This window comes from Vicia villosa, linkage group LG5 (genome assembly GCF_029867415.1).
Source record: "Vicia villosa cultivar HV-30 ecotype Madison, WI linkage group LG5, Vvil1.0, whole genome shotgun sequence".
Lineage (NCBI taxonomy): Eukaryota > Viridiplantae > Streptophyta > Magnoliopsida > Fabales > Fabaceae > Vicia > Vicia villosa.
In genome coordinates this window covers 161,571,091-161,643,179 of record NC_081184.1, presented here as the reverse complement: position 1 = coordinate 161,643,179, position 72,089 = coordinate 161,571,091, and the positions used below count along the sequence as shown (strand labels likewise).

General features: G+C 30.8%; 3 protein-coding genes and 1 long non-coding RNA gene across 4 annotated transcripts in view; 3 read left to right on the top strand and 1 right to left on the bottom strand.

The window, feature by feature from the left end:
* LOC131603591 (heavy metal-associated isoprenylated plant protein 7-like) overlaps positions 1–1,435 on the top strand; it is a 1,874-nt gene extending 439 nt beyond the window's left edge. Inside the window, exons 2-5 of the mRNA XM_058875956.1 lie at positions 1–29; positions 124–332; positions 429–516; positions 731–1,435. The exon at positions 1–29 is cut by the window's left edge and continues 185 nt beyond it. Of these exons, the coding sequence (XP_058731939.1) occupies positions 1–29; positions 124–332; positions 429–516; positions 731–1,176 (772 nt within the window). The 3' untranslated portion in view covers positions 1,177–1,435. The remainder of the gene's footprint in view (positions 30–123; positions 333–428; positions 517–730) is intronic.
* Positions 1,436–22,021: 20,586 nt separating this feature from the next.
* On the bottom strand, positions 22,022–38,432 carry LOC131605890 (uncharacterized). The gene is made up of 2 exons (XM_058878189.1): positions 38,342–38,432; positions 22,022–22,602 (listed from the first exon to the last, which is right to left on the bottom strand). Exons 1-2 carry the CDS (start codon positions 38,430–38,432, stop codon positions 22,022–22,024), a joined length of 672 nt encoding a protein of 223 aa, XP_058734172.1.
* Positions 38,433–61,451: 23,019 nt separating this feature from the next.
* On the top strand, positions 61,452–62,806 carry LOC131608011 (HVA22-like protein e). The gene is made up of 4 exons (XM_058879955.1): positions 61,452–61,623; positions 61,719–61,745; positions 61,827–61,949; positions 62,091–62,806. Exons 1-4 carry the CDS (start codon positions 61,577–61,579, stop codon positions 62,230–62,232), a joined length of 339 nt encoding a protein of 112 aa, XP_058735938.1. The 5' UTR covers positions 61,452–61,576; the 3' UTR covers positions 62,233–62,806.
* A 4,617-nt stretch (positions 62,807–67,423) lies between these two features.
* LOC131608010 (uncharacterized) lies at positions 67,424–70,170 on the top strand. Its single transcript, XR_009285470.1, has 3 exons — positions 67,424–67,848; positions 68,906–69,087; positions 69,373–70,170. It is a non-coding gene; the product is annotated as an uncharacterized LOC131608010 (long non-coding RNA).
* Positions 70,171–72,089: the final 1,919 nt, after the last annotated feature.

The following is a 72,089-nucleotide window of genomic DNA, read 5'->3' as shown; positions in this document are numbered from 1 at the left end:
AGTTCGTCGTTCACTCAAAGGATTTCCAGGTATTTTTCATGTTCTTTATTTTTTATTTTTTTTAGATTTTATGTTTTGGATTTTTTATTATTTACTAATTTATTATTCATGATTTATTTTCAGGTGTTGAAGATGTTGTAACTGATTGCAAATCTCACAAGGTTGTTGTGAAAGGAGAAAAAGCGGATCCGTTGAAGGTTCTAGAAAGAGTACAAAGGAAGAGTCATAGGCAAGTTGAGCTTCTTTCTCCGATCCCGAAGCCACCGTCGGAGGAAGAGAAGAAAGCGGAAGAGAAAGAGAAACCTAAACCGGAGGAAGAGAAGAAAGAAGAGGTTAATGAATTAATGTTTTCTTTTCTTAATTTATTTAGATTTTTTTATCTGAATCTGTGATGAATTAGTTTTTAATTTTTGTGATTGATAATGCAGCCTCAAGTTATCACAGTGATTCTGAAAGTTCACATGCATTGTGAAGCTTGTTCTCAGGAAATCAAAAGACGCATTGAAAGAATCAAAGGTTTGTTATTGAGATTGAATTCGGTTTTTTATTTTTTTCAGTTTTATTCATTCAATTTTCTTAGTCCCATCTATTCAGGAATTTGTCAGAATCCTCTTTACAATTTGATTCTCTTATAAAAAATTATTATAAAATAATTAACTTAATTAAATATTTAAAAATGACATTGCAATCTCATTTTATTATAATAGTTATTATCATTATTATCATGCAGGAGTGGAATCAGCAGAACCGGATCTGAAGAACTCACTGGTGACAGTGAAAGGAGTATTTGAAAGTGAGAAATTAGTTGAATATGTTTACAAGAGAACCGGAAAACAAGCGGTGATAGTGAAGCAAGAACCGGAGAAGAAAGAAGAAGCCAAAGAAACAAAGGAAGAAGAGAAGAAAACTGAGGAGAATGAGAAGAATGAGAAAGGTGGTGGTGAAGGAGAGGCAAAGAAAGAAGGTGGAGAGGGAGATGAAAAACAAGGTGGCGGTGGTGGTGGCGGTGATGGAGGAGGTGGTGGTGCAGAAGAAACCACGGTGGTGGAAGTGAAGAAAAATGAATATTTTTATAATCCACCGAGATATGGTATGGAGTTTCATGCTTATCCTGGACCAGCTTACCCTCCACAGATTTTCAGTGATGAGAACCCCAATGCTTGTTCTATAATGTAAAAGTTATGTTCAAGAATGGTAAGGGTAAAGGGTAAAATTGGAATTATGGAAGATTCTAGAGTCTATGCGAGAAATTTGGTGGTGATACTGATAGCCATATCCTGGGTAAGATGTGCCCTATGTACTTTTCCCTGCAGTAGAAAAGTGTAATCTACAGATGAAACTGTAGAGTTTTGCAACGCTTGTACTTTTTTTATTTAACCAAAATTAATTGTTATATATGAAAGAATATATAAATAATTGAAGGGTTTTATGTTTATTTAAAGTTTTTGATATAATTGCAATTTTCATTTATTGTCTGTTTCAGACTTTCAGTTTTAAATTTAATGAACTCTTCGATTAAAGTATAGTACATGTCAATTGATTTAAATCACTTTATTTTTATATTTATTTATATTAAAATATTTTTATGTGTTTTTCTTTTAAAGTATAGTCACCATGACAAGTGTCTTAATAAATAAAAAACAAATATATATTTTTTCAGAGTATTAAAAGTCAAAGATTTTTTAAAATATAATTACACTAATTTTTATTACAATTTTTATTACAAGTTTAATGGCCATACAATACAATAAAAATATAAAAGTGTTTTTTATAATTGCATATGATCATCTTAATTTGAAAGATTAATCTTTTAAATCGTGTAGATTAAGCTAGCTGATAACTTATAGCTTAGTGTTTGATAAAATTAGAGATTCAATTAATTTATAAATGTAAAATGACATAAAAGATATTTAATATATAATTATTTTATTTTAAACTAAAATAAATTATAAGGGTTAAAAATATATTTTAATTAAAATAATAAGAATAAAAAAGGAAAGAAAAAATAATAAGTCATAAGACATAAGCTAAAATGCTATTTGAAATAGCGTCTAGAAAATAAGATATAAGCTAATAAAATAAGCTATAAACTCACGATGAAAATATCGTTATTAAATGAGTCTAAATTATCATTCGAGTTTATAAGACATAAGCTATAAGCTCGAAAACATGTCTTACCAAACAAAGCCTAATCTTTTACATCGGATAAGGTAAAACTACAATAAAATTATCATTAAAAAAATTTTAACAATAAGGTTGGGGTGAAACCTAAAATATTTCACTAATTCATATTTATTAAATTAATTCATATTTCTTCTATTTTAAAATAAATGTCAATTTTAAAAAAAATATTTATTTTATAATATTGGCATTTTAGATAATCAATATGTAGTTTTATTTTTAGTTTTTAATTTATATTTTATAATAAATACTTTTAATTTATTGTTTTATCATTTAACATTGATGTTAATTTCTTTTTACCAGAAGGTGGACTGGCCACCACAAAATATATTAAAACAGAGAAAGAAAGAAAAAGGGGGACCAAACCAAAACCTCTTAGTGAGTGACTCTATAATAAGGAAGACCAATAGCGTTTTTAGCAAACTCCATTAGAATGTCCCTATGAACAACTTCCCACCAAGTGAAATCATTAACATGTAATCCTAAGTTAGCGAGTCTATCAATGCAATGATTCTCTTCCCTGAAAATATGAGTTACAAAAAATTAATATTCCTAGTATGATGAAGGACATTCTTCCATCTGTTCCGAAGAGCCCAAGGGACAATTCCTGGTTTGGAGAAAGCTAATACCACCAACTTAGAATAAGTTTCAAGCCATAAATTAGTCTAGTTTTTCTGCTTTGCAATCTCGATAGCAAAGATGGTTCCAACAAGCTCAGCCATAAATGCATTCCTAGGATCAATGAATTTGGAAAAACTACCAAGATGTTTACCCGTGTGATCTCTGTAGATACCACCACAAGCCGCATGCTGAGGCACCCCTGAGGACGTGTCATCCGTATTTCATTTTGTCCAGTGCAGAACAGGAGGATGCCACAAGAATTCCTTAATTAACTATAAAAGCTTTCAGAGGATTAAGTTTAATGTTGAAACTCTTGAGCAACTAAAAATCCAAGACCGAGTTCGAACCTACTTTCTGAGTAGCATTGCCCGTGAACTCAACCGCTACCTTGACCATGTTAATTTGAATAGACTAATAACTGATAAGAATAATTTGATAATGTCATTAATTTATATGATTTCTTAATTTTTGTAAAAGTTTCAACTATAACATTTATTTTGAGACGTAGAGTATTTGTTAAACAAAATCTAATATCTTACAAAAAATTATCTAATTAATTGTAATTAAATTATAATTTTGATATTTTATTTTATCCTTATTTACAAAAATAATCTTTATATTTTTAATTCAAACAATTTTAATTTTTCATATATTTTTACATTTAAAGTTAATTAATTTATTTTTAAATAATAAATTATTTGTAAAGCATGAAAAATCACTGGATAAGAATTTTTGTGAAACTTTAAAAACAATATGTAACTTATTTTTGAAACATGAAAATTATTTATATATGAAATTTTGTGAAATTTTAAAATCAAAATTGATGTATATTATTAATTATTAAAAAATTGGCACATAATCAATTTTTAAATATAAAAAATGAAAATATATAAAAAATAATTATGTGAACTTTTAAAGACAAAAATAAAAAATAAATTATAAAAAAATAAAGCATTAATAATTTTTAGTGCAAAAATTAAAAGGTAGTTCAAACTTCAAAGCTGTTTGAAAGTAAAATATGAAAATATTTTGAATGAATCAATCCAGAGAATCAAAATGGTAATTTAGTCGTGATTTTAATATGGGAAAGGTTAATCAGTGCTCTGGAACAATGATTAAAATTTTAAAAATAATAAATTTATCTCAATAATCTTCATATTTAATGCTTTGAAAATTAAAATGTTAAATTTTTTATAAAATATTTTATTTTTTTAGAATATTTAATCATTGTCATGAAGAAACAGGTTAGCAAATCCCTTTTAATATATCTTTGTAATTTAATGAAATATACGTTTCTTATTCTTGTTCAATGGTACAGTAAAGTTATTTTATACTATTTCTTCTAAAAAGAAAACATTATTTTATACTATTTCCTATTTTCTCATTTATCTTTAAAAACATTGGTACAATAATGTGGAATTTAATTTTATTCAATAATGTTAGAGCATTTATTAACATTTTTAAAATTTCGATGTTCCATTTGTTGTTATCTTGACCCTTTTATGGAAAAAACATTTTACATTTTTTTAATTTCCATATTGTCCGTAACTTTCTTGGGAGAAGTTCTGTTTGCATACTGTTTCTACAAGTGGGTTATTATATGCATTTATAGCTGACACCTAACAGACGTTTATGGCTTTGGTTCGTGTGAGAAAAGGAAAAGAAAATTTTAGCTGAAATACATGACTGTTTTATGGACATTTTTAACAAAAAGTATTCTTTTTTTAAAGCAATAAAACAAAAACAAAAAAAATTAGAACTGTTGTGTATGTACTATCTTTACATGTTTTGAATGAAATTGTGCTCTTCAATGAAAGTTTTGAATGGTTCAAGCAAAAAATTGAAAATTGGCTAAATTATGCATATTTTTACTGATTTACCACTATTTTAAACGAATAATTAGAGACTACATTTTCCTTGAAAAATATATTTTTTCACGATTGGACAATTTAATAGAAGGAATAGATAAACTTCAAATAAAAAAGTAGGAGAACAAAAGTAGGAAAATTTCACATGATTTTTCTTGGAAATTTCTTTATAGATTCTCCAATGGGGAGAATCCCTGTTCAAAAACCAAAAATACTTCTGCTTTAAAGATGTATTTTCAAAAAAATTGAGATTTTGGTTAACTCGGAGATGTATTTCTGAAAACAAAAACACAAAAAAAAAATTGAAATTTTGATTAATTCGGATATGCATATCCGAAAAAACTCATGGTCAGAGGTTTTTCCGGATATGCATATCCGAATTAATCAAAATCCAAAAAATTAAAAATTTTGAGATATTGTTTAATTCAGATATCATAAAATTGATATAATTTATAAATTATGAATAGTAATAATGATAATTATACCGTTGATATTTCTTTTTTAATTTCAATTATAAATTAAAAAAAAACTCATAAAAGTTTAATTATTTTTTTGATAAATTTCATATTAATAATTACTAAAATTATAACTAATACAATATAATTATAATTATATAAAAAATAAATATATTTATAATTATTCAACAAAAATTTATATAAAAAAATTAAGTAAGAATAAAATTGTTTACTACTTTATTCTTATTTTAATATAAATTTCGAATTATATTAGTTTTGATTTTTTTATGTATCATAAAAAAAAGTAAATAAGGTGTTAATTTAAATATTTATTAGGCTAATATTTTTATTATATATGGTGATTTCAGAAATGCATCTCCGAAAACACTTTTTTTTTTGTGTTTTCGGAACTGCACTTCCGAAATCAACTTTCAGAAAAAAGATGATTTCGGAGATGCATTTCTAAAATATAGGAGCATTTTGGTATTTTCGTCGCGGGTGTCCAAGAAGGTTGGGCGGTCCATAAAGAAATTCTCTTTTTCTTAAGTATTATAGTGATATATTTTTATTAGAGTCCAAAGAGGGGCCACTTACGTAAAGTAAGGAAGGCCAACAAAAGGGCGAGAAGCGAGTTACCTAGCGAATACACCTCCCACTCGAAATGGGCCATGAAGCCCCCGATATCCTAGTACCATCTTGTTTGATTGCACTTGGTCCTCTCATACTCTTTCCACTCCTCTAGTACACGTGAGAGATTATGTGTCCTATTACAATAGACTGGAATACTGGGTCAAATAAGGAATAACTCATTCCTCTCTATGATTTAGTAGTGTGTGTGGGAGAATAATTCCCCTTAACCTTAGACTCAAGAGCCTCTATAAATACACCATCCCAAGAAGGAAAGAGGACAAATCATCAACATATGCATGATACACCACTAAAAACTAGATAGCTCCTTATCTCACGTGAGCTTTCTCTCTCATCACCACGAACATCACCAAAGAGAGTCTCTCACAACCGTGAACAAGCCATAACCATCCTTAATTACAAAGGTCTCTTTAAAAATTAACTTTTAATATTTAAAATTAACTTTTAATATTTAAAATTAACTTTAATGTTAAAAAGTTAATTTGGAGAAAATATCAGTGAACCAAAGTTTTAACATAACCAAGTAATACCATATCATAAATATGGTTAGTTAATAGTGGTTTAGTTCAATAAATTTTATTCGGTTAATAGTTTAGTTTATTGATCTGTTTGATAAACTGTGGTTTAGTTATTGATCTGTTTGATAAACTGTGGTTCGATTCTTAAACTAAAGAGAATGATTTAGTTTTTTTAACAACGGTTCAATTCGGTTCTATGGTTCAATACAGTTGTATGGATTTGTTGAATAGCCCTAACTATAACATTCAAATATTTGCCATATTAGGACTCAAAAATTTTAATATTAGTTCTTGTTAGTACTAAGTGATTTTTGTTATAAAATAAAGAGAAATAAGATAAAAAGAAGAGAAAAAGATAGAATAATTTTGTATTATTTCATTGGTATATTTCTATAAAGAGATTGGTCTTATTTATAGGATAATATCAAAATAATGTAATAAATACAAATTGTTATAAATAAGGAATAAAATCATTGGAAAACAAGCATCCAATTATTCATAACACTCTCCTTTGGATGTTTGTTTTGGATATGCCTCGTTAAAATATTTACTAGAAAAAATCCAGTGGAAAAAATTTAGTGAAGGAAAGAAAGTACAATATCATTTAAAAATAAATTTATTTCTCCCCCTCAGCTAAACGATTATTTCTTCAACAACGAAGACCAATCGTTTGTACTAGTTGATTAAGACTTTTACTTGGGAGTGACTTTGTGAAAAGACCAGCAAGATTATCACATGAACGAATTTGTTGCATGTTTATATCACCATTTTTTTGAGATAAATTGTGAAAAAGAACTTTGGAGAGATATGTTTTGTTCGGTTTCCTTTAATGTAACCATATCTCAATTGAGTGATCTTCACATATGGTCGTTGTATTTGTTTTTTCAGAAGACAAACCACAAGTATTTTGTATGTGTTGGATTAAGGATCTCAACCAAACTTATTCTTGACTTGCCTCATGTAGTGCTAAAAGTACTGCATGATAAGATGAAGTTGCTGCTATTATTTGTTTCTCCATGAAATAGTTGTACCACCACATGTAAACAAATACCTAACTTGAATCTGCATAACCTGTTAACTCGAGTTTGGATACTTTGGTATAAAACATACCTATGTCTATTGTACCTCTAAGTTAAAGAAGTATGTGTTTGACTCCGTTCCAATGTTTTCGTGTAGGTGAAGAATTGTATTTTGCTAATAAATTGACTGCAATTGATAAAACAGGGTGTGTATAATTAGCAAGGTACATCAGTGCTCTAATCGCACTGAGATATGGTACTTCAGGACCAAGCAATTCTTCATCCTTTTCTCGAGGCCTAAAAGGATCTTTCTTTACATATCTAATGATCTAACAACCATTGGAGTAGACAACGGGTGACATTTGTTCATATAGAAGCGTTTTAACACTTTTTCTATATAGCCTTCTTGATGTACAAATATTCCTTTGTCTAAATGCTTACTTTGTAAACCTAGACATAATTTTGCCTTTCCTATATCCTTCATCTCAAACTATTTTTTAAAATAATTCACAGCTTTTGGAAGCTTCAGGAGTTCCAATAATATTTATGTCATCAACATAGACAACTATTATTGCAAATTCTTTTCCTGATCTTCTCATAAAAATGCAAGGACATATGGACTTATTTGTATATCTCTCCCTTAGCAAATATTCATTGAGACAATTATACCACATATGTCAATGTTGTTTTAGTCCATAGAGAGATTTGTTCAATTTTGTGGAGTATCTTTCTCAAGGTTCAGAATTATGTACATTTGGTATATTGAACCCTTCAGGGAGTTTCATGTAAATCTCATTATCAAGTGAACCATACAAATAAGTTGTTACAACATTCAGCATGTGAAAATTAAGCCCTTCATGTGCTACAAGACTTACTAATCATCGAAAATTAATTGAATCCACTACTGGTGGATATGTTTCATTAAACTCGATCTTAGGTATTTGTGACAATCATTGAGCAACAAATCAAGCTTTATACCATTCTTATTTTGCTTTTTCACAAAGTCCTTTATATTCAATTAGTCTCACACCTTGAGGTGTTCGGACTACAGGTCCAAAAGGATTTCCTTTTAAAGTGAGTTTAATTATTCTTCAATTGAATATGTTTATTTTGGCATATTTTCACTTTGTCTACAATCTTTGATAGACTTTGATTCATGATTTGTTCATTTGCCAATTCTCACTTTGTCTAAAATCTTTGATAGACTTTGTTTCATGATCCTCATTATCGTTTCTCATCTTTAGCACTATATTGCATACAAATACATTGTCAATGTCGACTTTATTTGGTTATTTTAATTTCGGTTCCATTCCATTTCATCTATGACATAATTTATCGAAATCTCTTTATTTCATATTTCAAGTACTTGATTAGTTCTTTTGGAACTGCAAAATAAATTATGTCAAAGTGCTCTTAAAATTTTTAAATCCTCACTTGGGTTATATTTAACTTTAGTTTCTTTTCTAAGTAGAGGACTTTTAACATTGGAACCAATTTTTCTACAACGCTTCAGGCGTAGTTACAACTCATTTGGAATATTATATTGTCCAATAGAAGAATCTACTTTGAATGGAGTATTAGCAGCTGATAATTTTCTTTCATAAACTTTGCAAATGAATAGTATTTTAAACTTCAAAGATCAAGATATATCTTCAAATACAAAATTCATATAAAATACATTTTCTCGACATTCTTTCAAAAATCATCTTAACGTATCTTAGCATACTATATTGAAGTAATTAAAAAATCACAGCACATCCAAAAGTTTACTTAGATGAGACGTATATGGCTATTAACCTAAAATAATTTGTAAGTTAATGGGAGAATTATCATACACTAACTTGTTGGCTTAATGCGGATAAATATCTTAATGCTATATTTTGGGTGTTTCAAATAACGAATTTAGAATTGATAATCTCATAAGTATCAACCATATAATTAACTTTATACGTCTAAAGAATGGATCTTCAGGTTCATTTTCTTTTTATGAACATATATTACATGATATGCAATATCAATTTTAATAATATATGTGATACTTATACAAGAACTTCTAAAAAAAAAAATCTAAAAAACAAAATCTTAGTTTAATTAGTTGAGAAAATAATTTCACAAATTTCTGGTTGTGAGTAGAGATATGCATGATCTTTTAGTCGATAAAACAATTAATGTCATAAAAACTCAATTTCTCAAATGTTTCTTTGGAAACACACAAATTTTATTGAAACTAATTCTCGCATCATAGTACATTTGAGATGATTCAACTAATTTTGCCAACAATACACTTACATGTGATATGTAGTTTACAATACTACATATGATTTTATTCTTCTAATTTGACTCAATCCATAATAAATAATAAAATTATTTATATTACATATATTTTTAATAATAAATGGCATATAATTTATTTATAATTTCAACATTAAAAAATTTATAAATTTTGATGATAATTAGATAGTATATAAAACACATTACTACATTTTTTTCTCACTTTTATAAATATAGAATTTAGAATACAAAAATTATTCAATAAATATAAATAACTCTACAAATTTTATACAAGAAATATAACTTAATAAACAAAATTAATACAAAAGAAAATAAATATTTGTTCATTAGAAAATTAAACAAAAAAAGTTACACATACTATAAAATGCATTATTTTTAAGAAACTAATTTATTCAATCAAATCACCACTAAGAATTGTCTTTAATTATAATATAAAAATTTAAAAAATAAATATTAACATACAGAAAAAAAATTCATTTTATATTTGGGCGATTTGTTTTATTTATATTTTTATAAAACACACTAATAACAATAACACAAATTAATAATAAATTCATAACATCTAATTATTAAATAAATAATTATCAATCTTTACAAATTAGTCACAATATTATAACATTCTGTTATAAAATGAATATTAAATTAATTACATTAATTTTGTCAATCAATAGTTTATAACAAATTAATAATATTTAGTTAAGAAATATATGTTTTTAAATATGAATAAATTTACAATCATAAATATGTTTTTAAGTAGTTATTCAGAATTTCAATCGCAAATCTTTTATTAATAAAAATAATGATATTTCCAATCCTTATAAGAAACTTTAAGACTATTGATTTAATCCTTCTGAGATTCTTTAATATTATTATACAATCCTTTTGAGATTGTTTAACATCTTTTTTAGAATCCTTGAAAATCGTCATTGATTCAAGGTAATGCATACAATAAATCATTCTTTGAACAATCCTTTAGGGATCCTTTATAATATATATATATATATATATATATATATATATATATATATATATATATATATATATATAATTATTTTTCGAGAGCTAGATTATAGATCTTCAAACAATGATAGAAATAAACATTTTTCGTGCAATCCTAAGAAAATGCTTTATAAGTTCTTCAAAAATTATATATATTGTCATTTTGCTATCTTCCGGGATGCTTACTAAGTTCTTTAGGAACTATATAATAAATTATTATTTTTCTATCATTTATGGATGTTTGATAAGTTCTTCAGTTCTTTAGGAACTATATAATATTTTTTTTATCTTTTCGAAATGCTTAATAAATTTTTTAGAAACTATATAAAAATTATTTGTTGTGAAAAACGATACCAATAACAAAGTATAATAGGGAATTATAGGGGAGAAGAAGAACACGAGAATTGGTTATAACTGCTATTCTTTCACTTTCTCTTAAAACAAGATTACAAGTTTACAAGAATAACAAATAACCTCTCTCACCCTTTATTAGGATTTGCAGCTTAGCAATGATGAGAGACTAGTATGCTATTTATAATAAAACCTAACATACTAACTAATGGGCTTTTTCAGCAAGGCCCATTACACAAGCCAACTTAATAAACAAGCTAACTTAACAAATTAGGGTTTAAACACTAAAACCTAATTTAACATGCTAACAACTCTAGCATCTTCGACATCTGCATGCTAGACCCATCTTCGACTACAGCATGCACACTTCGACACCAGCATGTGAACAATCTTTCGACTTCATGCTTAACCCTGTCGAACTGTCGAACCAAGAAGCTACCCTTCGACAATACTAGAGTTCGATCCAATATCTCACAAATCTCCACCTTGGACCTAACTCTACAACGTCAAGGAACAAACTAGCTTTCTTCATGCAGCTTTATCAACTGCATACAGTGGAAAAACTTGCAACTCGGCAATGTCTTGGTGATCATATCAGCAGCATTGTCTTCAGTCGAAACCTTTAGCACTTGGACTTCTCCACGCTCGATTACTCCTCTGACGAAATGCAGCCTCACATCAATGTGCTTAGTTCGCTCATGATAGGCTGAATTCTTCGACAGGTGTATTGCACTTTGACTATCACATTTAACAGTGATACCTCGACCTTGAAGTTTCAGCTCCTTCGCAAAACCTTCAAGCCACAATGCTTCTTTCACAGCTTCAGTTAATGCAATGTACTCCGCTTCAGTGGTTGATAGAGCAACAACCTTCTGAAGTGTTGCTTTCCAACTAATTGCTGTGCCAAACATAGTGAAAACATATCCAGAAATAGATTTCCTGGAATCCATACAACCTGCATAATCAGAGTCGACATATCCTTCGATTACTGCTTTACCATCTTCACCCAAGGCTCCACCATAAATTAGGACTCTATTCAGAGACCCATTTATGTACCTTAAAATCCACTTCAATGCTTGCCAGTGAGCCTTTCCAGGATTCGCCATGTACCTGCTTACAAGACTTACTGCGTATGCTATGTCGGGTCTAGTACAAACCATAGCATACATCAAAGAACCAACTATATTAGCATATGGGATGCTATTCATATAGGCTCTTTCCACATCAGTACTGGGACACTGATCAATACTCAGCTTGAATTGAGGGTTTGTTGGAGTCACAACTGGCTTCGAATTCGACATACCAAACTTTTCAAGAATCTTCCGTAGATATGCCTCTTGAGATAGGCATAACTTCGACTTCTTTCTATCTCTTCGAATGTCAATTCCAAGAATCCTGGAAGCAGCTCCCAGATCCTTCATATCGAACTCCTTATTGAGTTCAGCCTTCACCCTCATCACATCTTCGACACTGTTGCTTGCTATGAGAATATCATCCACATAAAGCAACAAAATAACAAATGAATTACCAGGTCGAAATCTGAAGTAAACACAGTGGTCGAACTGACTTCTAATGAAACTTATGCGTGCCATGAACTTGTCGAATCTCCTATTCCACTGTCGAGGAGATTGTTTCAGCCCATACAAGGATCTCTTTAACTTACACACATAATCATCCTTCCCCTTTTCGACATACCCTTCAGGTTGCCTCATCAGGATCGTTTCATCTAGATCACCATACAAGAACGCAGTTTTCACATCCATCTGTTCCAGTTCAAGATCGAACTGTGCCACCATGGCAAGCAGCATTCGAATGGACCTATGTTTCACAACAGGAGAAAACACATCATTGAAGTCGACACCTTCTTTCTGAGTGAAACCCCTTGCGACTAACCTTGCCTTATATCTTTTCGACGTCACTCCTTCAATTCCTTCCTTAACTTTGAAAATCCATTTACAGCTGACTAACCTTGCCCCAGCAGGTTTCTTGATCAGTTCCCAAGTGTGATTATCATGAAGAGATTTCATCTCATCATCCATGGCCTTCAGCCATTCAGTCTTATTTTGACTCCTCATAACTTCCTTATAATCTCTAGGTTCATCATCAAGAACCTCACTGGCAGAGATTAATGCATAAGCTATAAGATCTGCATACCCAAGTCTCTGAGGTGGTTTGATGACTCTTCTCGACCTATCTCTCGACAATAGGTAGTCATCGTCAGTTTCCTCAACTTCCTCAGCATCTTCTGCTTCTTCTTCGACTTCATCAGGGACATGCAATTCAGCATCAACATGCTCCACCTCAACAGGAATCTCTACCTGTTCCAGCTCTTCGTCAGATGTTTCTGTACTTCGACCAACATCATCAGTTTTCTTAAAAGCCATTTCAGCTTCATTGAAAACAACATCTCGACTGGTGATACACCTCCTGTGACCTGGCTCTAGGCACCATAGCCTATAAGCTTTGACTCCTTCTGGGTATCCCATGAACATGCATTTCAGAGCTCTAGGTTCGACCTTGTCTTGCCTAATGTGAGCATAGGCTATGCAGCCAAATACTCTCAGTTTGTCGAGATCTGGTGGATGTCCCGACCAAACTTCTTCAGGTGTCTTCATATCTAACGCTGTCGAAGGACATCTGTTTATCAGATATGTTGCTGTCGCAACAGCCTCAGCCCATAACACCTTCTTTAACCCCGCACTAGTCAACATACATCTAACTCTCTCCAAAATAGTTCGATTAAACCTTTCAGCCAAACCATTTTGTTGTGGAGTACCTGCAGTAGTTCTATGCCTTGCAATACCAGAGGTAGCACAAAAACTGTCGAATGCCTCATTGCAAAATTCAAGGCCATTGTCGGTTCTCAACCTCTTGACCTTTCTGCCAGTCTGATTTTCAACCAGAGTCTTCCAAATTTTGAAATTCTCAAACGTTTCATCCTTAGTCTTCTGGATGAATACCCATAATTTTCTGGAATAATCATCTACTATGGATAGGAAATACCTTGCCCCAGAATGTGATGCACACCTTGCAGGCCCCCAAAGATCAGCATGGATGTAATCAAGGGATCCATGTGTTCTTGATTTGCCTTTGTTGAACTTCACTCTGCAAGATTTTCCAAGTACACAGGGTTCACAAAACTTCAGCTTTTCGACTTTGTCTCCACCAAGCAGATTTTGTTTCCCTAATTCGACCAGACCCCTTTCACTGACATGGCCCAATCTCATGTGCCAGATTTCAGTTTTCGACAAAGGTTTCGTGGATGCAACATTTGTCGAACCACTTACAACTTCAGCCTCAAGGGTATACAAGCCTTGTTTCTTCACGCCTCTCAAGACTTCCTTCGAACCCTTCATGACTCTTAGGATACTTTTCTCTCCTTGGAAAACATATCCTTTCTTGTCGAATTCACCAAGAGAAAGCAGATTTCTCTTCAAATCAGGAACATACCTGACTTCAGTCAACAACCTTATTGACTCATCATGGAGCTTGAATCTAACAGATCCAATACCTGCAATCTTGCAAGCCTTGTTGTTTCCCAGCAATACTGATCCACCATCTTGATCACATAATTCCTCGAACAAGTCTTTGTTTGGAGTCATGTGCCAAGTGCAACCTGAATCCATAATCCACTCTCTCTTAGAGTCACTGCTTGAAACCACAAGAACATCAGATGATTCGAAATCATCTTGAACAATGGCAGCGTTGCCATTATCCTTACCTCCATGATATTTCAGGCGTTCAGGGCACACCTTTCTTGTGTGACCCTCCTTTTTACAATGGTAGCATCGAATGCCAGATGCTTCGCCACTGTAAGACTTCGACTGGCTTTTGTCTTTCTTCTTGTCGAACTTACCATCCTTTCGTAAGAGTTTTCCTTTAACGGCCAAACCTTCGCCAACAGTCGAAGGTTTATGCTCCTTTCGTTCATTCAAGTCCTTAGAGTACAAGGCTGATTGAACTTCTTCAAACGTCAGGGACTCCCTTCCATACAAGAGAGTTTCTTTGAAGTGAGCATGTGATCTAGGCAAAGAACACAATAGTAACAGCGCTTGATCTTCATCATCGATCTTCACATCAATATTTTCAAGATCAAGAATCAGCTTGTTGAACATATCCAACTGCTCAGCCAATACTTTGTCTTCAATCATCTTGAATGAATACAAAGCTTGCTTCAGGTAGAGTCGATTTACCAGCGATTTGGTCATATACAAACTTTCAAGTTTCACCCATAACCCTGATGCCGTCGTCTCCTTTGATACCTGTCGGAGAACCTTATCACCAAGGCTCAACAAAATTGCGCTGTGTGCTTTCTCGATCATAGTTGTCTTCTCCGCTGCCGTTAATGCAGCATTCATGGCTGCCTCTCCCTTCAACGCTTCCAAACAACCCTGCTGAACCAGTAGGGCTTTCATCTTCAAGCGCCACAGACCGAAATCATTCACTCCGGTGAATTTTTCAATCTCATACTTTGTTGACGGCATCTTCTCCACGCTCACCGCACCAATTTGTTGTGAAAAACGATACCAATAACAAAGTATAATAGGGAATTATAGGGGAGAAGAAGAACACGAGAATTGGTTATAACTGCTATTCTTTCACTTTCTCTTAAAACAAGATTACAAGTTTACAAGAATAACAAATAACCTCTCTCACCCTTTATTAGGATTTGCAGCTTAGCAATGATGAGAGACTAGTATGCTATTTATAATAAAACCTAACATACTAACTAATGGGCTTTTTCAGCAAGGCCCATTACACAAGCCAACTTAATAAACAAGCTAACTTAACAAATTAGGGTTTAAACACTAAAACCTAATTTAACATGCTAACAACTCTAGCATCTTCGACATCTGCATGCTAGACCCATCTTCGACTACAGCATGCACACTTCGACACCAGCATGTGAACAATCCTTCGGCTTCATGCTTAACCCTGTCGAACTGTCGAACCAAGAAGCTACCCTTCGACAATACTAGAGTTCGATCCAATATCTCACATTATTATTTTACTATCCTTAGGAATGTTTGATAAGTTTTTCATAAACTATATGATAAATTATCATTTTTTCTCTCCTTCAAGACTATTTTATAAGTTCTTCAGGGAATATATAATAAATTTAATATTATCCTTTAAAGATATTTAATAAGTTCTCCAAGAACTATATAACAAACACATTACTATCCTTTACTATCCTTCAGAGATATTTGTTAAATTTTTCATAAACTATACAACAAACACATTGTATCGTAGTCCTTCAAGAATTATTTGATAATTTAATAAGATATAATATTAAAATTTAACACGGATAATAAAAAATAATAAAATAATATTATCTCTGATAGGTTAGGTAGAGCTTCAATTTTTGTCCTCTTTTAAGATTCAATGTCAATGATATTATATTATTTCTTCGATATATTTTAACAGAGAGATTGATCATATTTATAGAACAATATCCAAATAATTTAATAAATACAAATGGTTGTAAATAAGAAATAAAATCACTGAGAAATAATCATCCAATTATTCATAACTTGTATTTCATTAACACTAGTCTCATTTTTTTGTGCGAACAAATTCCTTAAATATTAATCCATCCACAAATGTTTAATATTGAATTTATAAATCTATTACTTTGAAAACCCTAAGGATTTCACTGAAATCCTAAATTGATTGTGAAGTTTATTTGTTAGTAAAATCATAGTTTTTTTAGTTAATTAGAGTACATCACTTGCTCAGGTGATCAACTTCATAAATTCACACAAGAACACATCAATTATCAATAAATTCAAATCATACAATAATTTTTTTCTGTGATTTAATCAAAGAGATCATGCATTTAGAGACGTAGGTAGTAATATACAAGATGTTCACAATATTGCTCGACTAATTTTTTTAGTATACAAACAATAATAACGACTAATAAATATTGCAGAGGGATAGAGTTTTTTTTTAATAAGGTTATATATATAATAAAATAAACGATACAAAAATGGGATCACGTTAGCCCTAAAGCTACGAAAACCTAAAGAAAGGTATGTCTAACCTATTCTTTACAAAATCATTCCTAATACCCAAAGGGATGGAATCAAAATAAGTAATGGAACCGATACCGAGTGCGAAATTTGTTAGAAATATGGTATGATAATCCTGGATATCTTCAAGAATCGTGTTTGTTCACTTTCCGAACAAAGTATTTCGACCCTATTCTTGTCTGGGTTCACTAAATCTTTGCGGAGATAATTCTCGAAGAACAATCTGTTTCTGACAATGGAGAACAGATCAGAATGTAGAGAGGAAGTATAATTTCGTATCCGAAACCGAGGCCAAATGACTCCTTATATAGGAGATCAACAATAGAAACCGAAATGACACACCTGTTCGGTAAAACCAGTTATGTTGGTTGGGAAACGACACACATGTTCGGTAAAACGGTTATGTCGGTTGGGAAAGGGTGCAAGTGCAACTATTCAGCGGGACCCCAGCCAGGGGCGCTGCCCCGCACCCCGCCAGGGGCTCCGCCCCTTGGAACCCCGTTTCTATTATTCGTATTCAATTGCACGTTTGGCTCTACGAGCGTGCACTCCGCACTACCCTAACTCGTTTCAAGCTTAATGCATAATTGCATCGGCCTACAGTAAATCACATTACTACCAAAAATACATTGATGATACTAAAATCACCAACAAAATTCGCCAAAAAATCGACATAGGAATAGAGTTAATCCTCCCGTCTCTTAGGTTTTTTTTGATATTGTCTTAAATTTTATCCCTTCAAAATATCAATGCAATATTTATTAAATTTTATAAATAATATATTTTTTTCATCTCATATAACAACTCTATAAATTAATATTATTTTCATTTTATTATTGAAATATTATATTAAGATTTGTTTAAAACTCAAATGAGACATCTAAAATGAGAAGAATGGGGAGATGAGTTAGATTAAATTAGAGAGTTAGATTCATATTTGTCACCTAATCATAAGCATAATGCATTGTTTTTCTCCATTTGAAGTAATCAACATGCATTGTTTTCATTTTAGATTCTTGGAATTGGCATCTCTTGGAAGACCACACCACTATAGTAGTAGTCCTCAAAACTAATCCATTATAACCAGCAACAAAAGAAACGGTATTTCCATCCCAAGTGCTTCTCATTTTCCAAGGTTGAATCCAAAATCACTTCCCCAATGTACACTTTAAAGCACACTGAATTGCATGGAACAATGGCGGGTATAGTTTAAGCTTTTGGTCAAGTTCATAATTCCAAATCATCTTGATTGTTGTAAAATCAGAGTCTCACATTATTTACATATTATAGATATAAATATTTGAGTGCAACTTCACCCTTAAAATTTAAATTTATTTTACATAATATCATAGTCAAATTAAAAACTGTACTATGTAAAAATTGAACTCAAATTCCATTATCATTGATAGGACAACCTTAGCTTAATAATTACCATTGTTGTTTTTTGCATGCATAGTTTGTGTATTAGTAGGACCACACATGACATGTAACCTCATCTTGTTAGAGTAAGTTAGATTCATCACAATTCAATGGTGTCATATTATTTAGTATAACCCTATCATGCATTGGTTGATGAGAAAAATGTTCCTGAAAAAAGAAAAGCTAAAGAGAAAAAGGAAAAGGAAAATTTGAAGTTAAGTTCAATAAATCTAATAACTTTAAAAAAATGCATTTTTTTTAAAAGGAAGAAATTAAAAAAAAAAAGACTTATGCTCTGACAAAGTTGTTATACAAATAAAGGCACATAATTAGCATAATTATGCAGATATTTGCACATGCAATACCTTTTTGTTAAGTGTGAGTTCAAAGTGGTATTGTCGAGAGTTGTGCCAACAATAGTATAATTGAATATTCATACATAAGTTAATCATGCATCATGGCAACATATATTTGATTATATGCATATGACTCAAAAAAAATTCCGATGCCAAAAGGTTCTATGACTGTTTTGTGTGGTGCCTAATTAAAGATTCCATCTCACATGCAAAATTCATCATTCTTTCTGCTTAGAGAGCTTTCGTTTTGTTTTCTTCTGAGGGGAATATTGGTAAAGCTTTGAGATTTAGCTGTGGTCTTTTTTTTATTTATTTTTTTATATAAGGTAAAGTTTATAATTTATTTAAATAATAAAGATACTTAAAGAAGTACCTGGATCAATATTCAATGAAAAACAAAGCTTAATGGTGGGACAGTGATGTTCCAGTTATAGCATACTAGTAGCGTGCAAATTAATAATTATATATAGGTTTTGTTTTCTGAAGAATAATTTTTAGGCTTATAGATGAGACTTTAAAGTTTATATTGCTAAAATAGATTTATTTTATAATAATATTTTGAAATAAATTAATTGATCATTAGAAAAAATTGTTAATACCAGAGCAAAGGTCAAGTGACTTATATAGACACTTGGATCGTAACAAACTAACCACCTAATAAATTAAAGTCCTATTAACCAACTAGCTAACCTAAATAAGATACATGTAGTTAAGTTTGTAATACCCCCATAAGCAAGAGGTGGATAGTGTGAACATCAAGTTTAGAGAGATTAAGGAGAAAAAGCTTTAGGTCAATGGGCTTAGTGAATATTTCAACTATTAATTAGGATGATGAAATCGGTAGCGGATGAAATAGGTCAAATTGTAACTTTTTTCTGACAAGGTGATAGTCTAATTCTATATATGATACGCTCATGGAATGATGAATTGTTGACAATGTGTTGGACTGAGGCATTATCACAATACAAAAGATACTATTTAATGAAAGGAGTATGCATTTCCTGTAGAATGTTGGTGAGCTACTGAAATTCGCAGACAGTTGAGGCCATACCTTAGTACTCAGCCTAAGTGAAGCTGTGAGAAATAGTAGGTTATTTAAGTAGACACAATAGTCACTGATGGAATTTCTTGGAGTTGGGCATGTGGCATGATAATCACGTCACTAAATCCCTGCATTTCATGTCCTTTGTCTGCCATGCCTGCTGAAAAGTTGTTGATTTATGTGCAGGATGTTGCGATGTGATTTTCACGTCACAAATTAGTGACGTCAAAATCATGTCACTATTGAGTTGCCATGCACTCCCCAGCTGCATAGACATTCACATAAAAAAAGGATGTGATGTGATGATTTTCCACGCTGTGGCGTGAAAATCACGTCACTAATGAGCGTTTTTTTGTGGTGTATTATATATAAGACTTGGTCTGGAGCTCGTCCACCGTCCACCTTCGGGCAGAGCCCAATCCACGTCCATGTTGAGGACGGCCCAAACACTGGCCCAATCCGCTAGAGCAAGTGAATAGCACATTTTCCACGTGCTCTTTACCCGATGGCACATCATCAACTGCCTCCCACATTTTGCGCAACTAGCAAGACAATTTCTCCTCCCGTAACGGGCAACTCCGCATACATCTCCGGAGATCATAGAGCGGTTGACTCAGGATGGTGAGCACGTGCTGCTAACCCCCACTACTCAGCGAAAATTCTGACAGTCATCCGTTATTGGCTTGGACTTTCAGCTCATAATAGAGACCATTGGCCCGCGCTTGGGACTCACCATAAATATCCTAAACTTTGCTAGCTCTATGATCAATACTTACTTAAGCATCATAGATCTAGAAGACTCCCCTCCTCTATTTGTTCCATCAAGACCACGACGTCCGTCGACCACGCTTGCGTTCTTATCACAGTAAAATCAATATATAATTTAAATTTTTTGTAATATATAATAGAGGTATTAAAATTAAATACTTTATATATTAGAGAATTCATTTTCAATATAAATAAATTTTAAATAAATAAAAAACAAACAAAAATTATAAGAACCAAAATCAAAACAAAAAACTATAAAGATTAAGAAAAAATAGTATACTAGAAAGGACTAATTACATATTTAATTTTTTTTTAATTATTTAAATGAAAAATTAAATAATAGTTGAAAATATATTTTATATCTTTCCATTTTTATCTACTAATGAAGTTGTTCATTTTATTCAACTTGTTAAAAATTTTATATTATATTATAGCCTTAATTGTAATTTTGGCTTCCTGTTATCATTTTTTTTAGTTTTGGTCCCCCTATTTTAAAATCTGGAATTTTAGTCTCTATATTTTAGTTTTTTTAAGGATTTTGGTCTCCCTGCAAATTCGAAGACAATTTTAAATGAAATGACGCTCATATTGACGATGTGTCAGTGCTAGTTCAACAGTGAAATGTTCAAAAAAAACTAATTTTATTTAAGATTTATGTTGAACATGTCCAGTGGCGGAGCCAAAAATTTTATGCAGCCTGGGCAAATAAATTTAACTGCACGCTACATGTGACCATATATAAATAGTCATAAAGTGTGCTACATAAGAGAGATGAAATCTAACCTACGAATAGTGTGCTAAATAAAATTAAGAGGTAAATGCCCTCTCCGAGACTTCTTTGCGGTGAATGTTCGAATAATATCAACATCTTTAAGTGACTTGAATATATCCCGCTCGGTGTAACATATCATCAAGTCATTGAACCACACATCATTAATCTTGTTGCGCAAATTAGACTTGATAATCTTCATTGCTGAAAATTCTCTTTCAACAGATGCTGTCGACACCGACAATCTAGAAATATAAATAAAAATTCAAATGTATTCATCTAAATTTAAATGAAATTTACAAGTTCAAGTTAATACTTGTAGTAGTTTCAATAACAAACTTATTATACTAACCTCAACATCACCACCATTTGTTCTTTGACAGATATATCACGTGACTCATCAATAAGCACAGAGAATTGTCTATCACCAAACTCTTCCATAATCACCTTGATAACTTCATGTGCACAACACGTTGCAAGCTCCTTTTGAATGTCACCAGAAGTCATTGTGCAATTTTTTGGACCATGATCAAAAGCATCTCTCACTTTTTCATCATTAGATTTTACCCAATCCACCATCTCTCTAAAATTTCCCTTGTTTAGAGAAGTAGAGCTTTCATCATGGCCACGGAAAGCAATGCTTTATGCTATGAGATATCTAGTACAATCTAAAAAACAAGTTAACGGATCTTATACAATTCTTCTGATTCCCTAGTTGCTCTAGCAAAGATACTTGTCACACTTTTTCTTTGATTATTATAATCGTCATAGTGTTTCATACATGAGTTGTGCTTACTATCATGACTACCAATATGATCTTTAAAGCCTTTAGTTGCATGCTTCCAATCTTTAAATCCATCTTTGTTGAAGACTTCATAACCAAAGTGTTCGGCCCTCCCGGGAGGCTTAAAGAGAAAGCAATAGAAACAATAAGTTACATCCTTCGACTCACTGTATTCAATCCATGTATAATTCTTATACCATGCTTTACAAAATGCTCTTGAAGACTTCCCAAATTGAGTACGAGGAAATCTTTCTAAATCTGGTTGTGTTGGACCCTTCAATATATATGCCCTCCTCACTTGGTCTTGAATATTCGGAGCATACTCATGAATTTGTTTCCTACATCCTGGATCACGCACAATATCATTTGGATTAAACTCATTGGCCACATTAGGGGATGTTTCTTCTACTCCGGCTTCCGGTTGCTTAACATTTACTTTCTCAATACTTGTTCTAGGAACCAAAAACCTCCTCATCTCTGAAATTTAATGATTCAATGAAAAGAATTTTTAAATAAAGAATTTATAACACACAAATTGACGAGACTAAATAATTAAATTAAATAAATAAATTATAACAACAAAATTAAAAGAGAATTCTAAAAAAAAAATATATATATATATATATATATATATATATATATATATATATATAATAATAAAATTAAACTATTTTAGATTTAAAAAAATATTGAACTATTTTATTATAATACATAGTATGTTAATTTATATTACAATTGCATAATTGCATGTAGTACCAGCCACCAGGGGTGGTTCTATGTCAAGTAATATGTACAATGACCTAGCCATATAAAATAAAAATGAAATTGAATTAAACCTATATGACCTATTGCAATTACGGTAGAGCAGTACAGGTACATCACTACAGTCTACAATATTCAACATACAATTGAAATTGAACCTATATAATCTATTGCAAATGCGGTACAGGATTACACGTATAACACTACAACATTCAACTTTCAACATACAAACTTAATCTATAATATATAATATAAATAATATAATAATATATTGTTATAATAAAAAAAAAATTAAGAGAAGTACCTTCTTCAAAGTGACGGTGATGGGATTGGGAGAAAGGAATTGAGAAAATATGAACAGTCTGTCAGAGAGAATATAGGGGCAGTATATAATTAGTTTTTTTTTTTTTAATTTATATTTTAAGTTATAAATAATTAATTGAGTTGTGCCTATCTGGACCATTGGGTATTTATTTGTTTTAATTTTTACACCTTTATTTTTACTAATTTTGTCCCTGATTTTATTTAAAAACCGACTATTAAATTGGGAGAAATACAAAGAAATTAGGGGTTGAGCCCGGGCGCGTGCCCGGGCTCGCCGGGCTATAGAACCGCCCCTGAACATGTCATCAATATGAATTTCATTTTATTAAAAATTGTCTTTGGATTTGCAAGGGGATCAAAATCCTCAAAAAAACTAAAATAAAGAGACTAAAATTCAGGATTTTAAAATAGAGGGATCAAAACTAAAAAAAATGATAATAAAGAGATCAAAATTGCAATTAAGGCTATATTATATCTACTACCAATTAGTTTATCAACAACTAATCATTGATTAGCTAGCTTTATTTACCAAATAGAGTTATATAGTATATTATATGAAATATATTTTTCATGTGTTATTTACAGGCGTAACATAATTCGTTATCTGTCACCTTTCAAATTCACAATTGCTAAAAAATTTATTTTGTTTTTTTCTCTCTCTTTATGAATAGTAGAAGACCTCACTTTATTCTTTTATTGTAAATTACACGTGAAAACATCATTTCCCATATTTAAATGTTTAGAGGTTAAACTTTACCGAAGAGAGGAGAGAAGTGGAAACATTACCAAAAGATAACTAATACACTTTATTCTTGATTAACTATAGCGTCCACTAGATTTCATTGTTGGACACTCATGAAATAAAGTATAGAAAAAGGGTGAAATAAATTATCGTCCCTACAAAATCTAAAGATGTTTTTTCATCTTTATAAAAATACACGCTTTTCAGTTTTATATGTCTTAAGATACTCATTTAAAGCTATTGAAAAGTTAACTATTTCTGAGGTAAATAGAAATGACAACAAAATTCGTACATATGAGTATTCATTTGAACACTCTAAAATTGATGGAATAAAATTTGTTTTGATTAGTTTTAGGTTTGGATTTGGGTTTTTATTATGTGCATTATTATTTATTTTTAATAATTTATAGTACTAAATATGTAACAAATATTTTGATATTTTAATTTGTATTTATTATTTAAATATTTGAAATGTATGATTAAATTTTTTTTGAAATTATTTTATTTTATTATTTATAATTTAATTTGGTTTTGGAATAAATAAGTATTTTTATTAAAAAAAATTGATTTCACTAAATGGATTGTGGCGGGACAAGGATATCTGAACTCAACTCAAATTTGTTTGGGTCGGGTTTGAGTTTTAATTCTCCATCTCCGTTTGAGTTTAGGATAAAAAATATATATTATTTGAGAATTTGAGTTTAAATTTGGGGAAGGTAATAACTATTTCCGATCCGCCCACTTATCACACCTAAAAGTAAATCATATGGGTGATATCATTTAATTTTTTTTATTAATTTCAGAACTCTATCGTCTAATTTAATCAATAGCATTAGCATGTGATTTTGTTGCTCTCTTGGTGGATCTTTACCTAATAATGATGGTTCTAATGACATGAGTTCTGACCTAAATTCAATAGGGGTCGGTCTTTTGTTGTTTAGGTGTTTCTCCTAACCTACTTTGACTATTTTTTATTTTTCTGTTGTTATTTTTTTGTTTGATTTTTATTTGTATATTTGATAGTCCATTAAACATTTCTTCTGATTAGAGATCATTTGTACTGTGTGGTTATCATCTCTTTATTAATATTATTTTACCATTAAAAAATAATTTATTGACTAATGGAAAATTTTTATTTACAAAGTGATTTATATTAAAATACATATTATTTTTTAAATTTAATTAGTCTTTATAAAATTTATGATTTTTAAATTTAATTTCTACAAATTTTTTCAGTTACATATAGAGGTACTGGGAGAGAACAATAAAGAGGGAGTGGTATGGGTGAAAGAATGAAGGAGGGAGAACAAAAGAGTTAAAGGAAAAATGTGATCATTAGTGTGAAAAAGAGCAAGCGAAAGAATGGAAAGAAAAATGATATTGAGAGAAGGAAAAGAAAAATGGTTGGTTTTTTTGACAAGTGAAACATATTAATATTGCCTTATCAAACCTCTCGGATTTAGATATCCCCATAGGTTCTCTCACTCATTTTTAGACACTCAAACTTTCACCACCATCATTAATCTTCAAATCTTCCATCTTTAAAAATTTCTTAGATCTCAAAGTCATATGGACTTCATCCAAAGTAATAATATTTTTCTTACCATAAAGAAGGGTATGCATTAAGTGCTCAAAGAATCCGAGAAATGAGCTTAATAAAAAATAGTCTTGTCCTCATCATCAATTATCAATGATCCTGTGAAATTATAACAACAACTTCACTATGGATTTGTTCTCTACCATTCAAAATGAGTATAATTATTGTTTCAAACCCGACCTATAAGGAAAAGATGTGGTCATATACAATAATTCAAGTTTTGCTGATCAATTTGAAGCCACAATATTCTCTTTGTAGGCTTCACTTAGAACTTTATCTTCGAGACAGAAGATAATGGCAATTCAGACAGTATCTACCATCTCAGTCTTTTTTTTCTTCTATTAGGGGTTGCTAGCATTAATACCTCACCCATCAATGCTTCAATAAAAAAAAATTATGTTAAACTTGATTCTATCTTCTCTTTTAACAATTCAAAATAGTTGTCTTTCGAAAACTTTTCGATATCCCATTTATTACCTATGATGCTCACTTGTAAATAAAACATTTGTTCCCCACAGTGGGCGCCACATATTGTGAAAACTCTAAACGTTCTAGTAAATTTGTTGATAGGTTTAAACACACCAATCTCTCGTTCTAATTTAACCTTAATATTAAATTCGTCAATTGTAAAAATGTGTGAAACAACTAACAATGACAACCAACATAAAAGCCCTTAAGATATCAACATAACATATCATCTATGATAGAAAATCCAAAGCAAGCAACATGAAGATAAAAGAAAAGAACATTATAAAATTATTTATCCAGTTCTATCAAATTGATCTATTTTGAGAGAGTGATCAACTCTTTAATTCCCCAAGCTTTCGAAAATTATTACAAGAGATTACAAAAGAGTTACAAGAAAATAGTTATTCAAGTTTCCAATAATAAACAATATTTTTTACCCAAATATTTTTCAATCTCTCTAACTCTATATATGGATCACACAAAGCTCAAAATATTTAGAAATATTTCTCAATTCCCATAAGTATCTCTAATTTTCAAAATTATAAAAATGTTTACTCTTGTATCTCTAATTTTCTCCTACGTTTTCCACCTCTTCTCACCGTCTTTTAGACCATATTTTAAAGATTGTAAAACGAAGAATGATAAATATACATATTTATAATTGCCAAAACCCAATAAATTTTTAATGGATCCAAAACAAAATAAGAATAAAAAATATTGTAATTATCTTATAATATATATTAATTTAGAGTATCTTCGAGTATTTTTAACTATCTTAGATTGTCTCTAAATTATATTAGAAGATGTTTATAATATTCTAACATTAAGGAACAAATATGTGAATAAAAACGACCAACCCTGAAACCTACGAGTCGATCATTTACCCTCCTCTTGTTGGACTCCCTTGACACCTCTGAACTGCTGCTAGCTCTCACCTGTCGAATCACTCACACAAAATTGGCATCTTAAATAAACTTTTCTATTGCTTTTTAGTGTTATGATTTCTAACAATATCAAAATACATTTTCTTTTTCTTATCACTCAGGGTTTTAAAAAACATACTCCTACATTTAGTATTTATAATATAATTTAAAAACTCTATTAATGTTAATATTATAAAAAATAATAATCAATTTAATTAAAATGTGTAACATATAACATACTAAATTTAAAAGGCTAAATTACACCTTTTGTCCCTCTAATATACTCCACTCATGAAATCAGTCCCCTTATTTTAATTTTAAACACTTTAGGTCCTCTTTTATTGTCTTGGTCATAAAAAATGCTGATATGTGTTAGATATTTCCAATAATGATTGAATGCCCTGATGATAAGGCATTATGATTTAATCACCCAGGTACTGAGTTCAAACTTTAATTGGACCATTTTTGAACATTTTCTCTATAAATGTAACATATTATCAAAAGACACGCTTAGTATGTTTATGCAATCCACATTAAAGAATTCAAAGTATCCTTAAGAGAATAAATTGTTCCTAAAGGTTAGTGTGAAATTCAAACGTTTTGAATTTTTCAATTACAATCTTCATCAACAGCTTCTTTGTTCTAGTGCTGTCACATTTCCACCAAAAACCACAAATACCTATAATCTTTAGGAACAATTTTTTACTTAATCAATGACAGCATCAGTCAAAGAAATGACATCTAATTATGTAAAATTGGAAAGTTTGATGGAGGTAACTTTATCTGTTGGCAAAAAAAGATGTATTTTTTACTTACAACTTTGAAAGTTGTATATGTTATATACAACAAGACCAATAGAAAGGGAAGAAGAAACAATCACTGAAACAAGAGAGAGAGAGAGAGAGAGAGAGAGACAAAAATGGGACAATGACGACTACATTTGTATGAGTCATATTCTCAACGGTATGTCAGATTCTTATTCAATATCTATCAAAACAGTTAATCCGCAAAAGAACTTTGGGATATACTAGAGTCAAGGTACATGCAAGAAGATGCTACAAGTAAGAAATTTCTTGTTTCCCATTTAAATAATTATAAAACGGTAGATAATAGACCTGTTATGGAACATTTACATGAAATTGAACGTATTCTTAATAATTACAAACAACACAAAATGCCTATGGACGAAGCAATTATTGTGTCTTCCATAATCGACAAACTCCCACCTTTGTGGAAGGATATAAAAAGGACACTCAAACATAAAAAGGAGAACATATCTCTTGAGCAATTGGGTAATCACATTCTATTAGAAGAAAAGTATCGTAAAAAGGAAGATACTAAAGACCAATTTACTCATGAAAAAATACATGTTGTGGAAGATGGAAAATCTAAAAGGTCTAATAATAATATGGAAATAGATGGTGAAGATGTTCATGACAACAATGGAAATGGACAAAGGAAAAAAAATAAAGGAAGTTGCTTCCATTGTGGCAAATTGATACATTTTAAAAGTGAATGTAGGTTCTTAAAAAAAAAGGTGAAAAAATAGAAGAACTCAAGTGCACGAAATGATCATCTTGTTGCATAGAAGTAACTTCTAAAAATTATTCATTTTTAAAAATGTTTATTCGATGTCCGAAAAAGTTATAATTAAGGTTGTGTTGTGTGTAATAAAGTGTGGATTTATTTGGTTTGTATAATTTATTGTGTACAATATTAGTGAATTTATATTTATTTAAAAAAAAACTAAATATGAAATTTGTTTGTTAATATTTTTATATATACTGATCATAAAGTATTTAATTTTTTCTTTAATAAAGTTTTTTTGTTACATAAATAAACTTACATATAATGAGTTTAATATGTTTTGAACTAATGACATTTGATTTATCTTTATAAATGAAAACTATTGTTTTCTTTATTTTATTAAATCTATTTATGTGTTGTGACTTAAAATTCAATCTATAATGATTGATAGTTGTATAATAAATTATAAGTGTATGTATGTATGTTTTTCTAAGTCATGTAAATGATAAAAGTTTATTCAAGAGAATTAAATTAATCTAACTCTTTACATTTAATTTTGACATGTGTTTATGATTTACATGATTGAATATGTGATAAAATATATGATCATTATTGTTTTAGATATAGAAATTTGATAATCAGGTTTATTGTGGTTGTTTTACATGTTTATTGTATTAACTCAAATATGTAGTGTGCTTATTAAAATAAAAGTGAAACTTTAAATCGTATTTCTTGTTATTAAATGGAATTAATAGTAAACGTTGAATGATTTAAAACGTTAGTATGAGATATAAAGTAATTCAATGACTACATTGTCATGGTTGTGTGATAGTTGGTTAAACTATAAAAAAAAGAAGTTATATCTATGTATGTGTTTGAATATTCAAAATTAATAAAATGAAAATATCTTGCAATTATTTGACAAAATGATTGACAAGGATATGATGTTGAATGCATCGTGTAGGGATGTGATAAAACCCCATATTTAATTAATCACAAATAATGAAAACTCAATTCACATTTGATTAACATTAATTCTTGAATTCAATGGTGAAAGTACATTATTAGAGTGATTGAAGTACTAGACATAATATACATCCCGAGGGTTAAAAGTACTTGGACCATAAGAATAAATGTGATAGGATGAGGTTTTTCTCTTAATAGACATATATCATATGTTTGATGGAATGCTTAATTATGGGTGGATTTCTGATATAGTCTATCTATACGAGAATGAAGTGAGGCCGCTTCATAGAATTAAAGGTATTTACACTTAAATTCTCTTGAAAAGGATACGTGACACAAGACCATATTAAATGTGTCAATTTTATAATTATTTTGATACTGCCGAGATTTCATGTGTGAATTATGTAAGCTTGTTCTAATGAATAATTGGTTCAAAGCTTGTCTACCAATCTATTCGGGGATGAGTGAAAGCTTAATATACTAAGTAATGGTTAAAATCGTAAGATACCATTATCTGAAACCATGATATTTCTAGAAATATGAGATTTAATTATATTTTGAAAACGATGGAGGATTGTTAGATATTTCCAAAATATTATTTCGAACATTAATTATCTATTAATTGGAAGAAATATTTTCAAGTAGGGATGTCAACGGGGCAGATATTGTTCGGAGGATGCTTCTCCGCTCCCCGCCCCGCCCCCAAATTTAGTCCCCATCCCCATCCCCAATCCCCGCCACGGGGGAATATTTCCCCCCATCCCCATCCCCACAGATCCCCACGGATATCCACGGAGATCGAATCTTAAGAAAATTTCTACACTTTTTGATCAAAAATATGACACTAATATTTTGTTATTTTTTTCCGTATTTTTTAAAACGCATATATTTGCATCTTTATTTTATTAAAAAAATAAAAATACATCTTGCATCAATAATAAATAAAAAAAGCAAAAGAACTTGATGTTGCTAATATTTTTTATGTAAAAATAAATAAATAAATAGTAACATAACTTGCTACTGTGTTTCCACTAATTTACTACAACAATACCGATGTCGTCCAATGCAAGTGGTTGATTATGTGTGACAAATCTATAACTTCTAATGACTCTTCATTTTCTAATACATTAATATTTTTCATGTAAAATTATATAATTATATAATGTATAAAATATATAAATTAAAATATATCGTCGGAGTCGGGGAATCCACGGGGACGGAGGATACTTTTCCAATCCCCGCCCCAAAGTGTTATCGGGGGAAATTTTCCCTCCATCCCCATCCCCACGGGGAAAAAAATCCCCAACTTCGGATCTCCGCACAGATATTCCCCACAGGGATCGCCATTAACAGATGCAATTGACATCCCTATTTTCAAGTAATGATTGAATGTATTGATGGTAAGGCATTATGATTTTATCACCCCGAACCATTTTTGAATGAATCACTTGGCCAACAAACGCATGCATCTACTGCAAAATTAAATTAAAAAGGTGTTTCTCTACACTAAGTGACATTAATTTCTTATACACATCTATTTTCCACCATTTCAATTATTTTAAAATCATCCTTTACTTTTTTAATGCACGAGTAAAATGTACGAAACATTTTCTATAACATATTATCAAAAAGATACGCATAGTGTGTTTGTGCAATTCACATTAAGAAATTCAAAGTATCATGAAGGAAATTCACCATTAATCTCAATTGTATCCAATATAGTATAATTGGTGGGGGCGAATTATTCATAAAGGTTAGTGTGAAATTCACACGCTTTAATTTTTTCAATTACAATCTTCATCAACACCTTCTTTGTTCTAGTACTACCATATTTCCACAAAAACCACAAATATCTAACAATATGTAAAAAAAAAAAATTATAGTTGTCACGTTTTTAGTGATGCGGACACAACCACTTGGTGTGCATCCCATTTTACATGTCATTTTGAATTTTCTTATATTTATTGAATTAAATTAATTTTATTAAATTAAATTAGATTAATTAAAAAACTAATAAATATTAAATCAAAATTCAAAAAATCGATTTAAGAAAAAATTTGAAAAATTATATTCCAAATAAAAAAATTTAAAATATCATCTTAAATTCAAAATTGCAAAGGTGAATCTCAAATTAAATCTCTTCTTAACACGGAAGATGAAAATTAATAGATTTATGGTATTTTCTTATTCCAGTTTTTCCTTTTTCATATCTAAAACTAAATTGACTTATGGTCTTTCTCATTCCAAATCTTCATTTCCCATATGTGAAAATAAACCAGGTTTATGGTTTGATTCTAAATACTCTTTTTCAAATATCTTCAACAAATATGTTAGTGGTAAAAAATATGAATTCTGCAAAATTCAATAAAAACTCTCGAAGGAGTTTTTCGATGAAGCAATTTTTCCCAAATTATAAAAAAAACTAGATCAAAAATAATTTCCCTTTCCTCCAAATTACGAAAAAAAATCCAAATAAAGCTAAATTTTCCTCAAATTAAGAACAACCCTAACCCAAAAAAAAAAACCAATTGAGAATCATAATGATTTTGGATAATTAGCTACCCATATTCATTTGCAAGAATAATACGACCAAGAAAAAAAGAAGATGAAGAAAAACAACACATTTGTGAGTGTTTGGCTGGTTAACAAAGATTTATCATTGTAGATTTATGAGAGAATGATTGAAGGAGCAAAAAGAAAGTAAAAAAATTAAAATGTTTGACATGTATTTATAAATAGGGAGTTTAGAATTTTGTTATGTATCCATGAATCTAGCTTCTTCTATGAATATGAGTTTTAAAAATATGAAGACTAGAGAGAAGAAGAAGGTTTGAGATGCAGGGTTTCTAGTGTAGTTTTTTTTTTTCTTTCAATTCCTAATTTGTAATATTATTTTTAATTTAATATAATTTGATGTTTTTTGCATTTCATTATATTAATACTTCACATAGAAGTTTATATTTATGCATTTATTTAATGTAATATTTTGTAATTTTATTTATTTATTACTAAAAAAGTTCACATCATCAAATAATATGAGACATTTTTATTAATCGACTTAGACTGATCTAAGTCATCAAAAACTTTGCCATATTATTTAAAAATTGACATATCATCACTTTTTTTTATCAAAAATAAAGAAGGAGATCGAAACTGTATAGAAATAAAACATGAGAATTACTTTTGTGAATAGACGGAAACAGAAAATAAAACTGTAATTTAGCCAAATTAAAAATTACAAAACGATAATTTATGATAAAATATATGTTTTAAATATATGCATAGCAAAGAAAAACTTACTAATAAGTTTTAAATAAAAATGAAAATATACTTATTTATTTTGTTCAATTATAAAAACAAGAGAAAAAGTGTTATTCGAACACTTTATATTTGACACTCTATATTAGTCGAATATCAATGCCTCTATTTCTTTCCTACTTTTTTATTTTCTACACTTACACGAATTACAATAATACACTCTTACACCTAAAAATTACATGTGACATCTTTTTAACACTTAAATTTTAGTGTCAAAATATCATTTCTTTAAAAACAAATGCTAAATTTTATTCAAACATTATTTTTTTAAAATAACCAATAATACTGATTTTGAATGAATTTTAATTTGATTTTTGACCATTTTTTGTCCATTAAAATCAATTTAAGTTTTAATTTAGATGAACTTCAATATGAATATACTTGGTGCAAAAAATCCAGCTTCACTTCACCGGATCACTCAAGCCGAATTGGAGAGATAAGTGACACCTAATAGAGAATATTCGAATCCCATTTGATAACATAAACATTGACATGCATGACATAACTCTCTTACTCTCCTACTTGTTTTTGTCTCTTATAGCTGGAAGTTATCTAATACTATTTTGTTTTTATAGGGTAAAGTAATAGCTACAAGTTAAATGACGCAATGCAAATCATGGCATGAGGACTTGTAAGTTGTAGTTGAGTTTGTTGTTGTGGTGCTACCTTCCTTCGTACTCCAACACATGATACCTCTTTAACTCTATTTTTTTAGCATCATTGCCTTAGGGTAAAGGTACTATGCTGCATGGAAAATTATAAATACACACAGAAACAGTTTTTAATTTGATGGAGATTGTGCAAGACATTTTTAAGGCTACCTAGTAGCTACTTTAGCATTGTATTTCTCCTGTAACTATAAGTTGTTGTATTTTTATGAAACGACAAAATATAGTGTTCAATCTTGCATGTAGACACACACTGCTTTTATAATGACATGACATATCATGCCAGTCCACCACATGATTTTAAGTACTTTTCAAAATAATTTACTTCCTTCTAGGAAAATTTAATTTTTTTAAAATTATTTTTAAAATTTATTAAATACTAATTAATTATACGAACTACATATGATTTAAATATATTTCTTATTTAATGACCTTAAAATTAAAATGTTCTCTTATAATAAAAATCAAAAGAGTATTATATATTGACAATTTAATATTTTTTAGTTAAAAAACTATTTAGCTTTTTACAAATATTTCAATGAAATTATATTAAATTATTCCCTTCATCTAAAAAAAACATCACAGATATATTCTCATTGTCATAAATTGAACGTAATAAAATAATAAATTAAAATATTAATAAAATAGTAAGATAATATATTGAAAATAAAAAGTAAACATTAATTTTAGAATAAATAATTTTATAAAATATTATATGACATTTGTTTTGTTATGGGTATAATATATTATTATTTTATTATAATAATTTTAAGATATTTTTATAAAAATCTACACTAATACATATATAAAGTGAATATTGTCACAGATGATAAAAAATATTTTCATTTTAAATTATGACGCACGATATATTTTTTGAATTACACTTCAAAATTATTACTAGTTATACTGAATACTATTTAGTTATTTAACAATTATATATTGGTGAAAATGATAAACGATTTGAGTCCCATAAGTAACTAGTTAAGGATTTGATCCCAACTCTTGTATGTGAAAAAATTTGTTGGAAGAGAAGAAACCACATCTACTCTACATATTTCCCGTCACTAATTAATCACCTCTAATTTATCTGATTTTTAAATTCCAAAAATTATAATTAACAACGTACTATTTTATTATATTAATTGTAAATTTATGTTCATTTTGTGTTTCTCATTACTTTCATGCAATTTCTTTTATTCATTACGTCTTTATTTGCAGATTTTTTCGTAAAACTTCATTATGAAGCGTGTGTTTATAATTCAGAAGTTTTTCTAGAGCTGAAATAAATTGTGGGGTATGTTCTCAACTAATAAATTAAAAATTTTAAAATAATTTGCTAAAATTTTAATTTATTTGTTAAATTTATAAATTTTCTTATTTAAAAAATATATTCTAGTATTTAAAATAATTATTTATATTAAAATTTTGTTCGGTAAACAACTAAATGTCACACAATGTTGAGATAATTAGTAAAATAATATAATATAAAAAGAGCGATGAACAAATACAAAAAAACAAAGTATATAACGCATACAATTGGTAATTCTATTCGGTACAACGTCATCTACGTATGGAGAATTATAAACCAAATAATTTTTTATTTATTAATTCAACCAGTTAGTAGTACACGATAATCTCATATGAACTTTTTCAGTTTAGTGTCCTTTTCCTTAATATTATAAATAAATTTTAAATCAGACTCCTCTAAATTTGAGACTCCATCACTTTTACTCAAACACTCTCTGAATTTGCAACCCCTCACTTTTACTCAAACACTCTCCTCTGAATCTGAGACCCACTCACTTTTACAGTTTTACTCAAACGCTCTTTCAAGTGTTTGAAATAAACAATTGTATGTGAAGTATTAAACTCACAGTTTGAGACCAAATATTTTATCCTTCTAAAATAAGAAAGACTTTTAAGATAGAGTACTAACAAGAAAACAAAAAAGACTCTTATAATGAAAAAAAATAGGGTTAAATATACGATGCCCCTTGCCACTAGGGCGAGTTTCGATTTTGCCCCCCTGAAGTTTTTTTTTTTGTAAACTGCCCCCTATAAAACAAAGATTCTGTTTTCAGAAGCCCCTATCCCTTGTTTGGCTGACTGGACGTGAGGGATTTGGCTGACTGGGCATTTGAATCCCTTGTTTGGCTGACTGGACTTGTACTATGTTGTATAGGCAAAAACCATTCAAATATTTTGTCAAACCCAGGATTTGAACTGGGTAGTTGCATATTACCAACCAACATCTCCAACCAATTAAACTATTTCGTTTTATTGACATTTTTTCGTTTCAAAATCAATTTAATATATATTACTTACATTTTAGCTATCATTTTTATAAACTAACCCTAATTAATATTTTATATAATATAAATATAAACTAACAATAATTAATAATTAAAAAACTGAACAATAATTAATAATTAAAAAAACTAAACAATAATTATACATATTAAAACAATTAATATATTATAAAAAAACGTTAATATATAATTAAAAAAACATTAATATATTATAAAAAAACGTTAATATATTAATGTTTTTGAAAAAAACGTTAATGTATTATTTCATAGTATTATTTAATAAAATTAATATTATATTAAATTAATATTCCAATATATTAAGGTCAGTTTCCAATATATATAATTTAGTACATATTAATATACATACTAATGTTAATTTCAAAATGTTAGTTTCCAATATACTAATGTTAGTCTCATATGTATTATAACTTCATATTATAACACACACACATATATATATATATATATATATATATATATATATATATATATATATATATATATATATATATATATATATATATATATATATATATATATATATATATTAACGTTAAATGTTTGTAAAAATGAATAAAATGTATTTTATAAAAATGTTTGTTTTTAAAAACGTTTTATATAATATTTTAAATTTATAAATTCTTAGTATATATGTTACATATATATAAATATACTGAACATATAAATATACTGAACATATAAATATTATATAAAAAAATAAAACGTTAATATTTGTTAGGGATTTATTAATTATTGCTCAGTTTTATAATTGAAAAATATAATTAGTTTTATAATTATTGCATCATCTATATTTATTTTATTTAGTTAATATATATAATAAATAAAATAATTTTTAAAAATTCAGTTATATATAAAAATTAACTGTGGTAAATTAATTGTGTTATAAATCATTTTTATATATTTTTATAAATTAATATGTATAAACAAACATTATTATAAACTATATTTTATCCATTTTATAAAGTAAGAAAATTATATAAATTAACATTTTATAAACAAACATTTTTGTAAACTACATTTTATCCATTTTATAAAGTAAGAAAATTATATAAATTAACATTTTATAAACACATTTTTATAAACTACATTTTATCCATTTTATAAAGTAAGAAAATTATATAAATTAACATTTTATAAACAAACATTTTTATAAACTACATTTTATCCATTTTATAAAGTAAGAAAATTATATAAATTAACATTTTATAAACAAAATTTTATAAACTAACAATATACTATATAAAACGTTAATTAAACAATATACTATATAAAACGTTATATAAATTAACGTTATATTATATATTATATTGAATTTGAAACGGAAAAAAATCAATAAGATGTAACAGTTCAGTTGGTGGGAGATGCATGATGGCAACTTGCAAGGACCAGGTTCGATTCCTGGGTTTGACAAATTTTAGCAAAATCTCCCACGTCCAGTCAGCCAAACAAGAAATTCAACTGCCCAGTCAGCAAAATCTCCCACGTCCAGTCAGCCAAACAAGGGATAGGGGCTTCTGAAAACAGAATCTTTGTTTTATAGGGGGCGGTTTACAAAAAAAAACTTGCAAAATCTCCCACGTCCAGTCAGCCAAACAAGGGATAGGGGCTTCTGAAAACAGAATCTTTGTTTTATAGGGGGCGGTTTACAAAAAAAAACTTCAGGGGGGCAAAATCAAAACTCGCCCTAGTGGCAGGGGGCGTCGTATATTTAACCCAAAAAAATATATTGTGCAACTAATAATTCTTCGAAACGTGCGAGTCTTCAAATAAGGAGAACCATCTCTTTAAATAGCAAAAGCAATCTAGCCGAAAATTTCAATAAAGTTTAGTAAAAAACGAGTTGAATCGGAAAACAACAAATCATTAAATATTCTTTAATAAAACGAAATCCAAATATTATAACTAAATAATTCAATAAAAATGTTCTTCAGGTTGATATATGATTTAATAAAATCCTCTTCAACCTGATTTAGATTAAAATATTTTTTTCAAGACGCAATCTTTACAATTTTCTAGATGAAATAAATCATAACAAAATTTTGCAATTAATGTTAAAGCGATCACAGACAGATAGAGTATCGCGCTCCAAAGTCAAACAGAGACAAAATGTCTCACTACTAGTCAAGACAAGTTGCCTACAAAGTTAGTCAATCACTTGTAATAACAAATGCCCCCTTTTGACTACTATTTAGGCAAAACAATAATGCAAAGATTTGCACATCTTTTTCTAGATCAAAACACATAGCGCATAAAAAAACTAGCCTCATTTGACTAAGTAACAAAAGCATGCATCCATCCAAGATACACTACAAACTAAAATGTGCTTTTCTTTCCATATTTATCTCGAAATAGATAAAGGCTCAAGAACTTAGTAAAAAGAACAAAATCAATAAATGTAAAGCAACCAAAATCTGCCAGAACATAATCAATCCTCAAGTTGACTAATAAACCAACAAAATAACAAATCAATCCTCAAGCTGACTAATAAACCAACAAAATAACAAAGTAAATCATTAATACAAAATAGAAGAGTTTTGAATTGGCTTCATCTACAACTTTGTCATTATCTTCCTCTTCATCACTGGACATACCTTCATCATGATCCATTAGCACAACATTTTTCTCGTCATCTAGAACAATAGCATGAGAGGAGGAAGCACCAGCAACTTGATGGTTCAACATTTTTATGAGTCATTCACACACACACACACCTATTTAAGTAGTTGATGTGGCAATATTTTCTTGCAGAGCTTTGGTGTCATGGATTAAGGCCTTTAGAATATGACTTCTCACAGGCCCACACAAGGGAGCGACATCAAGAATATCATCAATAATACCTTAATTAGATTTATAAGAAGTAGAAATATTAGGAAGAGTAATTCTAGAGACATGTTTCCCAACAAACAATTTATAATTAAAATTGAACAGCTCATGAGCTACACCAATTTCATCTTAACTAGTAATAAAATCATTTTTTTAAAACTTAAAATACTAAAAATTAAAGAAGGAAACTCAATGGAATGTTTAACAACATATGATTCAACATGTTTAACTACTTTCTCAAAGATATTGTCTCCAAAATCAAAAGCAACATGAGTACCTATTTGATACAGAAGACCATGAAGACTACGGGTAACACCTGATCTGTGGGAGGAAAGAGTCCAATTTGATGCTTCTATCTTATACATAATTGCATATTTTACACTAAGATTTTAAGCAACCAACAAGACTTTTTAAGGACAATCTTCATGCATATTCCTAGTGATTTCTCTAGGAATGGTCTTCAGGGATGGCAGACGGTCAATTATGGTCAGTCACCCTTTAATAAGATATTTATTGATAATAGCAGGAGAAAAATCAAAGCAATTTCCCCTTGCATGAACCTTCTTTTAATCCTTACTATCAACATCATTAAAGCCTCTAGGAATATTAATAATGAATTCCTTTACAAATTTTCGATAAACGAACCAACATTCATCATAGTTTTTAATAAATGAGCATCATTGAGGAGCTTCATAATTTCATTTCATTTTTGAGCTTCAACCAAAAGTTCTCTTTCAAGAGCTAATCTTCTATGATAAACAAATTTTTACTTGGCCACGCTTTCTTCTGAATGAAAGGAGATATTATCAAGGGAGACAACATGAGTTGAGAAGCTTCTTTCCACCGATCACCTTTTTAACTCTTTTGCATACGCTTATAGTATAATTTCTTCATTGTCAATGTCATTTAAGATATCATCAACATAATCTTCAACATTATCCTCCTTAGGGATAACAACAACTTTCTTTCTTTTTACTGTCTTGTTCTTATCAACCTTCTTTTCACCATTCTTCTTACTCTTTCTCAACATCTTAATATGTACTTGATGAATAATGTCATCAGTATCATCATTCATGTCTTCATTAACCTTCTCATTCTCCACAATGACATCTAAGTTATTATTGACATTGTTACTAACATTATTTAGGATATCTTCATTCATATTTTTTTGACACCGTGGTGACTTCTTTATTGTAGTTGATATCATGACAATATTTTCACACTCCTCACTTACAACCTCATCATCCTTCTCAATGACACCTTCAATGTCACTGACTTCTTCGTTTACAACCACATCAACTGACAGCTCTGATGTACATCATCAAAACCAACTTGTAAGAAACATAATATATTATTTAATTCAACATGTCTAACTATTCTAAGAAAAATTTGTCTTCTCTTAAAACTTGTGGTTATACCTGATATTTTTACAAAATCTGTTTATAAGATGAAACTTGTCAACACTTATAAATATATGTTCACACTAGATCATATATTTTTCGTTGCGAAACTTTTAATACACATCACAACCAACACTATTGAAATTGGCGTGTAAATATAAATAATAAATATCTCGATAAAGTAAAGATGATAGTAAATAGACTACTAAATCCTAACCAAGACCCTATCCTGACTCAACTTGAACAAATAAATATAAGTAATCCCACTTATAAATATATATTCAGACAATTATATTCGACGTGAGACTCTCACTACTAGAAATTTGGCCTACGGCCACGCTAAAATTGTCCACAGCTCAGAAACTGTGGCCACATATATGATTTGGCCATGGTTATCAAAGCGTAGACGTATGTTATAGAATATTGAATCCGGAGTGTAAAACTGTGGCCTGTACTTCAATTGCCACGGTTATATAACGGTAGATATTTTAAGCCACAACTAAAAAACCGAGGCCTATAATTTTCAGTTCAAACTGTGGCCAAAACCCCAAAAAAAACCCCTCCAAAAGTTCCCTCCTTTTTTTTTTTAGTTTCCCTCTATCTTTTAATATTTTCTTTTCTATTTTTTTTAATTAAAAAAAAGAAAAAAAATGAAAGAACAAAAACACGCACACAGGTTAGTCTCCATCTCCCAAAACAATCTGAAAACTCCATCTCGCTCCGCCGCTGCTGCCACCTCATCGCTTACAGGTTAGTCTCTTCTCTACTTCACCTTCATCTCAGTCTTCATCTCTGCTTCACCTTCATCTCACTAACCTCAATCATCTCACGAACCCTAACCCTCTTCATCTCACGAACCCTAACTCTCTTCATCTCACGAACCCTAACCCTCTTCATCTGACGAACCCTAACTCTCTTCATCTCACGAACCCTAATATATATTTTGTTTTGCAATTGAGGTACCAAAGCTTCTGGAGGCTTCCTCTATTCATCTGCGTACGATTATCTAGGTACGATTCTCTTCTCTGTTCGTGTTCCTCATCTTCCCTCGTCTCCTCTGATTTTGTTTTGACCTAATATATATTTTGTTTTGCATGTGAGGTACCAAAGCTTCTGGAGGCTAATACGGTAGGGTTTCTTTTTGACCTAATCTATGTCTAAACAAATTCTACTACTGATGTTTGGATAGTGTGATTTGATGCATGTTTTGTTTTGACCTAATCTACTGAGGGCTTCATTTTGACCTAATCTCTGCATTGTTAAATCTGTTGTTGTTATTTATGTTAGATTTTGTTATGGTGATTTGAAACTGAGAGAGGCACTGAGTTTAGGTTAGATTTTGTTATGGTGATTTAGGTTAGATTTGGTTAGGGTTGAAAACTGATCTGGAATTTAGGTTGAGAAAGTATGTTAGATTCAAGTAAACTGCTATTTCCGTTATTTGACTGTTAGTATTGTTAAATCTAAAATTGATTTTCTGTTTGGGACGAAATCAGAATGCTAGTTATGCTTAATATCATGAATTGAATTGAATTTCTTGTGATTATTAGAAGAATATCTGTTATTATGATATGTGTATGTGTATGATAATTTATGAATTTTACTCTGAGGATCCATTATGCTGCAATATACTATAGATTATTCATTTGAAGGAAGTTTGTAATTATGTATTTTTTGTTTGTTTGTTTAGGGGAGGAATATTCTTGAAACAGATCATCCAGAAGGTCCTTTTGGCACTAAGGTCAGTGTTCTAACTTGTTTCTGAGCTCACTTAGATTTGTGTTTGCTGCTGCTTTCCTCTGTGTTGGATTAGATCTTGCAAGAGTTGATTTTGACATGTACTTTGTAGCGGAATGATTTGTGTTTGATGACCTTTAAGTAGAAAAGTGATTTTTTTGGCAAAACTAATCTTGCTAGAATGACATAACTGATTCTTGGCTTGGGATATGGGACTAACTAGTAACTACTTTCCATCCACAATAGATAATTTTAGGATTCAATGTTAAAACTGATTGTATGTTTTAGTGACTTGATTTGATGAACTGATGTGCCACTACTATTGTGGCTGCTGTTCATACTACTACTTAGTAGTTTGTTTTCTTAAATTTTCTTGCATCAACTTATATTGGGTCCTATTAATGTTCGTGCATCTCGTAAGGAAGTGTCGCTTATGTTGTAATTAGTTGTTGTTTTTCTTTGGCGTAGAACAATTCAATTATTGAAATGTCTACTTTAAGTTTCGGTATCTGATATATATAGTTTGTGCTATTGTATGTACACTTCTTGCTCTCTTAAGTGGCCATTCAGTTTACATACTTTAAGTTTCTATCAGTATGTAAACTAAAAATCATGAAGCTGTGGAAGTTTCTTATGCATATTTAGTGAATGTAGAAGAAAGAGAAAGAAAATATTATAAAAAACATGAAATCCTCCTTCTGGTATTTGAGACCAGGTATTCTCAGTCATGATATCGCTTTTGACTGCAGATTGAATTTGTGTGTAACTGCTACTGAAGATTACTTAAAAGGCAGCATTTGTTTGTTTCAAACATAGGGCTATTGATTTTATAAATCTGTTATGAAGAGGGAGATGGATGGTATGAAGGCGCTATTTAAGACAATGATGAAGCAACAAAACCCACATATGAGCGACGAGGAGATATCTAATTTGATGGCAAGTGCTATGGGCTGTCCCATTAGTTCTACTGTTGCTCCTGCTGATCCATATTCGTCTGCATCAACTCATATTCCGCATTGCGAACAGGTATACTCTAAACTACAAAATTGCAACATATGGCACTGTATAGGGCACTGAATTATCAAGTGTTTTCTGAAATTAGAAACTGTATTAGAAACTGTATAGGGCACCGAATTATCAAGTGTATAGGGCACTGAATATGGCACTGAATTAGAAACTGAATTATCAAGAATTAGAAACTGTATAGGGCACTGAATTATCAATTGTATAGGGCACTGAATTAGAAACTGAATTATCAAGAATTAGTTAGAAACTGTATAGGGCACATTAAGTGCAGGGATCATGGATGAACAAGTGCAGGGATCACATTAAGAAACTGAATTATCACTGAATTTCTAAAATTGTATGGTTATCATGGATGAACAAGTGCAGGGATCACATTAAGAAACTGAATTATCATTGAATTTCTGAAATTGTATGGTTATCATGGATGAACAAGTGCAGGGATCACATTAAGTGTTTACTCGAATAGTGAAAAACTGATTTTATTAGTTAATTATATAGGTTTTACAGATTTACTGTTGTACAAATTTTGTTATAGTGTTATTGGTTTTATTATGCAGGGATCACATCTTGTTACAGTTTTACTGTTGTACAAATTTTGTTATAGTGTTATTGGTTTTACAGATTTTAAGCATCTTGTTATAGTGTTATTGGTTGGTACAAATTTTGTGAATGCTAGTAACATTGATGTAATTCATTTTCTGGTGCCAATTAAACTGAAGTTTTGAAGTATCATCATTGGTTTGTACTATGTGGCCCAAATGGCATAAGGGAATCACATTAATCATGTAAAGTTTCATGGATGATTAAAGATTCTATTTGATTTGCTTTAGGCAAAAACAATAGAAGGTTATCTTACTCGAATAGTGAAAAACTGATTTTATTAGTTAATTATATAGGTTTGATTTTAAGCATCCTATTACTGTTTTACTGTTGTAGCTTATAGTGTTATTTGTTGGTACAAGTTGTGTGAATGCTACTAACATTGATTTGTTTGTTTCAAACACATGTTACTTCAGTAGCAGATTTGTATCATCATTGGTGTTATGCATGTTTATTGGTTAGTACACTTATGAATGTTGAATGATGTTATGTTTATTGTAGGGTGGAGAGGAAGCAGATTGTGATGAAGATATGGAAGAAGCTTGTGATGATCATGAAGATGTGGAAGAAGTTTGTGCTGAAGATGTTGAAGAAGATGTGGAAGAAGATCAAGAAGAATAGTTGTTTTATGTTATCTAGCTAGCCAGTTATTAGAACTTTTTTTGGTTATTTTGGGATGACTCATTTTTGAGCCAAACTTGTGTTTAATATGGTTGTTTTGAATTTTGAATTTGGGATGACATCAAAACTTAAGTATCCAACTATTATTAGTGGCACTACAAAAAAAAACATACTTTTGACCTTAATGTTAATTTTATTGTTAATTTTATATTGATAGATATATTTATATATATAAATATATATATATATATATATATATATATATATATATATATATATATATATATATATATATATATATATATATATATAATGACATATTTATGTAATGATACAGAAATAAACCGTGGCTAGATAAATGGTTTAGAATGCATAACATATAATAACGGTTTTAAATAGGTGGTCATAACCAAACCGTGACTATATCTTGAACTAATACTGTGTCGTAAACGTTAAAATGAAACCGTGGCTTTACCATATAGCCACAGTTTTTAAGTCATGGCAAATACAAACCGCGGTCTTAATCAAGCTACCTAAACCGTGGCCTAAAAAAAACCACGGTTGTAAAAAAGGCGTGGTCTATAACAAAAAACCGTGGACTTTACTTTTGGCCACGGCGTATACTCCACAGTTGGATTTCCGTGGCCAAACCGTGGCCTCAGCGTTACGCCACAGTTATTTTGCATAAAGCCTCGGTTTTCTGGGCGTGGTTGGAGGCCTTTTTTTCTGTAGTGTCTTAATATTTTTTATTTTGTTGAATTTCATTTGATTATATATATATATATATATATATATATATATATATATATATATATATATATATATATATATATATATATATATATATATAAAATTCATTCTATATTGCAAACACTTAATATAAAATGAATGACTTTCCTCACTTTAGTTTGTCCTACAATCAGATATTCAGATTAAAATTCTATTTTAATATAACAAACATATTTGTCTAGCTAAATTTAAGTTAATTTTCATCAAACTATATTAAAATAATTTCAATACGACTTATTTTCAAACTCATATGAATGGATAAGGTATTCATGGTCGAAATAAAATTTATTTGTCAAAATTTGCCTAAATGTTAAGATGCAGAGTCATTATTGTACTTAGAGCATATCATAAGAAAATAAGAGCTACCACTTTACTTAGAAAGTAGGAAAATAATAACATGTCTAGAACATGTGGCTGCTGTAGCTACTTGGCATTAACCAAATATTTCAAATTGTGATGACCTTTTCCAAGAACTGACAGTACCTTGTTATGGAATCATTGTAAGGGGAGGCCCATAATAAAGTTCAAAAGAAAAAGAAAACACTTATTATTAATTAATGTACTTACAAAAAAAGAGAGAAAATATTTTAAAATAGTAAGAAAAAAAATAATGGACTCTAAATGGTAACTATTAAAAATTCACTTTGATGCTAAAGTTTAATCTATAATAGCATTCAATTTAATAATATTGACTTAGTCAATCAAATTATAATTTTAAAAAAAATTAAGAGTGACAAATAAACATGACAATAATATTTAAGCTCGTTCGAAAAAATAGGACGGAGCGAAATTGATGGTGGGTGCTGGTCTAAAATCTTATCAAATCCTATAAAAATAAAGGTGAAACGGACATTGCATTTCTAAGAATTAAAAATTATAAAAATATTATTTTAATTTCTGCACCTGCAATAATCCGCAAAAGATAAGGCGGAACAAACCTATTCATTTTGATTTGTTTCAAAATAAAATCAGAAAAATCGAGATGTCCCACTAATCAGATCGGTTTTGTTATTCAATGATAGCTCTATATTACTTTTAATAACAGTAAATATCCACTTAAGTCAAAAATTCAGAATTACTAATGATCAAGGAAAAAAAAAGATGAACAAGAATATCATGATTACTGAAAGAGTTAGGATTAGATTTAGGACCATTGTGGATCAGTACATGTACATGAACATAATCATATCTACATGTTTAATGTCACATGGTTTGATCAGAGAAAGTTTGTACTTTCAAACAAAAAATGTGAAATGAGAGATAAATTATACTGTGACTCTGAGTGGGGTTTGTCTTTGTGGGGCAATCTTAATTATATTCCATTACAAGAAAAACTTTGAATCACCACCAAACAAAGGTAGATACAATCATCAATTATTTAGTGTCACATGTCTTATCAGAATTTGGTTGGATGAGATTAATGATATTGCCAATGCAACTGGTAGCTTACAGTGATAATTGATTATTGGAAAATTGCTTTTATGAATTGCTTATTTTTTGATTGGTTGGAAAAAATTTCATTGCTTTTATTGATTACACTTTTTGAAAAAATGATGGATTATAAATGGTCTTCTACATTTTGTGTTGACAAAAGTTGCAAAAGCTGGTGGATGCTTTAAGTTTTTTTGTATGCTATTGGCAAAGAAGAAACACTAACTCAATGACTTAGTGTAGACATAATATCCACCAAAAAAAGTGGACATAATATCATTAGTATAAAGTTTAAGTTTTATATCATGGATTTATAGTTGTTGGAGGAGGTTTATGATATATTGAAGTTAATATATGTTTAAGATGTTGCATATAATTTGTTTGCAAAACAACAATTATACATGTTGAAGAATGAGGATGCAAGAAGGGTTTGATTTGCAGCAATATGTAAATACCTTCAATAAAATAATCACTTATTGGTGAAGTTTGGGATTTGATCATTCTAATACACTTTTGTCTCTATCACAAAGGAGACAAAGTTGATAGGGATGATCTTAAGGTGAAGGGATCTATATAAAAGAGAGTTAAGATTGTGGGTGGATAAAAGGTAAAGAAAGTTATGGAAAAAAAAAATATTCAAGGAAAAAAATAGAATGCTTTAATTGAAAACATCCTAAGTTCTGTAAAAAATAAAATAAAATAAGGTTCATCGAATTTTGTGAATTTAATTAAAATTGGTGATTTTTACAAGTATTTTTAAAATTATTCTATATTTGGTTTTTGTGAAACAGCCTAGATTTGGTTTTTTAAATTATTCTATATCAGAATTTTCAAAAAATCGGATTTGCTACATAAGAACAAAGATGACAAACCATCATGCTCATCTCATTTAGTCCCGCCTTAAAAGTATTAAAAAAATAAGACAGGACTGAACGGACATAGTTGAAAGTGCGAACGAAAAGTCTTGATCAGTTCCGCAAAAGGAAATTTTACAACATACCCTACATTTATCTTTCTACTCTTACATTGAATTTTTTGACCAAAATACTTTCTTATAAATAATTTATTTCTCTCATATTTTCACCTTTCCATCTTTAATTTTCGTAATAAAAAATTTGAAAAAAATTGACATACCGAAACACTCTTAAATTTTTAAAACTGTTTCAACTGTAAGAGTATTATTAAGACACCTTGACACATGTGTTTTGGTTAAAGAAATTTCTAAATGCGTTATAGCCACGGTTTAAAACCGTAGTCTAAAGTACCCTAACACTTTATAAAAGTGTTCCAGTTAAAAAACATTCATATTTCAAAAATTAAAAAAATAAGTCATATCGAAACACTTTTTGAAAATGTTCCGATAAAGAAATTATCATATTGAAACACTTTTCAAAAGGGTTATGGTAGAAAATTGTCATACTCAAACACTTTTTAAAAATATTTCGGTTAAATATCATTTGTGTTTCAAAAATTCAAAAAAAAATTGTCATACCAGAACACTTTTTGAAAGTGTTCATGTTGAGTTTATTATTAAGTCCGAACATCTTCAAAAATGTTTGAGAATTTTTTTTTTCAAAATGTGTTTCGGCAATAGTTTAAAACCGTGGCAATAGTTCAAGCAACAAAAGATGAGGGTGGTTTTTATAAGGATATTTTGGTCCAAAAAATTTGTTGTAGGGTGTAAAGGGACAACGGGGGTATGAAGTAAAATTTTACCTTAAAAAATATGAGGGTGGTTCAGGCCCGGGTGTAATAAACCTTTTAAGTCCGAAAATAAAAAAGTTTATGCTAATATCTAAAAAAAAAATAAAAACAGGATGGATGGAACACTCATTAGAGGATGCAAATCTAAAATGTTGACCCCTACCTTATTAGGGGTGTTCGCAGTGCGGTTTGGGCGATTTTAACGTAAAAAACCATCTGAATCGCAAAAGAAAAAAGTGTGTGGTTCGGTTTGATTTAGTTGGCTTTTAAAAATAAAATTGAATCAAACCAATGCGGTTTGAATCGGTTCGGTTTTTTTACAAAAATTATTGAGCCATACATACACATATATATGTGACAACATAACTTTGTATTTAGTCATTTATGCGTTATCAAATAACAACAAAATTCATCATATTTGGATAACAACTTTCTATTTAATAAACAGAAATAATATGATATAAAAATGGAATAAGAAACATAAAATAGTAGCGTAAAGTAATATCAAAAATATTATAAGGAAATAGAAAAAAAGAGGGGCTGAAATATTAGAGAAGATAAAAAAGAAAGAGCAGAAGAGATCAGAGATTAGATAAGAAGAGGAACATTAAAAACATAATTGGAAGAGGGAACAATAGTATAAAAGTAATAAGATGAAAAAGAAAGAATGTAAGAGATGAAAGACTAGAAAAGAATATTTAATATGTACTTGAAAAAGAAGATGAGAAGAAGCCGTAATACCGTTATGAGAGATTTGAGAAGACTTAAACTTTCGTAAAGAGAAAATCATTCGTAATCGTAAGGGTAAGGCATAATAGGTTTGAGTTTAGGTTGAATATAAACTAATTGAAATTTAGGGGTTTGTAACATAATGCAGTTTGATGTGGTTTAGTTCGGTTTGTAAAATAAAAACCGTAAATCGAACCGAACCGCGCGGTTTGTTAAAAAATGACTCAAACACATCCGAACCAAATGAGATTTTTAGCGATTTTGATTTAGTTTAGTTCAATTTTACGATTTTATATTGAGTTGATTTTGAACACCCCTATACCTTACCATACAGATGTGATTTATCAGAAGTTCGGTAGTATTAACTTTATCTGTTTCAAAAAAATAAAATAAAAAGTGTACCGAATTTATGAAAAATACGGCACATTCCTACATCACATACCAAATAAAAACCAATGACCTTACAAGGCATTCCAAATTTATCAAAGAATCGTGTAATATTATTTTTATGTATTTTTAATTAATTGCTAAGATATATCCTTACATTTTATACCAATTCTTTCATAAATAAGCTAAAAAACAAAAGATTTTCTAGAAATTTATGATTTTATACTTAAATTTTGAAAAATTAATACAAAATATTAAAATTAAAATAAAAATTTAATTATTGTATTTGGTTTTTTAAAAGTTAAAATAGGCATTTGTGTAAAATTAGTGTAAAGTGTGAAGGATGTCATGTGTAAGTTTGGAAGTGTCTAATAAATTATGAGAATATCTCATTATACCTTTTTATTCTCTCAGTCAATTGACGAAATTTTAATTATGTCTTTTGCTTCAGTATATGTACATTCGGAAATATTTTTTTTTAAAAAAATTGGTTTATTCCGTAAGTACATCTATAGAAGTGTTAAAAACCTAGTGAACGTTGGGAAAATGCAACCTATTTTATTTTATCATTTTAGTTTAGTAAATCTTCCGAAGATGCATCTACGTAACGTGTTAAAAATAGAATATTTCATAGATGTACCTATACAACATTTTAACTTCCAATTTTTTTAAACAAAAATGGAACATCAAATTATAGTGCAATTTATACGATCTATACGATGTATTCTTTTGGTGTACTATTTTTCATTGCCTTAGGGTTTAGGGTTTATGGTTTATGGTTTTAAAAAATGGAACATCAAAATATAACAGAATGTTTTGTAGATACATCTACGGAACACTCTGTTTTTAACACGTTCCGTAGATATATCTTCGGAAGATCTACTGAACTAAAATAATTTGAATTTTCCTAATGTTCACTATGTTTTGTATGCTTTCGTTGATGTACCTACGGAAAAACCATTTTTTTTATAAAAAAAATGCTTATGAATATAAATCTACAGAAACAGAGGGACATTTTTGATAACGTGTGTGGTGCATAAGAGATCTATGGGTAAACACACATGATGGGCCTAAAATAAGAATTTGTTTTGGTCCATTTGAAAATTTCAAAAAATATTCTTTTATATAAAAGCAATATTTATAAACAAAATTTCTAGTAACATGATGAAAATTTTCGATACGTTATAAATTTTTTCGGAAATTTGAAAATTTGTTATTTTGTACTAAAGATTTAATTCATTTGAAATTTCTGATTTTTTTTTATAAAATTTGAACTAATACAAATTTCTGAATTTCAAGTATAATTTATCAAAAATTCTGAAATTTCTAGTAAGATTTACTGGAAATTCTTAAATTTCCGGTATTCTGCTAAATTTTTTCAAATAATTTCTGATATTTTACTTACTATTTTTAAAGAATTTTTGATATACTATTTAAATTTTCAGTATCGTTCAAAAATTTTAAAATTAAATTCTTATTAAAAACATGCATTTATGAAAATGATAGCAAATTTAAATAAAATTATAATAATATTTTTATTAAATTTGGGGGTGTCATATATCTAACTCAAGAGGGGCATATAGCATCCTCCGGTGATTGTTTTCTTAAGTGGACTGTGAGAAAATATTCGGGCTTATTTGTATTTAAAGGGCTTGATAACTTCATACATCTCCAATTGGAACTATATTTCCCAGAATTTATGGGATCTATAAAAGTACCTTTCATTACTAAAAATTTGAGTCTCATTACTTTCTTTTCTAAGAAAAACATACTCCATCTTGGTCGAAAAGATCCAAAAAAATGTAAATTTGAACAAATAATATGAAAATTTTACTATATAGAAACTCTACTTGAATATTTAAATCACAAGTTTAAGAAACAAAAGGATGAGTATTCGAATCAAAAGTTTTAAATTTATAACTTTCAATGTTTATTTTTACCAGAATTATCACAAAAAAAATAAATAAATACGATGCGTTTTGAATATTCAAATTAGAAGATTGTGAAACCAAGGGGTGTTTGTTTCAAATTTAAGAATTAAGTTTTCAAAAATAATTTTTAGAAAATTGTTATTGGTGATTTGAAAGAATTAAGTCTGCAAAACATGAGTACATCATCAGCAAAAATAATTAAATCTGCAAAACATGAGTACATCATCAGCAAAAATAATTAAGTTTCAACTTAATCAGGAGCAGAGAGAAATGCTAGTAAGTCAGGTTACAATTGCTGAGATTGAAAAAGCTTTAAAAGGTATTGGTGATTTGAAGTCCCCTGGTGTTGATGGTTATGGTGCTAAATTCTTTAAATCCTGTTGGCATATCATAAAGGATGATGTGGTTAGGGCAGTGCATGAATTCTTTGAGCATGATAGACTTTTCTTGCCTTTTAATCAAAATGTAGTTACTCTGGTGCCAAAGACTAAAGAGTTAAGGAATGTCAAAGATTATAGGCCTATTGCTGGCTGCACAACTTTCTACAAAATTATCTCAAAGGTTCTCACTAACAGACTTGGCAAGATGTTGAAAAGTGTCATCCATTTGTCCCAGGCAGCATTCATCCCTGGTCAGGTCATTCACCATCATATTCAGCTAGCTTATGAATTGATCAAAGGTTATAGTAGGAAAGGTGGAGCTCCTAGGATTATGATTCAATTGGATTTACAAAAGGCTTATGACATGGTTGATTGGCAAGCCCTGGAAACTGTTTTGAGAAAACTGGGAATACCTTGTAGATTTGTCAATTGGATTATGCTTGTGGTCAGGACTGTCACTTACAGGTTCAGGGTAAATGGTAATCTTACAACTGAGATGCAGGCTAAAAGAGGGGTCAGACAAGGAGACCCCATATCTCCACTTCTCTTTGTGGTAATGATGGAATACCTGAACAGATTGATGACTAAAATGCAGAAGGATCCAAAGTTCAAACACCACCCAAAATGTCATAAACTGGGAATCACACACCTCTCTTTTGCTGATGATGTACTCATGTTTTGCAGGGGTGATTTTGATTCTGTGGAGATAATGATGAAAGCTCTGAATACTTTTGCTGACACAACTGGATTGATTGTGAATCCAAGGAAATGCAAAGTTTTCTTTGGTGGAGTGGATGAAGACACTAGAGGAAGGATAATTGCACTCACTTCTTATGATGAAGGTATGCTCCCATTTAGGTACTTAGGGGTTCCACTCACCACTAGAAAACTGAATATCAAGCACTATCTCCCCCTCATTGACAAAATTTTGGCTAAGGTGAATCATTGGTCTTCTAGACTTTTGAGTATGGCAGGCAGAATTCAACTTGTCAGAACTACTACCACTGCTATTGCACAATTTTGGATGCATTGTCTTCCCCTCCCCAAGGCTGTCATAAGGAAGATAGATGGTATTTGTAGAAGTTTTGTTTGGACAGGGAAAGCTATTGTCAGCAAGAAAAGCCCAATTGCTTGGGAATCTGTCTGCATGCCAAAGAATATGGGAGGTATGAATATTTTCAATCTCTATCTCTGGAATGATATAGCTCTGTTAAAGTGTCTGTGGAATCTGAGTTTAAAGGCTGATAACCTTTGGGTCAAATGGGTGCATGCTCATTACCTTAAAAAGAAGAATTTAATGGAGGCAGATATTAGTAACAGTTGCTCATGGGTGATTAAGAAAATTCTGAGACTGAGAGAGCAACTCCCTAATCTGCAACCAATATGGGACCACATGATCCAAAAGAGGAAGTTCTGTATGCATAAACTGTATGTTAAGATGATGGGCTCAGACAGGGTGCCTTGGAGGTATTTAATACAGGGCAACAATACGAGACCTAGGGCTACTACCCTCACTTGGATGGCTTGCCATGGCAGATTGGGCACAAAGGATAGGCTGAGAAAGATTGGATTGATAACTGATCGTGTATGCAGCCTATGCAATGCTTGTGATGAGACACTTGATCACCTAATGTCTGACTGCAGATTTGCAAAGGAAATATGGAAGTATGTTCTACAATGGATAGGAATTCTGCATGATCCTCAACCATGGTCCACTGAGGTTGGTTGGCTTACCCGTATGATTGGAAAGAAACGCTGGCGATTTAGGGTAATAAAGATAGCTCTGGCTGAAACCATTTATGGTGTTTGGCAATATAGGAATGATATAATTTTTAGGGGAAATACTTATAGAAGTACAAGTATAGAAATTGGAGATAGAGTCATAGAGAAAGTGATGTATGGAGGGTGGTATTCACCCAAATTAAGGAAGCACATAGCTACCTTAATGTGTTAGTTTGTCTTGTTGGTTGTTTTGGAATGTTGGATCTTTGATCACCTTTGTAATTAGACAGTTTTTTGAATTAATAATATGTCCTTTGATTCAAAAAAAAAATACTTAGGAATCAAATTTTCTTATTTTTATTCTCAGGTAACTTATTCCTGAAAATCTCTTTTGAATCTTTGAACCAAACACACCTCAATATTTATATTATTCAATATTCTATTGAACAAAAAACATCTCATCGATTTTCATATGATATTCAACAATGAAAAAGAAACTCTTATGTTATAATTTGATAATTTGACTAAAGCATTTACTATAGATATCGCAAATTTATCATAAGAAAAAATCTATTGATATGTGTTAGAAAGGTGGATATTAACACAAAATGGTTGTTGTCATTTTAATTTCAGATGTAAAGATGCAATAAAGAAAAAAGATGAAAAAAATAAAATTGTATAGTGAAAAGAGTGGAAAACACGAGAAGTTACATGGAAAGTTCAATTGTAAGGATATCTAGAATAATAACCGGTGTTATTAATAATTGGTAAATATACATGAATGTAAATATCTAGAAGTAGAGCAGATTAAAATTGTACAAAAATACAATTTGGACAACTAATACATTAATGATAAGATAAAATCTTCAAAACAATGGTAAGACGTTTCATCGAGTCCTCAGTATTAAGTCTATAGCTCAAAGTCCAATCCAACTACCTGCTTATCAGAAGAAAAAAAAATAAAATAACATTGTAGGATGAGAAACTATTGAAAGTGTAATTGCACATTCAATATTATTAGGTTTCGTGTTGGGCTTTAACTAGTTTGGCCTAATATGAGCTGTGTATATATTACATTTTTGCTTGTAATGATAGAGATACGAATCACTCGTTGTAACCATTTTTTCAATTGAGTAAAAGTAAGTTATACTGCCTTTATTTTTCTCTCTCTTTCCATCATCTTCATCTTAAACCTTTGTGCACCAATAATTGGTATTTAGAGCTCCGATTTAGATCCACGGGAAGGGAAGACGAGTGCACGTGAGGTGTGTGATTGTTTTAATTTTGGATTTATTCAATTCACAGTTAATTGAAGATCAGAATTGTATCCGAATCACATTTCTTGATTTCGAGGGATCGGGAAACACGAGTGTTTGGTGAAATCTGAGTGATTTCTTGCACAATATCAAAAATGAACGGTGGAAACAATAGTTTGAATACAAACTTTCAGTGTTTGATGAAAAGAATTGAAATCGATAGATGATTCAGATGCATGTGTTGTTTGATGCTTAAGATGTGTCTGATCTCGTCAACGACGATTACACGCTGATTGATGTGTATGCAACAGAAGCACAAAGAAACGTGCAACGAGAAATGAGGAACGTATACCTCTTAAGTTTAAAAATGTGGTCGGGATTATCATGATTCTCAAAACCTGAAGGTTGAGAAACGTATACCTCTTTATTTATAAACATTCAGGAAATAAAACTTAATGTCCATATAGTATAACTTGAAATCAAAGCAACAAGTGAATGCCAAGAGGAGTCTAATGGCTTCAAGACACGCTACATGAGCATAGGTCTTCTCTTAGTTATTTATCCCTTCGGCCTGATTATATTCTTTTGCCACTAGCCTAGTCTTGTTTCTAGTAATTATTTTGAAGGATTGACAATTATGCCCCATAACTAAAGTGTTTATGTTCTTTTTGGTGATGGTCATCAGCTCATAGCTTCCTCTTCATTGTCCCTTTGGAGGGATTGTTGAAGAGGACATAACGACAAGCAATACAAGATTTGAAAATATTACTCGGGAATTTATCGTGTCCACAGAGATGATGAGAATGCCACTCAACAATTTATATGGTTTCGAGCTTGGGTTTGAATGAACAAAAGGTAAAAAGGTATAAACAGGAAAAATAAACACATTCTAAGGTGAGAAATAACTTATCAGGCATGCAAATATACTCACTCGGCACAAACTTAAACTTATCGATCAATTGCACTCAACCTACGATACTAGTCATTACCATCACGTGTCTCTCACTTCAGCATACATCTCTGGAGCACCTACAAGATAACTCACAATCGAGGTTATCTCTAACGCAAAGCTGCGAGAACATCCATATTCTCGCGTCAGCGATCTCTCACGCGCCACTCGAACACAAAAGCATTAAGCTTCAACACACAAGTGATTGTCAGCTCTAAATCTATCTCTAAAGTTTAGAAACTAACATAAATTTATCCCTAATTAGAATCTGTGAAGTTTATCTCTAAAGCAACACAAATCCCAAACATAAATGCAAAAAGATTAAGGAAGATAACAATAACGATTCGTAAAGCAAGCTTTATACAACGCCACGAACGATAAATATATATAATATTCGAGTAAATATACAAATAAAACCCAATACAAAAGAAATACACAAAGAAGAGAAGAGATAAACCAAACATTTCGTGGATTGTCATCCCCGATTGATGAAAAATCCACCTCCGATCATCCAATTGCATGACCCAGTGTTGTTTTCTAAGCTAGTCCTAATCTAAGAATGAAGGTGATGAATTTGGGACAAAAAAATCCCCAAACCTATAACCTAGAAATGTCTCAAAGGAAGAAATATAAAGAAAAATCTGCGTAGGCTCGCTTAGCTAGCTCAATTGGCTAAGCGAGCTACACTTATTACACAAAATAGGCTACATACCCTTTTTGATCCCTTATCTTTACTTCGGGGTCCAATTTAGTCCCTTAACTATTAAAAAGACCGATTGAATCCTTTATGTCTTCAAACAGTTTCACGTTAGTCCTTTCCGTTAGGCCTGTTAGTCAAAGTCAAAATAAAGGGCCACTTGGCATACACATGGCGATGACGTGGAGATGTATTAATCTAAAACCTATATTTTTTGCAACATTCATATCATTGTCCAGAAATTATTTCTTTCTTGCAAAATTTATACCATTTTTTAGAAATTCATTCCATTTTCAAAATTCATTTTTTTTTTCAATTTTTAAAATCTCGTTTTGATATTCATCGATTTTTGTTTTTCTTTACATTAACAAGTAGAAGAACAAGTTCATAACACCTGAAACTAAAGTTCTATATTCTCTGTTCTCAATCCTATACCATCATCATAACATAGTTATAATTAAATCCCTTCAAATTTCTCCTTTATGACTATTTGACAACCAAATTGAAGAAATCATAATATTTGACTATTAGATTTAAGTATTCTTCTTAAAGCAAGTTGCTACATATGAATTAAAGCATGTTTCTTTTTTCACTTTGTCAATTGTATGCTTGTTGATAAAATTCATAATCTTTGGTAAGACCGACGAAACAACGAGCGAATGTTATGGTGTTGAGATCCCATGAACCAATTAGAGGAATTGACCGTCGAATGAGAACATCTTGAACAAAGTGGAGCTAGAGGGTAGTTCTAGTATTTTAAAACACAATCTCCACTGATTCTGATAAATTTATTGAATTTTGTACACCTAATTCTAGATCTGGGTTGTTTGAATTTTGTTTTAAAAAAGTAAATTTTAAACGAACACATTCATAATGAAAAGGATGATGATTCTTGTTTTGATTCAACAACAAATGAAGAGGGTGATGAAGAAAATAGAGTAAGGAATACGAGTGTCCATTATTTGGTATTTTAGTGTTCTTGATTTAAACCAAGATAAACATTGTTTTAAAAAATCCAGAACTCTTATTTTAGCGACAAATTTTTCCGTCACAAAAGCTTAGTGCTACATGTCGTTTGCCACCTCAGCAAAAAATTGACGTTGTTACTAACATTTGGACGGAAGGACCAACTTGATCTAGTTTGCAGAGTTAAGGGATCAAAATGGTCTTTTTAAAAGTTAAAGGACCAAACTGGACCCCGAGTCAAAGATAAGGGACGAAAAAGGGTATTTAGCCCATAAAATATGTAGTACAGTAAATACAATCTTGCTTAGCGAGGTGACTTCGCTAAGCGAGCCCAGGAAAACTCTGTATCTTTATTTTATGGCTATGGAAGCGCGCTGGAAGGTGGCTAAGAGAGCTTTTACATAATTTACATCTTATTGCTCAAAAACTACAAAATCGAAGTCGTGCCTTCAACACTTTATTCCTAGAGGCTTCGATATGCATAAATACCTATAAAACAAGGGAAAAACTATCAACCGATACATAAAATGAATCAAAATGCAACTATACTAATATTTACACAAAAGTTGGGATTTTATTACAAAAACCAAAAGAATAGAATCGGTAAATGCCACAAATATATACTCAAAATAACGATATTTTGGCACTTAGGAGGGATTCCTTTCTCTCTATGCACCATCGATGATGAATGTGACGTACTGGCGTTCTCCTTTGTGTTCATTTTTCTTTTCTGTTGCTGGTAACCTTGCCATCAATTCAAGCAACGACTTCAACATTTTTCTAGGGAGATTGTTCCCTTGGAAGGGAGTTTTTTTTGTGAGTCATCTCAGCCTCTCTTTTTATCCCTAGTGTACTCAACCAACCATTCCTTCTTAATTATACCTTCATTTGCATCCTTAAGTTGGATGCAATCATTCGTGTTATGGTCGTGATTTTTATGGAAACGATAGTACTTAGTCTTATCTGGCTAGGAAGAATCTCCAATTGGATACACTTTCTTGATTCCAAATTCTTTGAACTATGTGTCTGCATATTCTTTCCAAAGTTTCTCCCTAAATTATTGAGAAGATGAAGTATTCAAGGGAGTGTATGTGAAAAACCTAGATCGAGACCCACACTATTCTTCTTCTTTATGCCGATCATAATTTCTCTCTAGTGGTCGACTAAGTTTGGAATTCCATGACCCTCGGTTGATATCCATGGTCAAGAGTTTTTCCTCATAGTTAATATAAAATTTCTTCATACTTAGCAAAAATTTTAAACTATGGGCTTCCTTGAGCCTCAGCTTATCCTCGAACATGTAGTCCAACCTTAATCATTTATAAACAATCCAACACATTAGTCTCTCCTATGTCCCCCCCACAAATACTACCAATTTAGTAAAGCAGCCAATATGCCTGCAGAGGGTCTCATTCTTTCTCTGAGTAATCCTATTAAGGAATACAATCATAGTGGATTGAAGTTTTCGGGAGGTGTAGGCTTCACAACACTCTTTCCATGAATCTATGCTTTCGTCTGGGAGGAATATATAACAAGATGATGTTGATATAATTAGAGTCAGTGCAAAGAGTTTGCACTTTACACCCAGTTAGTGTGATAGTAGTCCAATCATTCGTCCACGTGCTCAATGTGTTCGGCTGGAACCCTTGTCCCGTCATAATAGTGAAGCTTGAGAAGATTTTCCAGAGACATAGGAATTCTGCTATTGTGGATGCGGGCAGACAAGGTATTATTTATTTGCTTATGGGCTGGGAGCATTTTCTTCATATCTCTCACTTATGCAAGGTTAGTGAATCTCTGAGGGTGTGTGGCTGCCGCTTCCCCCTTCACGACCAGTGGAAGGAGTTTGATGTCTTCGAGGGAAGCAGAGAGCTTGTGATCTTGGAGCTTCTATTTGTGACGATACGCTCTAATGGAGGCCAGTTCTTGAACGAAAGTTTGATTTCTTTGGGAAGAGACTTCTTGCACTATTTTGCTCTTTAGATTAATAAGTTGTAGGCTCTCTTTAATTCTAAATAGTCTTTCATCCAGAAGTTGCAATTATGTTCTTATACCACTTTGTAGGCATTGTTCAACACATCAGTGGCTCCCTGCAATGAGGTTAACCTTATGTAACTAAAGGTCGGGGAGTGCCCCTTATCCAGGGATCGCAGGTTGTAGAGGTTTCTGGGGAGGTTCTCCTTGGTGAAATTATTGCACATATCCAAATAATATAAGTGGTTGGAATATTCCTTGGCATGTTATAAGTTGAACAAGATCTTGTTGTGAGGGATTGGATAGAGACGCTACTAAGAATGGATTACCCATTATTTGAGGGAGAGGAAGAGAAACCTTTGGAAGCTTATGCAGCAGTGAAAACAACTTCTCATTGAACGATGAAGCTACTGTCTTTAGACGCCACCATGGTTAATGGATTCAAGAAAGGATATGATGGAGAGAGAGTTGAAATTCGAGAAAGCGATCGAGCAATATATATTTGAAGTTCTAATGAAGGATATCTGAACTTATGATGGAGGAGATATGAACATCTAATGGAGGAGATCCACACTTTTGATGGTAGATATCTGAATCATGAAATGGGCGGGAATCAAAAGACGAATCCCACAGACGGCGCCAATATTCTATAGTAGAGCCAAGATTGATTGGAAAATGAGGAAACAGAGCTTGTTGGGTGGTCATGAACTTCTAATATGGTGGAGAGAGAGGTGAGCCACAAGATTAGCACTCCAACACTTAGCCAATAAGAAAGTGCAAGGTGATGTATGAATGAGAATGAATTTGAATACTTGAGAAATGATACATTTTCCTTCTTAAATAAAAGAAGCGGGTGACAACTAAAAGTGTGGGGTGAGATGTATATTACAGTCGATCGTCAAACTGATTTAGACGGCTAACAAAGTTCCTTTGGGTTAAATCATCTACTTCTAGAGAGGAGAAAGTCTACATATTTTACGGACTTCTAACACTTCCACTTTACCGTTGGGCCTTTTGATTTTGGACTTTAGAGACAACCCATAATATAACTAATATTGTATTAAGAGAAGTTTTTCACAACTTTTAAAAGGTAAACATTCACTTATATTTTGATTTGCTTATTTTGTAATATATTAAGTTTTAATTTCATGACTATTGCTATTTTCCTTACAAGCATGCTCACTCAAATATCAAATAGTGTAATATAAGACAACATTCATTCAAGAATATTTTTTTTTCTTTTCTGGTTGTGTGTGTTAATGTTTTGAGTCATTGCTTTCCTTTTCAAAGTGAAAATTATATTTTATTATATGCTAATATTAATTGTTAAATCATTCATAGAAATTCATAGAAATGTCTAATGTGTAACTAAAAATTCAGTCGTATGGTTATTCTAATCCAATTGAATAAATCATTATTGTTTATTTTAATTGAGTAATTCATTTTAAATTTATGAATATATATATATATATATATATATATATATATATATATATATATATATATATATATATATATATATATATATATATATATTATCAAATAAATTAACATATGCGGGTGCACATGTACTCCCTCCAACTATTATAATAAGCAATTTTTTTTTTTAGATTCATTGAATAATAAATGTATCTGATCTTTTATGTAGACCAGATACATTAATTACTCAATAAATATATACATAGAATATTTGCTTATAATTCAGCTCGGAAGGAATACCTTACTTATTTTCTCTTAAATTTTACGTATTTTTATTCTTTAAAATATGAAAGAGATATTAGTTAAAGAATTTTTTTATAAATTATAATATAAAAACAAAACCTACATTACACAATTAATACTCCTTTTTTCTTATTATAAGTGTTTTTTATAATATTATTTTTTTAAAAAAGTTGTTTTTTTTAAAATACAAACAGATTATTAATTTTTACTTATTTATTTATTTTATGACGGGAAGAGATTAAATTTTACTTATTTATTATATCTTGGTCTATATAACTATTATATATAAAACCTATTTTATTTTTATTAAAATCAATTCAAATAATTATTTATTTTATTCAAAATTCAAATAAAACACTTTGTGATGTCGGGCTCATAAAAAAATAAAAAATCCTATCGATGTCGGTATGCATCAAAATCAAGAAACACATTAATTTCACATATCATGATGTGACATGTGTCACCGACCAGATATCTTATATTGCTCATAAATCTTCACAAGTGGGATCTTCTTGTGGTGTACATTGGGCAAAGAACCTTTCTTTTATTTTTGATTTACTAACCTAACTTTAAAATATTTATTTTGTCTATCCATCTTTTAAATTACTAAATAATTAAAAATAAAGCATGTAATGGAATTAAACTAATGAGATAATCAGTAATCGTTAATTAAGCATGACAAGTTTCTTAATGAATCTGATACTATGTTTTCTCCTTTCTTCTTTCTCACGTGGTCACGTTCCCATCAATGTAATGAAACTAGGTTTAGCAAATAAAATAAATAAATAAAAATATTAAAGTAGATATTATTATTCTTAATTACAAACAATATATATACGTAAGATGTAAACTACCTCTTTATTCCATGTACCTACCAACGTTGTTGTTTCTTTTCTTAAACTCTCCAACGTTTCACTTTACTTTGTCTCACAACCTTTCATCTCTAACCCTTATTTTCTCTCATTTTCCTTCTCACTAAAATATGAGCAAGTTGTGGGTTTTTCTCACCCAACTTAATTCCATTGCTGGGTATATATATACACAAAATCTTCTATTTTTCCCTTCTGTTTCTTGAATTTCTTTGATGTTAATGAAATACTAATTCATGTATTTTATTTTTGCAGGCCAGTGTTGATGTTACTATATCCTTTGTAAGTATAATTTTCACACTTAGATTATTAATTTATTACATAAACTTTGATTAATTATTTTTTTAATTTATATTATCATAGGTATGCTTCTGTTGTAGCTATTGAGAGCACATCTAAAGTAGATGATGAACAATGGCTTGCTTATTGGATCATTTATTCGTTTCTCACTCTTATGGAAATGGTTCTTGCGTCCCTCTTAGAGTGGTAAGATTTTAGAATATTATATTATAAATAAAAAAAATAATTAATTTTTGGTCAATTAATTTATATAAAATACTAATAATTAATTGATTTATATTTAGGCTTAATTTATTTTTAATAAAATATAAATTAAAATTTTTGTAGGATACCAATTTATTATACTGCGAAAGTATTTCTGGTGGCATGGCTAGTTTTGCCACAATTCAAAGGTGCTGCTTTTTTGTATGAAAGATTTGCACGACAGCACATAAGAAAATACATCACCCCCAAGAAAGTGAGTTTATAGTTTATGATTCTTGAGGCATGATGAAGATGAAGGAAGGATGGTGATGATATTGCTAAGGATGAGTTATGGTTGACGACTGAATTACTTAGATACTTATAAACTAATTAATACCAATTAATTGGGTTTGTTTTAATATTAATATGATGTATGGCTTTTGCCACAGTTTCAAATTCTGGCATTGTTGTTTTACATGACCATGTTAAGTAAAGTTAATTACTCTTTCGTTTTCATTTGTTGTTGGATTAATAATAAACGGTGCACGGTGCATTCCGGTAAGAGTCTCGCATCTTATTACGGTCTCAACATGTACTTATAACTGGATAATTCTTATTCTACAAATTAGTTTTGCAGGGTTGAGTTAGATCTAATTATATTTCTTAACATAGTATTAAGAGTATCGTTTAAGATCCGGGGAACCATCTGCCATAAAATTGTGTCACTATTGTGTTAAGATTCGGTGGACAAACTACAATAAGGTTGCCACTATTTTGTTAAGAATTTAAGTGATTTTGTAGAATTTAGTTAGGACCAATTACATTTCTTAACCCATTCAATTCAATAACGAGAGGAAGTGTCTAAAAAGTATTAGGATGACAAGAAGTGGGGAAACTCAATCAATATCAATTGGTCCCAAAATTAAAATTTAAGTTGCTTAAAACCTATTTTCGTTGTTATATAGGTTGATGCTTTGTAGAGTAAATAGATCATGCTTTTGTGTATGTTTGAATTCAAGGGGAATTTTGTAAAGTTAGGGTGATCCATGTTGATTCGCTAGGTCCATTATATTGACATTATAAATACTAGCAAATTTATATGGAATTCAAAGGGAATTAAGCAATGTTTTAAAATCCGGGATAAGTCATTGACTCGAGTTATTGGATAATTGAATTACGAGTTGGATAAGTGGGTTACTACTTAGAGTGATGATTGATAATCTAAGAAAATTCAATAAACTTATTTGTTGTAAATAAGTTGAATAATAATCATAGTCAATAAAATCACAAATTCAAATAAATTATAATAATATAATATGTTTGAGAAAAGACTTTCTAAATTTGAAGGTGGGGAAACATTTTCTTTTTGTTTTAATTGTTTTTCATTCAAAAAGATGTTGTTTTAACGAGTTAAAAGATAAACATTAAATGATGAATTCGTCGGTTCTAGAAATCTATCTATTCACTAGTTTAACTGGTGAATCAGTTAGGTCAAATTGATTTTTGCTGAATCAATTGTAATTATGGTCTCTTATGATCTTTTATTGAATTGATCTATTTTTCAATTCTTGATCTAATCAATTTGACCGCGACCTGTCTAAATTGAGTATTAAAACATTGCTTGGAGGCATGGTTTCAATTCATAGTCACATATATACTTAGTATGAATTACAAATTTGTTCCAACAATCTATCGCTTAGATATTACATTTTTTTTAGAATTAGCGTCAACGCATCTATCAAAACTCATTTTATTTTTTATTCGAATTAGGGTATTCTTTGATTCGAATCAATCAACCAAAAACTCAAAAATTCAAAAAAAAAAAAAAACTAAAATCATTTTATAATTCATAATGACTTAACATTATTTTTTGGAATAAAAGCATGACTTTATTGAATTTCCAAAAACAATGATTACAAACCGATCCAAAGGGATTCCGATATCTTAGTGAAACACAAGTCAAACTAATCTATTCTCACTTATGTGCATAGATAATTTTCTATGTAATTCACATCTAATGCTAACATTTTCTATTATTCTATCTTTCATGTGGGGATCCAACATGAGATGGGAAACATAATGACTTAACATTTTATATGACAAAATAGAATTTTAATGAACATAAAAAATATTTTGATGCAGATGAACAATAATGCAATGATATTGATATGCACATACAACATAATTTGATCACACATGATAAAATAATAGATTACATTTGAACAAAATTTTAGACATAATAAGAATTAAAATAAAATAAACATGGCGATAGAAAGATTAAGGAGATTGAAACGATCATACTAAGTATGATGATCTAAGATGAAACTTGCTGCACAAGTAAAGTTAATAAATAACAAAAACTATGTCAATAGAACAATACGGTAAAAAATGATGGGATGCATCTTCCTTCATTTTTCTTGAGAATCCACGAACATGAAACCCTTGTTTTGTTTAAGATTCCCAGACATTCATGCACTAGAGATCAATGAAGTAACACATGCACTCAATTGGAGTTAGGTTCTTAAGAGTTAGTATTAAGATCTTTAGAAATCCATGCCGTAAGACCATTTGGTGCTTTTACAATCCTAATTTGACATTGGAGTTTATATGACCTTTTCATCACAATAATGACAGACAACTTTATGATAGAATTATTCTGTCTATCTTTTAAAATCGTGACTTTTATCACTTGAACTTATAGAATAAATACTAGGGGAATTGTTGAGTTGTGTTAGTTTCCCTTTTAGGTTTTCATTTTCAAGTTTTCAGCTAGGACACTTATCGCACTCGACTACATCAACTTTTTCTAAAAGAGTTTAAGAAATGCATATTTTGCCATTAACAAGAAATGCATGATCTTCTTTTAATGATTCTTAAAGCACTTTTATGTTTTAAAATTCTCTTAAAGTTTTAAAAAAAAATTCTCTTGAAGAGAGAGTTCCTTAAAAGCATTTAAAGCATCATCATGAATTTTGTGAAATGTCTTAGACAATTCCTCATATGAAGTTAAGAGTTGTGAGTCAAAATCACATAGTTTCTAGTCTCTTTGCTCGTGTCTTGCCATCAAACAAAGATTAACCACTTATTTGCTTGAATTAGTATTGGAAGATGACAAGACTTCATCTGCTTACCAAGAAATGTATGTCATACATCCTTTGCCTTTTCTATTGGAGTTGTAGAACTCTTGCTTGATTTTATGCGTCAACAAGCTTGGACAATCATTTCAATAGTGACCTGGTTTACCATAATTAAAGCATCTTGCTTTCATTTCTTCATTCTTGTTGTCTTCCCATTTATTTGGTGGATTAGATATTCTAAAATTCACCAAGTTCTTATTAGAATGTTTAAGACTATTCATCTTGATATACTTGTTGTATCGATGAACAAATAAATCCATCTCTTCATCCTTTTAAGAGTCTTCATTGGAACTATGTTCATTATCCTTTATGTTGACCTTGGAAGAGGATGCATTCAAAGAGATGATTATCTTATCTTCTTTAACCTTTTCCTTCTTTTTCAAATTATCTTCACTCATTTTGAGTCTCTTGAATTCATGTTAATGTCTAGTAAGCTTTCCAAACAAATTTTAAATATCTAGAGTCTTCAAGTCATGTGATTCTTTAGTGGTTGTTAATTTTGGTTTTCATTTTCTACACATAGACTTTAACACTTTTTAGCACAATCTGGGTTAGATAAGTTTTTCTTAAATTTTTTAACTTGTTGATTATATGAACAAAGCGCATCTGCATGGAAGCCACGTGTTCTCCGGATTCCATAATTAAAAGCTCATATTCTTCTATTAACGTGTTAATCTTAGATTGCTTCATGTCGCACGCTCGCGAAAAATGAACAGAGTCGCCACCAATATATTTATCCCATAAGGGAAAGGAATATCAGGAAACCTAACAAAGGAAGGAACAGGGTCTTGCGACCAGAGAATCAAGGTACGGGAGTCGGTTACGCAAGGGGAAGGTGCTAGCACCCCTCACGCCCATCGTACTCGATGGTATCCACCTATTGTTTGTTTCTATCTAAAGGGTGTGTACTATGTCTATGTCTACATGCGAATGAATGCAAAATGTAGGGAAAATAAAGAATTGTACTCGCACGGGCCCTACCCCGCTGCCTACGTATCCTTTTCAGGAATCAGAGTTACCGTAGCTCGGCTAAAGATTTTCTGTTTGTTTTTTGTGTTTTTTAGTTGGGCGGAGTTAACGCTCGCGCTCTTGCATAAGGGGACAGCCTAGGATGCAATGGAGCGGAGATAACGGTGCCCTTAGGTGCCAAAGAGGCAAAAGGAAAAGAGATTGGTTTGTGTCTTTTAGGGTAGATGAGTGATGAACAGTTCCCAATACCGGGCCACTCACCACTTTCTCTACTTTGTTTTAATTTGAACCATTGTTAGGTGTTTTAAGTGTTTTTGGTTGTGTATTTTTTAAGGGGAATTTGTTTGTGATTCGAATCACATAAAATGTATAATGATCGAGAAGCAGATTAGGGAATGAATCCCACTCACTTCTATCCCATTATGTAATGTTCGAGAAACAGATTAGGGAATGAATCCCACTCATTTCTCTCCCATTAATTAATGTTTGAGAAACAGATTAGGAAATGAATCCCACTCATTTCTCTCCCATTAAGTAGTGACCGAGAAATAGATTAGGGAATGAATCCCACTCATTTCTATGCCACTAAGCGATTGAGAAACAGATTAGGGAATGAATCCCACTCATTTCTCTATCACTTTCTTAATGTGATTCGCATCTTCCTTTGTTAATGTTTTAAATGTTGAAAAGAAAAAGAATGCAATAGGGAACTATATCTAAATTCTAATCTAAGTTGTCTATACAAGTCTAAATCCTAATGTTAACATGGGATAGATTCTAAAAGAAGCATACTAATGATATTAACAAAGTAGGCCAAAATTATGGCCAAAGACAAGTAACAAAATCACACAGCAATTATACAAAAATATCATGGAAATGGTACAAAAACAAATCAAGCATTAATGCAAAATTAAACTAAAACTACTATTTTTATGGGTTTTGTGGGAAAATTAATGTCAACAATTACCTAAAAATCTAACAAGTTTTATTGATTATATCGCTATATTTTTATTACCTAAAGAGTGGAAAATGAAATCTAAGTTTAACTATAAGAAAGTGAACTTGGGGGTGTAAACTGAATTTGCAGTGATGATTAGCAGATGGGCGTAGGGCCCAAACAGGGAGGCCCTAGGGCGTTTTTTGTAGTTCAGTTTGTTGTATGCCAAAAGAGCTATGGGCCAAGTAGTGTGAGGATAGCGATTTGGCCCAAGAGATATCTAAATCTTTGTTTTTTCTGTCCAGCCAAAAATGGTGGTGTGTGGGCCTCCAGGGGGTGATGAACAGCGTTTTGGCCCAAGGATATTCTGTCATTTCTATTATTCAATTAAAAAGAAAATGAATTAAAAATAAAATAAAAACAAAAGAAACAAAATGGGAATTAGGGCTAATCTCGTTATGACCTTCAGACTCCTCTCCCTAACTCACTCGCTCCTTCGTTCTCCCTCTCTCTCACGATGAATTCACGGCGGCCGGAGAGCTCCATCGTCTCCGAGCGGAGCTTATTCCGCCGTCTCCTCTTTCTGAGTTACGCTCCAATCCTCATCTCATGATTCATCCCTAATCAACCAAAACTGCTACGAACCCTAACCTCTACAACCGTAAATTAAACGGCGATACTAACGAATTGTAACTCAGAGTAAGAGGGTTTCTCTTCTACTCGAAGTCCTCTACATTTCGGTGTCAAGAATCAAGCGAATAATGCGCAGGAGCAATCGATCAGAGAACTTACCGATGACGACGATTCGGAGACGCTCAAATGGAGGAGAAAATACCAGAGACAATTGCTAGAAATCCGGGTAACGCCTTCACCGCCTCTTTAATCTTCGAAATCCTTTCTACGATTCTCTTCTTCATTTCTTCTCGGATTCTTCTTTTTCTTTGAATTTCTGCCGTCTTGTGTTGTTGTTGTGGTGAGATGAGAATGGAGAGTAGAGATTGCTGAGAATTGGTAGTTGTTGGGGAGCACACGGCTGAGAAGGATGGAGGTTTAGCTCTACCTCAAGGAGTTTCAACGTGAATCTCTTTAAGGTATGTCAAAGGAGCTTTTGTGAGAGGTCGAGGGAGAAGAGAGAGGAGGAGTTGCAGAGGGAATATGAAGATGATGGAGATGGATTGAGGGAGAGTGAATTTGGGAAAATGGTGCGGCGTGTGTGAAGATGAATGATTGGAGGTGGAAGAAGAATGGTGGTGAAGAGAGAATGAGCCTGTAGGAAGTGGTTGAAAAATGGCGTGGGGTCTGTTCAGAGGTGGTGAAGTTTGAATATATAGGTTGAGGAGTGAAGAGAGTCAGTTAGGGGAGAAGAGATGTCAGCCATTGGATTCTGAGAAGTTGTTATGGATTGAAGGGTGGATTGAGAGGTAGTTAGAGCTGTTAGTAAACTGTTAGGTAGTTACAAATATGGTTAGAAATTGACTACTGTTAGTTACGGTTAGGGATTAGTTTTCTGTTATGAAATTTGTTCTTTTTTCTGTTGGAGTTTGTTAAGAGGTGGTTTGAAGTTTCCTGACTTGGTTATTGTTATTTGGGTGAATTGGTTTGATAGCAAATTGTAAGTTTTTGTTTGAAAATTCTGAACTGAACTGGGGTGCTTAGGAATTGCAGAAAGTTAGGAGATTAAAAACTGAAATGTTAGTTTATCAGTAAAGTAAAACTATTAGTAGTTAGTTAACTGGAATGCTAGGTTTAGTTATAGACAGTTAGGGGTTGATTGAAATTGAGTTGACAGTTAGTTAAGAGGTTATGTAAACAATGCTGTTAGTTAGTAATTGATAGAAAATTTAGGGATTGGGAAGTGGGAGTTTATGTGATAGTATGGCTGGAATTTGAATGTGGTATTTTTGTGTGACATGCAGGTTATTTGGTTTGAATTTGCTCTGGTTTTTCCTCTTCTGTTTTGGCATAGCAAAGGGAGCTGAATTGATTGGAATCATGGATGGACAAGGTTTGAAACTGGTGTGGACTGCATTATTTCGTGAAGTACATGGCTGCTGTTTGGTATTTGATTTAATGGTGCAGTTTTTTGAATTGGTATAAGGTAAATAGGTTAGGAGTTAGAATATGAACATCTATGTGAAAGTGAGTTTTCTTTTGTCTTTGCATTCGGTTAGGCCGCTGCAGAATGTTGTTTTTTGGACTGATTTCGAATGACGTGGCTGAATAATTCTGAATGTAATTCTGCTCATGTAATTTTTAGGTTTTGAATTGGTATGAGTGTGGTAATGATATGTGAGGATTGTATGAATGTGAATTGTTAGATATGGATTGGTGAATGATTGGTCATGTTAATGAATGTTAATAGGGTCTGTTTTGGTTTATGCAGGGGCTTGTAATGCTATCTCAAGGCTGGCCGTAAGTTCATGGAAGCAATTCGTGCGCAATGCATTGGCAAAGATTGGAAGAAGATCAACATGAAGTTTTAGGATCAAAGAAGAACATAGGTTTATAAATTTTAGAATTTAGGAGTTTGATGTAATGGGAATGATTGAAGTTGTAATGATAATGTGCATTGTATGGTTTAATGTTCAGCAGTGTTTGTTCCTTTTTGTAGAGTTGGAATTTTTGTTTTATATCCTGGGCCGGATTGGACTCTTAAAATGAATGGGGATTTTTGAATGTTTTTGTAATGGATATTGAATTTTTTATGTAAGTTTGTAATGAATAATGATGTTGAATGAAACTTGAAAAGGTGTTGATGCTCTTGTAACTCTTGTGACCTCGATGATCCATTTTCAATACGCAAAGCATTTCTCCTCTTTTTGCTAGCCTTCGACCGATACCTTGCATCTTAAGAAAGCTTGGTTCACTCTTCTATGTTGTTGCATTTGTAATTCGATCCCCCCATAACAATAATGCTTTAAAGAAATCCTTGAAGATAATAATTGAGCATAGGAGAATGCCTTAACACGAAATCCAGTGAACTCAAAATGAAACAACAATCTCAGACACCAAGCGCAAGTAACTCTAATCTCTTGATACCCACAGGAATATAGACCTTAATCCTTCGAACTTGGTACATCTTGAGAGATAGTACCTCTGTATCCTTTGAATGAATGCGAGAGCCTCAAAGCAATATAGGAACCTTAATTCTTCAAGATCCTTGATCCCAATACCAGATTTATTTATTAATGATGCATGATGTGTTAAATGACCTAGTGGAGGTATGCAGATGAAATGCGAAGCTAAAGCCAGTTAGAAATTAAAGGGTAGGACAAATTTGGGGTATGACACTTCACATCTTTAGTGTCTTCATTAAGGAGCTAAAATGCATCCCATATTATTTGAGTTATCTTACAATGGGAAATCGAAAAATACAAATTCTCGCTTAAAGTAAAGATTAGTACATTCCTCGCTTTCAAATCATAAGAATTTTTCTAAGTTTCTTCATCATTCCACACCCCCATCCTTAGAATCGATTGTTACTTTCTAGAGGTCTAGAGTCCAGGCCCAGGAACTCATGTAAATACCCCAATCTTAAGAGTGAGGGAGGATCTAATCTCATTTATGCGTTAATCACATATATAGAGCTTTTCACCTCCTTACATGAGTTAGTTATAAACCTTACAACAAATTTCAAAAACCTCTCATTGCCATTTACCACCAGGGGTTGTCACGTTGTACATTTAACAAGTACAATTGGCGTCTGCCGTGGGGTTCGGTAAAACTGAACTAAGCTACACTCATCGTTATCTACCATTTGTTTTCGTCATCTTTCTATGAAGAATTTAAGAAAAGCTCCAAGAACACCATCAACATCATTGTCGGTGGTTTTTCCGACTTGGGAAAACCTAGTTTCTCCCGAAGAAAGTATGCCAGGAAGACGGCAGCGCCCGGCGACCTAGGGCAGCTGCCCGGGTTCTTCCTTATCTCACTCAAGAAATCGAAATATCAGAGGTTGTAGTCAATCGTGAATTCTCTCCCACTCAGGAACGTGAGTCGTCGCGAATTCTCTTCTTCTTATTTTTCTTTCACTTTTAAGTTCGATTTTCGATGCGGAATCATTGTTGTGATGTTATTCATTGTTGTTGCAGGTTGTGCTTTATGAACCAGTGAATAATTGTTGCTGAATTCATCGTTTCGTTCTATGCACACCAAGTGTTCGGTGAAATGCCTGAAGATGTTCTTTTTGTTTTTCTGTCTTGAAATCTCTTGGTTGCAGGTCCAAGTTGCTGTTATTGTGTTTACGCAACATTGTTTATTGATTTATATATTCAAGAAGCATCAAAGAATTATGTTCATGAAGTTTTTTAGTGTAATTGCAACTGTTGGCAGTTCTTAGTTCCTTGCTGTAAAGAAATATTCTTTTTTATGATTTTATGAGACTACTCTTTCAGCCTGTGAATTCAAAGGTTGTGAAGGGTCAGAAAACCACAAAAACTTCATTTCAAGGTTTATTTCTTGGAGGTGATGATGAAATTGTGACATTATTAGGGAAGGAGTTTTGTTGGGACTAAAGAAGGAAAATTGTTCTGAAATGAGTTGGATTAGTTCTGTGTTTAATTGGGCTAATTACAATATGGTTCTTCTTTAGATTCACTTCTTAACAAAAGCCATTACAAAGTGCATTCTAGCAAAAGGAAATCTGATTATGTAAAGTCACCAATTCCTAAAGATGGGTGAAAATGGATAATGCATAAGATAATTGAGCTTGAAAAAGTTGAGCTTGATTTCAATCCTTATGGAGGAAAAATGAACGAGGTAACAGAAGCTGGTTTAGAAAAGAATTTTATAAGTTAGATTAGAATGATGTATAGTTACATGACACCATTTATGTCAAAGAGTCCAAGAAGTGCTTATTTGAATTATAGAGACCTTGATATTGGTATCAATAATCATGGTAAGGATGAATATAATGGAGTGGTTTATGGAAAGAAGTACTTTGGTGAAAATTTTGAAAGGTTGGTTAAGATTAAGAGTGAGGTTGATCCTGAGAACTTTTTCTGGAATGAACAAAGTATCCCAACCTTTCCAAACAAGGTATAGGAAACATAGCGGACACACAAATAATTGAATAGGTCATTTGATTGAGTTTTGTTACCC

Coding starts and splice junctions, on each gene's coding strand:
- LOC131605890 (XM_058878189.1), bottom strand. CDS start 38,432: ATGTTGAACCATCAAGTTGCTGGTGCTTCCTCCTCTCATGCTATTGTT. Junction 22,603..38,341: donor GCTAATGGATCATGATGAAG/GTATGTCCAGTG, acceptor ATTAAATTTCAG/AGATGAGGAGGTTTTTGGTT.
- LOC131608011 (XM_058879955.1), top strand. CDS start 61,577: ATGAGCAAGTTGTGGGTTTTTCTCACCCAACTTAATTCCATTGCTGG. Junction 61,624..61,718: donor CAACTTAATTCCATTGCTGG/GTATATATATAC, acceptor TTATTTTTGCAG/GCCAGTGTTGATGTTACTAT. Junction 61,950..62,090: donor CTTGCGTCCCTCTTAGAGTG/GTAAGATTTTAG, acceptor AAATTTTTGTAG/GATACCAATTTATTATACTG.